At 41.0% G+C, this 51,046-nt stretch overlaps 3 protein-coding genes across 3 annotated transcripts; 2 read left to right on the forward strand and 1 right to left on the reverse strand.

The window, feature by feature from the left end:
- Positions 1-467: 467 nt before the first annotated feature.
- LOC115577538 (major histocompatibility complex class I-related gene protein-like) lies at positions 468-8,592 on the reverse strand. Its single transcript, XM_030410426.1, has 7 exons — positions 8,491-8,592; positions 7,570-7,839; positions 2,784-3,062; positions 2,179-2,481; positions 1,791-1,892; positions 1,069-1,143; positions 468-625 (listed from the first exon to the last, which is right to left on the reverse strand). Exons 1-7 carry the CDS (start codon positions 8,570-8,572, stop codon positions 594-596), a joined length of 1,143 nt encoding a protein of 380 aa, XP_030266286.1. The 5' UTR covers positions 8,573-8,592; the 3' UTR covers positions 468-593.
- A 14,086-nt stretch (positions 8,593-22,678) lies between these two features.
- LOC115577549 (major histocompatibility complex class I-related gene protein-like) lies at positions 22,679-29,000 on the forward strand. Its single transcript, XM_030410433.1, has 7 exons — positions 22,679-22,727; positions 25,237-25,506; positions 26,262-26,540; positions 26,845-27,147; positions 27,236-27,331; positions 28,142-28,249; positions 28,483-29,000. The coding sequence occupies exons 1-7, from the start codon at positions 22,679-22,681 to the stop codon at positions 28,530-28,532; spliced, it is 1,155 nt and encodes a 384-aa protein (XP_030266293.1). The 3' UTR covers positions 28,533-29,000.
- A 7,109-nt stretch (positions 29,001-36,109) lies between these two features.
- Positions 36,110-46,985, forward strand: LOC115577548 (major histocompatibility complex class I-related gene protein-like). The gene is made up of 7 exons (XM_030410432.1): positions 36,110-36,165; positions 42,561-42,824; positions 43,221-43,499; positions 44,721-45,023; positions 45,111-45,212; positions 46,035-46,142; positions 46,388-46,985. The coding sequence occupies exons 1-7, from the start codon at positions 36,117-36,119 to the stop codon at positions 46,435-46,437; spliced, it is 1,155 nt and encodes a 384-aa protein (XP_030266292.1). The 5' UTR covers positions 36,110-36,116; the 3' UTR covers positions 46,438-46,985.
- The last annotated feature ends 4,061 nt before the right edge of the window (positions 46,986-51,046 follow it).

Here is a 51,046-nt window from a genome sequence, read left to right on the forward strand (position 1 = left end):
CCTTTGGGAGCAGGTGTTACTGTAATATTGGCTCACACTGGGTTTGTTTATCTCATGTCTGACTGTTGTCCATTTATTTCCCGCTGCCACGAAAGGTCTATTGCTTTATAGCGTATTCAGGTTGTGCATCGTGTTTTTGAAAAGTAATGTAGTAAAGTAACTAATTACTTTTGAAAATAAGTAATCAGTAAAGTAACTGGATTACTTTCTTGGAGAAGTAATCAGTAACTAATTACTATTTCCAAGTAACTTGACCAACACTGATTATAAACCAGGTTTAATATACTTGTTTGTGATTTCAACACAAGCTGCTGTCACAGATTAAATGAATATTCAAGCAAAATAAAGTTTGATCATTTTTATATTAAGAAGTTACCAAAACATCTGCAGTAAAGTATTTGGATTATTCTGAGTCAACATTTCTTTTGTACTTATTATAGTTATTTGTGTATGATTTGAACACCAGAAAATGAAATGTACTTTAAACTGAATTAAAGCAGCTGTAGAGGTGTGAATACTTTTGTTGTCTTGTCTTTTCGTTGTATCTGTTGTTCCTCATGACGTCTCTGTGAGCAGGGCGGTGTGTTTGTCAGTCATGTTTCTGGATTCAGTCTGTTGACAGCAGCTGAAAGGTCAGAAACATTCTGTTAGTTCTCTTCTCCTGCACAGAACATCTCAGCTCTCAGCAGGGTGGGCAGGAAACTAAACTGGGAATTTGATGAACCAACTTAGAAATGATGCAACATGTTTGTTCATCATCAAACTGTTAATTAAAAACAAACACAATCTGCTCATTTGTGCATCTGTTTGTTTGAAACACACAACAGACCTCACTTTGACTGTCTGACCAGAGCACGACTATTGTTGTATTCACTGAATCCATAATGACTAGATCAACCTCGACATACAGAAATACATATGTGGTGTATTATGAACATACCTGCCATTCATTCTATTACTTGTTACACAACAATAAATAACAAGAAACAAGTGGTCCAACCTGATCATACAGATGATGTACTGTGTCTTATTTACTTCATAGTCACACAGTAATATCCAGTAATGTACCTGTATGTGGTTCAGTGCTGGTTCCTGCTCCCTCTTCTTCCATCCTTTCCTTTTCTTCTTCAGAGCCATGTTCACCTGGAGAGGAAGTATTGAGCTGAGCAGCCAAATGACATAAAATAAAATGTGCCTCACAGCTTGTAATGCTAATATGATGTATGAGTAGGTTAGTCTCTGAGAAAATGTTCTTGCACTGACTCGTTTAAGCTTGGAAATGGTCAAAACTGCAGCAGCACTCTAACATTAAGATCAACAAGAACACTTTGATCTGGGAAAGAAAGAACAGCCAGCCACAAAGGTTTTGGAATTTTTCACCTGGCTCCCACTGAAAAGCTTTTAATCTACAGTGCGATCAGAGACGATAGAGTAAAAATAAGATGGACTTATGTGTTGAAGGGAGATTGGCTGAAATAATAAGAAAAGACAAATCATTCCACTTGTCAATTTCAAATTTCAGAAACTCTTTTTTCTTATTTTCCCCACTGGATCTCTCTCTCTCTCTCTCGCTCTCTCTCATATAAACTGAAAAAAAAATCAGATGTACAGTCCTGCTCACCATAATTGGCACCCCTTCATTTTTTGCATAACCTCTACAGTATCTTCAGAAATAAATGGAAATGTACCAAATTTATATCATCAGGATCTTTTGGAGATCCAAAGTAAAATGAGCATTCCACTGCTACTGTTAGCTGCTGCAGATGTTGGTGCTATTAAATGTTACTCACCTTTCTTCTTTTTGTAAACAGTAAATCCAATAGTAGCGATCAGGACGACCGCAATAAGAACCAGTATGACAATAATCAGGATGGTGACTTTACTGGGCTCCTCTGTTCAGGAGAAAAGAAAATAAAGATAAAAGAAGACAACATGTGCAGTTAGAACAGATCTAAATCCATCCAACTCTTCATCACACACACAGTATTCATCATGTTATCACCTGTTTTAACTAGATATTAGTTGTCTGAGGGTATCTATCTATCTATCTATCTATCTATCTATCTATCTATCTTCACAGACATTTGTTTAAAAGACTATCTTTGAGATTATATAAACTCACAAAGCCAAACCGAGGCTATCCGGCATTAAAAACAAAGTTGAATCAGTGTTTCTCACCCCAGTTGGTCCTGATCCGATCTTCCTCCAGTTTGGTGATGATGTCCTCCTTCACACCAGAGAGCTGAAACACACAGTCGTACCTCGTCCAGTCTTCAGGTGTGACTGATGAAAGGTTCAGGTCAACACTCATCTGGAAGGTTCCATCGTGGTTGGGGAGGATCTCTCCGTGGTCCACCTCCTCATGAAGCTCCTCTCCATCTTTCCTCCAGACGAGTGAGGCTCTGTGAGGGTAGAAACCTGTAGCGAGGCAGCTGACTGGAGAGGAGGGAGTCTTCTGGAGGAGAGACACTGAGGGAAGATCTGGAGAGAGTTCAGTGAAAATATTTCTAGTTTGTAAAACTGAGACAACAAACTTACTTAACTCATGCACAGTGTACTCTGACTATCACAGTCTGAGCATGGATGGAAAGAAATTTCAGAACAGTCAAAATGTCAGTTTCTACTGATTGGTTAGGACAACATCAAATCTTACAGCTACAGAATATAAACAGAGGAAACAATGTAATGTCAGACTGGAGTGAAAACACAACAGCAGTTCAGTCTAAACAGAGTGTATGATCATGATTGTGTGCATTAAACTATATCAGATCAGGTGATTCTACCTGTTCTCAGCAGAGAGCTCCTCCCATAGTCCAAATACTTCTCCAGCCTCTCAGGGAACATCACTGTGAGGTAATACTGATTGAATTTCATTTTAGCTTTGTCAGCATTCCAATTGAGATTGGTGATGAAAGCCTGTGGTTTTGGAGTGATCCATGTCTCTGTCTTCAGGTCCAACGATATGAAGTCTTCTCCATCATAACCATACTGATTAAAACCAGTAACCTCTCCGCTCTCATCATCCCACTCACAGCCATCCATCCTCTGTAAAATGTGAACACCTGAAACAGAGACAGAGCCTGAAATCTATAATGATATACAGATTAAATCTCCAATGAAAGGTTTGTGTGATAAAAATTGTCCATTGCATGAAAGTGTACTGATCTCCCAGAGATGTGGTGCACCCTTTCTTTATAGGAGTCATAAACCCATATTTTATTTCTTAGCTCAAAAGTCACAATGTGATGGTTTAGAGAACAATGCGCCAATTATAAACTTTAGGGTCCCTGGTTGGAGTCTGGGTGACCTTTGTTACATTGCTCTCCCCTCATTTTCAGTTCATCCTTGACTGGTGTTTTCAAATAAAGACATCTAGACAATGTAGGGAATCTGTGAATTTCCACCTATAAAGCACAATACCATCTACCATGATAGGGAAAACTGTGTTTTATCAAAACTTATTTTTTGGGCTCTGGACATCAGTTCAGTTTTGGTAATGAGTGACAGGGACACTGGACTTGAAGGTTTAATACATGGTTTGGTCTGATTCTGGGTTCTTCTGCATTAAGTGGAGAAAAAATATAACACAGACTACCAGTGACAGAGCAACAGGCCACACAAGACATTTTACAATGAAAATGACACTTTAAACTTATTCTACATGCCAAATGCTGTGTTCTACACCACGTCAAAGGTCAGGATGTCCTTTTGGCAAGCGTACACACAATTGCATCTTCAGCAGTGCAGTCTCTTTGTTTTATATCAGTTTTACGGCACTTTTATATTTGGAAATGTATCTAAACATTTTATCGGCGAGCCCCCCACAAATACCTATTACTCTAGAAGTGCACCCTACCACCTTGCCCATGGTTGCTGCCATTGTTGTGTAACGTTAGACAACTACACTCTCCTGAGGTCTTTCGAGTATTTACAGGTCAGACTTTTAGTGGTGTCCCATTGTATTTTTTCTTGAAATATTAGAGATCTGTGCTCTCTGAAAAGGCTGCGGTACGATAAACGTGAATGCAGATGAATAAAAAATATGTGTGATCGTGACCTTAAGAGTAGTCAAACAGGCGCGCCAAATAAAATGGCTGTTTTAATGGCTAAGAGAAGCTAATGATATCAATATCAAATGTTGAAGACGAAATCTTAGTCATAGTTTGACTTTTTTTCAGATATTCTGCAGCAACACAATCTTGATGAACTTGAGCTTGAAACATGAGGGTTCTTGACACATGTGCAGGTGGACGTTAAACCCTATCAGTCAGAATATTTGACAAATCAATGAAAGATATGAAAATGACATGAATGTATTTGTCATTTTGACTTTCTTTTTCTCAGGATGGGAATGAGCATATTCGACATGCACCTTGGTCACGACTGATGGATCACTTTTGGCAAACAGATGTTATGGGTGGCAATGGTTGTGACGGGCCTCAATGCAGGCATGAAAATCACTCACCTTTCGGCGAAATTCGCCGTTTTGAAACCGAAATAGGTGACCTACGTGAATCGTGTAGATCCAATGAGAAAACATTTTTTGGGGGGTGGTGGGTATGGACGGGACATGGCGGTATACCAGAGATTATCAGTGAACTGTGAACATGTGTGCGCCTGAAGGGAGCCTTGAATTCGTTAAAAACATGTTTTCTAAAATCTCTACAACTCATTTTCAAAATGTGTGGATGATGCTGAGGTGAGGGGACTGACTGGAGGCTGAAGGTAAAGTACGTTGCATTCTCTGTCAGAAAGAGAACAAATTTGTCTTCAAAATAAGAGCTTTACATTGCACCCCATTGGAGTTTAGAACTGGGTTCTTAGAGGGGGGCTTTTAATTTGAAAGTAGCGACTGTTAGTAGCTTGCCGCTACAACAACAAGTGGGCAACAAAGACAGCTACAGAGACCGAGGAGACGCTAGCATCTCCTGGATCTCAGCAGCTGTCCAGTTGTTCATCTTAATGTCCGTGAATGAAGTGATGGACTGACTGCTATGATCAGCTGTTTCCTGGTTTTAAAACTCCCCGGCTGTGGGTCGCACAACAGTGCAGGTCATTGACACCTCCGCCCACCTCACGGCACGCAGAGGCCGGCACAATGACACATCCGATTAAGATGGCCTCCGAGGTGTATCCTCCGAGGCTGCAAATTGGCGGACCAGAACAGACCTCCAATTTACCGCCCTCTGTCGAAATCCGCAGACCTGGCCGCAAAAAGGACGGCCACATTGGCAGCCTGCTGCCCAGTATAAAAACGGCTATTAACTATGCAAACAAGGGCAGCCATGCACTGCAGGCACACTGTCAAACAGGAGTGCACAAGAAGAAGGTGCAGGTCCTAGCATCAACATGTGTTGTCAGCACCTTTCTTCCAAGCAACTTTTTCAAAACCCATGTTGGTCTTGTCAAAACACACTCTCTAAGGGCTTGCTTTTTTCATTCTGAGCTATTAAAGTTGTGCTGTTGTGCATTTCATGAGAGAAGTTGTCAGTCTCATTACTTATATAGCATAATGTGACCGTGTACAGATAGATACTTTATCATACATTCATACTGTCTTGTAATTCTGCTTGAATTTTCTCTCAAAATGCATCAGATTGATGCTTTTAAATATGAAATATTCAAAATTTTCTTCTGGCCCCCCCCCAATCTGAACCCGAGTGGTGTTCTATTATTAGACTTCTGTGCTTGTCACAGTCTGTCTATAATGAACATCATGTTCGAACACAAGGATGCTCATAAGTGTACGTGGTACCAGAGCACCCTGGGTCAAAGGTCAATGATCGATTTTGTGATCGTATCATCTGATCTGAGGCTGTGTGTTTTGGACACACTCGGGTGAAGAGAGGGGCAGAGCTGTCAACTGATCACCACCTGGTGGTGAGTTGGGTTCGGTGGCAGGGGAAACACCTGGACAGACTTGGTAAGCCCAAACAAGTAGTGCGGGTAAGCTGGGAACGTCTGGGGGAGGCCCCTGTCCGAGAAGCCTTCAAATCCCACCTCCGAAGGACCTTCTTTAGCATCCCTGTGGAGGCTGGGGATATTGAACCTGAATGGACAATGTTCAAAGCTTCCTTTGTTGAACCTGCAGCTGTGTCCTGTGGCCATAGGGTCTTAGGTGCCTCAAGGGGCAGCAACCCTCGGACACCGTGGTGTCCACCACCGGTGGTCGGGGAATCCGTCCAACTGAAGAAGGAGTCCCTTAGGGACGTGTTGTCCGGGGGGACTCCTGAGGCAGTTTTGGGGTACCGACGGGCCCGAATGGCAGCGGCCGCAACTATGGCAGAGGCAAAGCAGTGGATGTGGGAGGAGGATTTTCGGGCGATGCCAAAGCGCTTTTGGAAAATTGTCTGGCAACTCAGAAGGGGGAAATGGGGAACCATCCAAGCTGTGTACAGCAAGGATGGGACCTTGTTGACTTTAACTGAGGAGGTCATAGGGCGGTGGAAGAAGTACTTTGGTGACCTTCTGAATCCCACTCAGCCACCCTCTGTAGCGAAGACAGAGCTGTAGGATGGCGGTGTATCATTGCCGATTTCTCTGGGTGAAGTCACTGCGGTAGTCAAACAACTCCACAGTGGCAAAGCCCTAGGGATCGATGAGATACCACCAGAAATGCTGAAGGCTCTGGGTGTTGAGGGGCTGTCTTGGTTGACATGCCTCTTAAACATTGCGAGGGGGTCGGGGACGATGCCGAAGGAGTGGCAAACAGGTGTGGTGGTCCCTCCTTTTAAGAAGGGGGACTAGAGGGCGTGTGCCAATTACAGAGGTATCACATTACTCAGCCTGCCTGGGAAAGTCTAATCCAAGGTGCTGGAAAGGAGGGTCCAGCCGATTGTCAAACCTCAGATTGAAGAGGAACAATGCGGATTCCGTCCTTATCGTGGAACAACTGATCAGCTCTTTGCTCTTGTAGGGATCCTGGAGGGGGCCTTTTCTCCCAGTCCACATGTGTTTTGTGCATCTGGAGAAGGCGTACGACTGGGTCCCCCGGGAGAGTAGGTGCAGTGTTGCATGCACCGCACGGTTGTGACAAAAAGGGAGCTAAGCCGGAAGGCAAAGCTCTCGATCTACTGGTCGATCTTCGTCCCTACCCTCACCTAAAAAACCTGTAGGGTGGCTGGAGTCTCCCTTAGCGATAGGGTGAGAAGCTCAGCCATCCAGGAGGGACTCGGAGTAGAGCCACTGCTCCTCTGAGTTGAAAAGAGCCAGTTGAGGTGGTTCGGGCATCTGATGAGGATGCTACCAGTGTGCCTTCCTAGGGAAGTGTTCCTGGCATGTCCAACTGGGAGGAGACCTAGGGGTAGATGCAGGACCAGATGGAGGGATTATATCTCCTCTCTGGCCTGGGAGCGCCTGGGGATTCTCCAGTCAGAGTTAGCCGACATGGCTGGGGAAAGGGAAGTCTGGGGCTCGCTGCTGAAGCTGCTGCCCCCGCTGCCCCCGCAACCTGACTCCGGATAAATGGTTGACAATGGATGGATCGATGGATGTTATGGTTTTGCCAAGTTTACTTTATATTGAGCAGTTTCGCATAAAAAAAAAATAAAATATAACTTACATACTTACCCTCACTTTGGTTGTATTTCTGCTTCAAATTGTCCATTGTGTTTTTGAAGTAGACAGAAGTCTCCTCAACACACTGCCGAGAGTACATCTCCAAGTGCTCAGGTTCATCTTCAAATAACTTCTTCACCCAGTCCTGTTTTGGTTCTACGATCTTTTTGTTGGTGTCGCAGTAACCAACCAGAATGTCATCAACCAGTACAGCTGCCATGAAATCTGGGAAGTTTTGGAGTCCAGTAGATCCAGTCAAGAAAAACTTCAGGGAATGTTTGACTGCAGGACAAACAAGGTTTATAAATTTTAAAGTGTAAATATACACACATTATCATCACTCATCATAAATATGATGTATTCAGTATACAGTAGGTGTGTTTGAAGGAGCACTATGTAGTTTTGTGAAAGAAATTTTAATCAGAAGAGAAAGATCTTCGTTGACTGATTTTTTTTATGACTAAACCAAATAAATAAACAAACTGTGTGTTTTCATGAATGAATAAATAAACTTATCATAACAGTCAACACAATTTTATACTTTTTAACTTTTCTAATATGTGGCGGATCCTGTCACCTCTGTAGCTGTTCTGGACCTTATTTTCCTCTTAGAACAGCTCGTTTATTCACTTGTGGAAGGAATAAATATTTCTGAGTTTGTATTATTACCTCATTAGTATTGTAAATTCTGAGACTGAATTTCTCCTCCAAAACTACATAATGCCCCTTTGAGTAAAAGTGAAACTAATTTAAGAATTTCCTTGTTCTACAAGGAAACGACATGCAGAGGTGTGTGCAGTGTAAACAAAAGAGCTTCAAGACACAGTACAAGGTTCATTATGTTTTATCATTTCATAACAGGAATGCTAGTCATTCCCTTACACTGCTCACAAATCAAACATTATAGAGTAATGAAACAAACTGTGATCTTACCTGTTGATGAACCGTGACAGAAGAAAAGCAACAAAAACAACGTTCTCATCTTGTTTAGATAAAGCCGTGTTAAAGGACCCATATTTCAGAAAGATTAGGTGAAAACTCTGAGTCTGTTCATCCTGAGATGAGGAAAACGCTGGGTTTTCTGTTCCAGAAGGAGCGATAACTGAAATTCTGGGTCAGTTGCCTGACTGTGACCTGAACTTTACCTGCTGGAGGGCAGGTTTTGAGTTTCTCTCTGACTCCTCCCCTCCTGCAGACTCTGAAACTTGCTGACACAATGATTCATTTCCTCACTTATACACTCCCTTAAAAAACACATACTGGAACATATTACTGTGCAGACGTTTACGTCCCCACTATATACCAGTCTGTAGTGTAAGGAAAAGCTTTAACATGAACACATATATGATCAGTCTGTCAATAATGTAAAACAGACAATGATCTCTATAACATAATCTTTGATATACAGTTAATGATTAATCCTCAGATAAGAATAACATCTGCTTTACCACTGTGAACATTAAAGCAGCTGTTTGTCTGCATTGAAACATTCAGCCAACTGCATCACTGTAGTAATCACATTACTGTAGTAATGACTGTTGAAATCAAATTAATCTGCATAAGAAACTGATCAATGACCAGAGATTTGTAATGTTGTCATTGGAACATTTTGATCACACCATGTTAATAAGAAGAAGAAACTTTATTTGTGTGTTATTTTAACATTCAACATGCAAACACACCTGAAATGTGTCCTCTGCATTTAACCATCACTGCAAACTACAAGCAGTGGGCTATATATGGAAGTGCACTGGGCTGCCATGTGGGGTGGAGCACATGGGGGTTCTGGTGCCTTGCTCATGTGCACCGGAACCCCCATGTGCTCCTCGGGCGCCCCACATGGCAGCCCAGTCCACTTCCATATTGTGGAATGTAGATGGACTTGAATCAGCCACCCTCCAGTCCCAAGCCAAGTCTCTACTGACTGAGCTAATGTAGATCTTGTGAATAGTTCTGTGAGTGAGGATGATAGTGGTGGTGCTGGTTATATGGTCTAAAAATTGTATTTACATTTTAAAAGGTTTCAAGTGTTTCAGCCATTTAAGTCATGAAGAATATTTCAAGAAAGAAAACAAACAAAAACCTTCATCCAGAACTTTCATGCTGTATAATAATGAACAGTCTGACCATTTACTAACTTTTAAATGAAAAATATGTGATCAGAAATGATAAGATTACTGTCAAACACAATATTAAAATATTGTTATAATGACTCTGAAATACTCATATTTATATGTTATTATCTTAATTAGCGAGGTAATGATCTCTGTCAGTCCCACATCAGCTGTTTGTGTTAGTGTTAAACTGCTTGACCTCGTCTGACTGGGCACCAGTGTTAAACCCTCTTCAGCAACATCAGTACATTCCAGATGTTTTTCTCTCAGAGTCTGGGAAATGTTGTGAGTTCAGCTTTCTGGTCCGATCTAACCCTGTTAAGACAGGCAGTAAACATAAAGTGAAATTACATCTTTTCATATTAGTTATTAGTTGCTTGTCCAAAGTACTTACTGTTAATACAGCACCCTGAAATACAGATGAGAGACAACAATGTTAGAAAATGAATAACATTTCAGAATGTATAAAAGGAGAGAAAAGACTTTCAGGGCGGGGTTTGGGGGAGTAAAAGTGTATTTGGTCCTCACCAAATTGTTTTCTTTTCCAGATGAATATTGCCACAGTGCAAATCAACAGGAGGATCAGTGCTACACTGACTCCCATAATTGCATAGAGTTCTATGAAAGGAACTGGAACCAAAACAGAACATTCACACTTTGAGTCCTTTCACGTTGGTGTAATTTATTGAGCCATGCTGTTGGTTTTGGAAGAGTTTTCATGACCTTTGGGATATTCCTTATCAGTAACAACAGCTTATCTTCTCATTCATTCATAGGCAGAAATATGTCAAGTGAAAATGAAAAACACGCATATTTGTCTTAAACCAAGAAATCCTGGAGGAAAGATTTCTGCCACTTCATCTTATCACAGCAAACAAAGTAATTAAAAATGGCCACATGATGGTGCCAGCTGCCCCACACTCTTCTTCCTAGTTCTTGATGCATGAGCTTACTAAATTGCCATTTTACTGTGGTGCCATTAGGTGCATGATAATATCACAGCTGACTACATTTAACAAATATGCATAAAGACACATAAGATGATGCATTTTCTTATAGCAACATTATTCACAATGAATTAAATACATTTCACTGAATGAATGAAATAGAATAATCAGAACAAATGACAGAATCAGTTGCCTTGTCCCGCTCATCTCATCACACCCAGAATAGCTCAGGATAATTCTTTGTATTGTTAATGTGACGGGAACAGAAAGGGTTAATAAGAGTGGATAGTACAGATAACACTGGACACAGCAGTTAACCACTTCTCCATCATCTCCACAAGTTGACAGAACTGAGCAATTTATTGACGACATCTTTCAGGGTTGTTGCGTTACATGAAGGATTTTATAGGTTTATTCATGTTGACTATCCCATAGGTGCGGCCACACGGCTGCTACTGATATGAAGGTATGTGATGTTAGAGAAGAAAAGAGGCACAGCCGCTTATGGACATGGAAATTCATCGAAACACACGTCATATACGTCAGCATAGATGAGAGCCAATTAGGGCAAAGTCCTGATGTCATGAAGGTGGGTCTAGACTAGCGCAGCACCTGGAGAGCAACTAGAGATAACTTAAGGTCATGTGACATCGAATGCGGAGCAGAAACCATCCAGGTCATCGTGGACACATTTTAACCAGCATGCATCACGATTTAGGCAGCGCTAATCTTGAACTCGCCTATTGTATCTGTTGTTCCACATGACGTCTCTGTAAGTAGGACTGTGTGTTTGTCAGTCATGTTTCTGAAGTCATGTTAAGTTACTGCTGGTGAAACATTTCAGTCTGTCAGATCACCAGCAGAGGGAGGACTTCAACCATAACATCATTAAAAAAGGGAGCCAATTCTTTCATTCCACAATAAAGTGATATTCCAAACACTAATGTTGCAACATTAAATACAAAGGAAACATGTTGATAAAGTAAATCAAATAATGATAATAATAAATCATAAGGAGAAGAAATGATTATCGTAGTAAAAATAATAATGCTGATTTCTTCTGGGTGGGCCTGTTGGTGCCTGTCAGAGGTCTTCACAGGTGAGAGACAAACTATTCACCTGCCCATTTCTAGACAGATTTTATCTCTCCTCCCTCTGTGGAAGTAAAATAACAGGTAGTTGATCCAGCTCGGTCCTTCACTCTCTCGTCTTCGTCAAATCAAGATGAGAACGTTATTGTTGTTGCTTCTCTTCTGTCACGTTTCATCACCAGGTAAGATCACATTTTAAACCTTTAAAGTCTTTAAACTTCACAGTCCACTCGACTCGTTCCTCCAAGTTTACTTTCACTTCCAGTGAAGTGGCAGAAACTGTACTTTGTGTGGGTCAGTGCAGAATGATGTGGGCCATCTTTTCCCAGAACAAAAAAGGACTTGTAAAAACTTAGAAACAGCAAAAATGACAAACTGCGACACTGACACAACTGTGACAATTTAACTTTGAAACATCAGGGCATAATAGCTTCCTGGTTCAAGGACTTTGATCTTGCACAACAGCAAAGACGTTGCTGACTCAAGTTTATTTTGGATCTTTGGATCATATTTGCACAAGAACTAGAATTGTTCGAACAGCAGTGGTGTTTCTTTTGTGTGTTAACATGCTGCATGACAGAGCAACATCAGACAGAAATCACACATGTAACACGTTCATTACAGTTAATGTAGCTTCAGTATTGATTAGCTCAGCTGTTTACATAAACGAACAGTAAAATGACTCAAAGAATGAAAACAGCCAGCAGAGCAATGTTTGAATTAAGAGAGAACAACACTTTGATGTTGAATTGATGATATATTGATGTTGTATTGATTATATATTGCTGAAAAGTAGTCACACAATCCAAACAGTGAAACCTCACAGAAACAGCCTCTTCACACATCTGAGAAAAATATATTTAGTAAAAAATGTTTTAACATTTTAGGGGGAAGTTTGTAGGGGGAAGTCCTGCTTGACACACAACAGTGCAATATTCAAAATAGCTATTAGATGGTCCTGATTCCTCTGGATAAATGAATAGTCGATGGCATCACGGCTCAATGTTGTGACAGTAACGTTACAAAGCCATGTGTTTATTAGATTAATTTTTGTATCTTCTGGTACAGAAGCCCTAAATGGCCATGCATTCATATATTTAATTTCCTCCGTTTTCCCGAAATAACGGGATAATTTTCTCAAGATCTCGTGATAAAGAAACTTTGTTTTCCTGAGATAACGATATACTGTAATTAATATAAGATCTCGAGAAAACAAAACGATAGTATATTTTATTAAATCATTGCAGGAAACATCATTCAGTGTAGCAATGTCAGAGGAGCTGTAATCTGCAATCAAGGCCTGGCACAGGTTGACATAGCATTATGTCTTGCTATTACAGATAATATACACATTAATGTGCATAATCTAAGAAGACGGTTAGCAAGGCTTCAGCTATATCGGTGGTGCAATCTAAGTGAGCCTGATGTCGTCGTTGTAGCATCCTCGCTGGATGATGGTCAGACTCTCTAACTGATGGTCCAATGCAGAGGCGGCCCTGGGCATAGGCAGTATAGGCAAATGCAAGGGGCGCCGAAAATGGGGGCAAAAAATATATATATTTAAAAATGAAAAAAGTATATATTTTTAACCAGTGCCATTATTACTATTATTTCAAAAAAGTATATAAGCCCACAGCGACATAACGTCATAGCAAAAGACTATTAAATAACGGAGTGGTCTTTTTTCCGGGTTCCTGGCTCATATATATATATATATATATATATATATATATATATATACAGTTATTAGGGATGCAACAATATTCGGTATTTTACTGAACTGTTCAATACGCCCTGTTCAGTTCAATGCACAACGGCAAACAACGGCATTTTCGGTACGTTTCCCCGTCACAAAACTTTTTCAAAACTCTGTGCAGCGCATGCTGTGTGATCCCCTCAGCAGCAGAGGCATGAGAGCAGCACATTGTTTAGGCTCACCCTCCCGCACCCATTTTAGTAGTAAAGTGAGCCCAGAACTTTATGAAGTTATATTGAAAACGAGCTGAGGCAAGCACCCTACCTTGCTCTCTCCACCGATAGCTGGACCTCCCGTGAACAACGCTGCGCCGCTATACTCATTTTCAATGTTAGCTGCTTTATAGCGGGTGTTTATGGGCTGCCATGGTCTTATCGTAAAAAAAGCGCCCCCGGCTGACAGTTACAAGTGTCCGTTCATAGCTAGCATGTAGCTAGCTCGCGCAAAATGGACATGTTTTTGACAAAAAATAGACCTAAGGAGCAGACCAACAGCCCTGCAGTGGAGGACTCTGCGGCAAAAAAACCTAAGAACTCATGGCCAACTAAAATCTGAAAATATGAGGCAGCATACATTAAGTATGGCTTTACAGCCGTACAGAAAAATGGCCACGATTGCCCGAAATGCATCCTCTGTCTGGAGACCCTCTCAAACGAGTGTTTAGATGTTCGTTAATAATTTTCTTATGCTAAACAAATGTAATAATTATTGAATAGTGAATAAAAGTAAGAAAATGCATTCTTAAAGTTGATGTTTCTTTACATATTTTGTAGCATTGTCTGTGGGTTTGGGGGTCCCCGGCCAGAAGCTAATTCTGTTTAGGGGGCCTTAAGAGACGGTCCCTATAGGACTATAGTTGCTCTGTACCTGTCCTCTGTGAGGGGGCGGGTCGAGAGGCGAGCTGCCTGAATCTGACCGGACCGAGACCCCAAGACCAAGAGAGAGATTTACTGATACTGTAGCGGAACAACAACGTCCAAAAGACTGAAACCATTGGGCGCCCAGTGAAGGAAAAGAAGGAAAAAAGAGGAAGAAAAACGTGAAGAAGATAGAGGTACAATAACATCAATGTGATGAAGTGAATGAAATTAATGGTTTAATAATCTTTGTTACCATTGTTGGAGCAGAGTGTTAGCTTGCTAGCTTACTTTAGACGATAGCAGCATTGTTTAATAATCAATAAATCGCTGAGTCGACGTGTGTTAATGTTACTCCACCTTAAATTCATCAGGGACATTTGGAAAGTTAATGTTAGGCCTCTTCAGGTGTTTTCCATCCCCTTTGTAATAGTTGTAAGCCTTTGGTTTATTGTGTCACAGTTTATGTTTGTTAAAGTTTACATCAGTGTTAAAGTGCAGTTAAAGCGTATTACAGTTAATACTCCACACCTTAGCTTTCCCATATCATTCATAGGAGAAAAATATACACTGCTTTTTGCACTCTGGTTAGACTGAATTGTATTGCAATGACAATAAAGTTGAATGAATCTCATCACATTTTCATTATTAGTCTATATTAGTCTTATGTATAGCACACATCAAGCATCTGTTTTTTTTTTATTAAAATGTGACATGTAGTGGTCACATGTACTTCTCTTCTCTCTTCAGATGCAGTTTTGACATATTTCAGCAGCCCAGTGACACAGCATCAGGTGCTCCTGTCCCTCTACCTCAGCACAGCAGAGTGACACAGCATGTCAGGACTAAAGGCACAACACCAATTGAAGAACTTTTACACCTGTCTAAACCTCTCATCCCCACTGGAGGGAGCTAAAGACACAGTGATGGAAGGAAGGAGGCGTTTATCCAAACAGAAAACACCTCCTCCCTTTATTCACACCATGAAGACTCAACTTCACAGACTCAACTCAGCTGTTACGTGAATGAAACTTACTTCTCATCAAAACATGAAGATCTTCATTTTCTTGCTTCTCTCGAGCCACTTTGCATTTTCAGGTAAGATAACGTTCCTTGAATTACTTCCTGAAAGCAGTTTATGAAACACAGAACAGTTCACCAGTAAACTAGTGACCTGAAGATGGAGGCTGCCTGTCTTTATATTTCAGATCAACCAGTCTGTCCAGCTCAGGGCTCAGATAATATGAAAATGAATTAGGATGTAGAGCTTAGATCAGGCCCAAAATATCAAGCCCGACCCGACACAAGCCTGTGCACGTTGTGTCCGAGCCCGGCCCGGCCCGACACATTAACTGTAATTATGAGCCCGAACCCGATTTAAACCCGACATTTTTTTAATATGTGGGCTGTTATAACTGACGTTCTCAAGCTCCTTGTTGCACTAAAACTACACAATCAGTGACGCCGGTAATGCGTTCCTCTAATCTGACCACTTTTTTTCAGTAATGAGTAATCTAACGCGCTAATACTTCCAAACCAGAAATCAGATTAAAGTTACTTATTAAAGTCTACTATTATTTTCGTAATTTTCCTAGTAAAAATATATATTTTGCTTTCTTCTTGCGTCTCGAGGAGTGACGTGACGTGCGCGAGAAGTCACGTTTTCAGCACGAGGACACTCAGTCACGTGTAACACAACGCAGCGACACAAGCAACATGAAGGGAGAAGAGAGATGCGCGTTTTCTAGCTGGAAATACAGTCATTATTTTGAGTTATTAAAAAAAACACACACACACACACAAATGCTTGATCAAGGGCCCAGCCCGGCCCGGCCCGGCCCGGGGAAAGTGACGTGAAATATCGGTCCGGCCCGGCCCGGCCCGGCCCGGGTCGGGTCAAGGTCGGGCTCGGGCTCGGGCAGAGAATCTAAACTCTACTAGGATGTTCCTCTATAGTTCCTGAATAAATTTGATTGATGTTTAACTTTGGAACAAGCACAGATCAAAGTCTGTTGTCAGGAACATACTGTAGTCCTGAAGCCTGTATTACTGTGATGTGTTACTGGAGGCTGTATGTTGTAAGTGTGAGGGCTGGCATCTAAATTTGAAGCACCGCCCTGTTAGGTAGGGTCAGAGGTAGCTCCCCGCCTTTATAAGGACAGGTGAGGGCAATTAGTGCCTCTTTGTTTGAGGCCTGGTTGTGTGGCAGGATTGCTGTGTCCATGCAGGTACGCAAGATTAAGGGAGAAAGATGTGTTGTATTGCCTGATGGGAAATCTAATGAGGTCTCTTATATATTTAGTTGTGGTGTGACTGTCCTGAGTGATCCAGATTGAGCATGCTATGTAGCCCTGTGCTGAAGAGGTATGTCTGGGTGAACTTTGGGGTTTCAATAAATGGTAGACATATAACTAATATGATAATAATCTCTCCAGGCAAAGATTCAGCTCTCCCCTTTTTAAGACAGAGTAGAGCCTTTCAACTATTGTGTTGCAATCCAACAGAGCTCCATCTTGAACAAGGTAACTGATACCAGTACGGTAATGTAGGAGGGTTATGCCCTCTGAGGTATGTTGTCAGCCGATTAGACTTGTTTTCTTTCTCCTTATTGCAGATTTAAGGCCAGACTGCTGCTTTGCCTGAACCAGTTTGCTGAGGCTGGTCCCGACAGACAGTACAGCTGAAATTATTAACTTATTATTATTATTATTATTATCTCTTTATACTGTTGACCGTATTAATACTGAATACCTGTGAAACTGAACCAACTGAACCTCATTGTATTTTATGTCTCTTTTTGATTAGGCAGTGGGACGACCTGCAGGGAGTAGTTGTGGGATAAGCACCTCTTTGCATGCAGTGTGGTATGTTTAAAGGATGGTGGTCACTTCACTGGTTGTAGGTTTTATTTTTCTTGCCGTGTAAGTTGTGGTGTTTGCAGTGGTCAGTGTGCGCACAAGGGAGTTCCTATTGGGGTCAGCGATAGAATCTCCCTGCAGTAAGTGCCCTATCCTGCTTATTCCCTGCAACTGTTAATCTTTTTAATGTATTTAAATGTTAATGTGAAGCAGTGGTTATTCATATTAGTTTCGACTTAAGATTGTGGAATAAAATAATTTGGACTAGTCGTATGACTTTTCTCTTTTCTTTTTCAGGTTTTTTGCCAGTATAAATTACCTTTTTAAATAAATCTTATTTGAGAGCTGAATGCACGTCTCCCGCTCTTCTTGAACCCTTTAAGAGTTGTGTCAATGCTCAGATGGTTGGTGTTTAGGGCTGGTGTAAATCTAGTCTGTGCATCTGTCCCTTTTGTAACCTGGGTGGGGTCACATAAGTGTGGGGTGACACATAAGAGACAGAGGACTTCAGGAGCCTGTTAGGTGGTTCAGGTAGATGTGGACTGATTTTGTTGCTACACAGAGTTGTTCTTTGTTTTTTATCGAGTGCAGGAAGAAGAAAAGCTTCTTTATGATGAGGCAGTTTTTTAGTGAGTGTATGAAAATTGATTGTGAAATTGACTGCGATGCAAGGGGGCGCCACCTAAGATTTTGCCTAGGGCACCAAATTACTCAGAATATGAAAACATTTTTTCTGAACAATAAGACTGGTCTGCCACAGGGATCAGTTTTAGGTCCTATTCTTTTTTGCTCATACATAAATGATTTGCCTACAATTTGTACAGAAACTGAATGTCAGATGTATGCTGACGACACAAAGTTTTATGTTTCAGCAAAGAATCCCTGTCAAGCTGCAGCGATCTTAAGCAGACAGATGGTTACTGTTTCAGAATATCTACAAAGGAATTACTTAACACTTAATCACAAAAAAACGGTATCGATGTGCTTCTCAATGAGAAAGAAAGCCCTAGAGAAATTTTGCATTACTATTGATAGTAGAGAAATTGAGGTGGTAAATGAGTTTAAATATTTAGGTATAACTCTAGATCCTCAACTAACTGTAATCTCTCATGTTAACACCCAAATGAGTGATGAATGCATTCATTGTGTCAAGACATATTTCTTAAAACGAAATAACACCAAAATGTACATTTTAACAAGTTTAATTATACATTTATCAATATTAATATCATCTCACATAGTAAACTGTAATTATTGCATATATTTATGCACAATTTTAATAGAGAAATCGCAGAACAAGAAAATAATAATTAAAAGTAACTTATTTGAGTACCGTATTGACCCGAATATAGGACGACCCTGATTATAAGACGACCCCTCTTTTCAAGACTAATCTTCAGGAAAAGATCATATTGTTTTGTAACTTGTCAGGTTTTCTGTCAATCACTCGCACGTTACGTGGCTGCTGATTGATCCAAATTAGGAGTGACTCACGTGACCCCATAGCCTATGGCCCACGGGCTGACCTATCAGAATGTCTGTAGTTAGTTTTGGGGTGTGTCCCTATGATTGAGTGACATTTAGTGGAAAATGTCGGGGAGGACGATTGAGAGTGGTGCCAAGAAAAGAAAAACACTTATTATAAAGAGTTGCGCAAAAAAGAATTACTGAAGAGGATTCCAAAGCTTTTTTAAACCAGCTGCTGCTGAAGATGGAGCCAGCACCAGGGGAAGCTCGCTATCTCACACACCGGAGGGAGCGGAGGAGCCGCAGGCCGCGCAGGTGGATGTAGCTGGAGAGGAGCAGGGGACCGCCCGCAGCAGTGGAGGGAAGGAGGAGGAGGGGGGAGCACACGGGCCCCAGAGAGAGGACCAGGCTGAAAAGCAGTCAGGGGGAGACGAGTCAAATGACACATGTAACAGTGACCCGGGCCGCTGGGGAAACAATATTGACGCAAAAGTGCTTGCTTATTGGGCGAAAATGGGACCGGAGTCCTGTCAAAATAAAGATGCTAACATGTCGGCAAGACCAGACGAAAGCACTAATACAAAGGTAAGACAGTGCTGTATTTATAGGTTGTGCAGGTTTTAAATTGTTGTGGTTGTGCATTGTTTTAAGAAAAATGCACATTTGCTTAGATGTTTGTCTAGATCAGGGGCAACTGGCGGCCCGCGGGCCTCACTCAGTGCCAGTCAATTTCCAAATATCAATAATTCACAGTGTCGTCGGAACATTATGCAAACAATTTGTATCTTGATGAGAGAGATAGGGCTACTTCTCTGCCCCGGATCACACCCCATGCAAACATGTTCTATCCTTTTTAATTAATAGAGAGGCGTTAGTGGAGCCTGTTTCATATGTCCACGCTTGCTCTCCAAGGCTTCTCCACACCGGAGCGCATCCTCGGACTGCCCTTCCACCTGGACGCCGCATACCTCGACCCCGTGCACTGCCAGAGTTTACCTTACACACGGTTATCGTATTTCTCCTTTCACGGACTCCTCGGCGTGTGTGATTACTCCTTCGAGCCTGCGTTCATCCGCAAAAGGAGCGGCTCGAGTGCGCTGCGTAAATGAAGGCCACGCGCGGCTCAGAAAGCATCTGCCGCAGGAGCTGGAAGACAAACGACTCAGCAAGGTGGAGACACTGCGGGTAGCTATTTACTATATCAATGTGGAGCCTGCTGGACTTGTATCGGGATGGAGTAGTCACTCGGAGACGCGCGTAACTGCGCCGCTGCAGCAGAGGACAGAGTGCAGCAATGATGGCGAATACTCGCTCAAGTTGGCACAGCCATATAAATGTGCCACAAAGTCAACCCAGTGGGAGACTTAGAGATCAGACCTTCAATTCAGATTAGCTGTTGTTAACGTAGTGCTAACTTAAGCCAGTGTGCAGGCGAAGTTGAGCGCACAGAAGGAGAGATTGAGAGCAAGAGTGAGTGATCTGCAGCGCAGCCAGCAAGAGTCTGTGAGAGCGCAGAGGTTATTATTGCACCTTAAAACGCATACAAGCAAACATGCAAATACATTTATTGAGCACAGAATATATTTCTGTTTCCGCAAATTAAATTATGTTTTAAGATTATACTGCAAACCTCCTGTAAATGTTGCTCAGTTTCATCCTTTTGGTACCTGGCATTAGGCCATGTTGCTATCCATGGGGCTGAATGGAGTGTGTCTGTGCAGGTGCATGTGATTGGTTGACAGGCCCGCTGAGGCCAGAGAAGAGGCTTCTACTTTGATCTGTTGCTGTTCTTCGCTTATGCTGTTATTCGTTATTATCAATGTTTGTGCAGACAGGTGATGGTTGGTGATGTTTTTCATAATATCGTTTGAAGTCATATTTGCACACATTTTGGTTTTATTCTCACCATAAGTTGCTGTGTGTGGTTGTTAAAAAAAAGCGTGTTGTTTAATGCTCAAGTGGGCTCAGTGATATGTTATTAACAATATTATGGTGTTTTCTGGCTCAAAGAGGGAAATTCACTGTTGTATGTCTCGAAAGAAACTAATGCATTTTGTGATGTAGATTACCTAGATATTACGCTTTTTTAAAATGAGACTCTATAAATTGAGGGGATGGAGGGCCTACAAAACCTCTCAGCCCCGGGGCCTAACATTAGGTTAAGGCGGCCCTGGTGACGGAGTACTCCCTCGCATCTTGTCCAGGTCCTCGCCGTACTTTGTGTTGTTGTAGTACATCACAGACTCTGGTTTTGCCTTCGCCCCACTAAAGGTGCCCATACCTGTGTGCACAGTCCTCGGGATGCAGACATTCTTCCTCGGCTATTCCTGGTACACAGTCCGAGTCACATCACTTAAGCACCGGACAGCTCCACTGGCTGTTTCATGGAGGGGGGAACTCCCGTTTTTGTTTGCCCATGGTGCCAACCAGGCTATTAAATGCAGCTATGTAGTTATTAACTCACAAGTAAATTTGCACAGCTGGAGACCGCTAACACAGTTAGAGACAAGAGAGACAAAGAGAGCAGCAAACCGCACGAAAAAGTAAACAATGAAACCCGCAAAATGATGAGCGGTCAATATGACCGCTTATGGCCGGAATAGGTATAACCTATCATATTTTCTTTGTCTTTTGTGTAATTTATATAAAAACCATTAAAAAAAAAAATTCAGACACTTTTAAGAAAAGTCATGAAAGGGCAACATTGCATTTCTTCATTCAACAAAGTAATTGCACATATAAATTTGAAAACGATCAAAATGACCGTCTTGGCCGTTCTAGTGTTAAGGCATCTCATCTTTATCTGCATGCCATGGTTCTTTCACATTTGTCCTGTTGCATCACTGCCTGGGGCCAGACCACTGACTCAGCTACTAGACCTCTACTCTCACTCTATAAACAAGCCTTAAAAATTTTAGACCAGAAGCCACAAAAATGGCACCATTGCAAAATTATTGAGAAATGCAATTTGTTGACTTTTTCCAATTTTATAAAATTCTCTTTTCTGAAAGTTGTTTTTAAGTGCGTAAATGGACTGGCCCCACAAACAGTGTCTCAGATTTTTAAAAAGACAGACAACTGTAAGACAATGACAATGAGCATTACTAAGCAAAACTGTAAAGTTTGAAGATGCAGGACAACATTTGGCCAATCATCTTTCTCAGTGCAAGGTATACACCTATGGAATTCTTTACCATTAGAAATTAAATCCCAAACAGAATTAAAGACGTTTAGTGTGAAATTTAAACTGTGGCTCAAGCAGCAGCCAAAATGTGAACATTAACTTCTCTCAAGTCATTGTCTGCCTGGGGTACAGTACTTTATTCTATGTTTAATGCTAAATTTAACTTGTGTTTTAATCTGAAATGTATAACTGCAGCTGTTTATTTGTACCTATTCACTGTATTATCCACTGCCTTTGTATAATTGCATTTATTGTATTCAGAATATTTTATTCTATTCTAAAGCTTGACCAGGGACAAAGACTGCAAATTAGCTGAAACTAGACGTCTTATATGCATCACATTTTCTCATTTTCTGTGGCAATGTTGTATGTATCATCTCTAAATAAACATTAAAATAATAAATAAATTCTGAGCTCACTCAATTAATTCAGTTGATCTCATGCTACAACTGAAGGGTGGTGTAATAAAGACAAAGATCAGACACACACGTATATTAAATGTGTTAAGTTCTCCTTCATGAAGTTGAATTGCCATTGAATCATGTTAAACACCTCTATTTATATCTATATAAACCTCTTTATCTGAAACCACATTGTCTGAGTACAAGAACTTCAGCTTATTTTGAGTTTATCAAAGACCAAAGAACACAGGAAAACCTGTTGAAGAACTTTTACTCCTGTCTAAACCTCTCATCCCCACTGGAGGGAGCTAAAGACACAGTGAGGGAAGGAAGGAGGCGTGTTATCCAAACAGAAAACACCTCCTCCCTTTATTCACACTGTGAAGACTCAACTCCACTGACTCAGCTCAGCTGTTAAGCCGATCAAACTTACTTCTCATCAAAAAATGAAGACCTTCATTCTCTTGCTTCTCTCCAGCCACTTTGCATTTTCAGGTAAGATAACTTTCCTTGAATTACTTCCTGAAAGCAGTTTATGAAACACAGAACAGTTCAGCAGTAAACTAGTGACCTGAAGATGGAGGCTGCCTGTCTTTATATTTCAGATCAACCAGTCTGTCCAGCTCAGGTTTCAGATAATATGAAAATGAATTAGGATGTTCCTCTATAGTTCCTGAATACATTTGATTGGTGTTTAATTTTGGAACACGCACAGATCAAAGTCTGTTGTCAGGAACATACTGTAGTCCTGAAGCCTGTATTACTGTGCTGTGTTACTGGAGGCTGTATGTTGTAAGTATGGGGTGAAACATAAGAGACAGAGGACTACAGGTAGATGTGGACTGACATTGTTGTAACACAGATTTGTTCTTTGTTTTTTATCGAGTGCAGGAAGAAGAAAAGCTTCTTCATGATGAGGCAGTTATAGAAGATGATAAACTTTATTGCCCTGTCACAGGATCAAAACAACTGTCATAAACTGTAGAGGAATGAAAAACAACAGTCATTGAGTAACTTTATTGAAAGTTGTTGCACAATAGCAAACATACAGTATGAAAGGACAAACCACAGTTCATTTTATAACTTTCAGACTCAGTGTGTGTCTTCTAACAGTAGACTCACTTCACTTCACCAACACATGTTGGTGGTGGACACTGGTTTGTGACCTCTGTGTGTCTCTCAAGGATGGTAGTGCTGGGTGATATCACCTTAACATAATGCCACAGTATTTGTAAGCTGTTTTACTACATACAAATATATATCATGATATTTTAAAAAATGTCCTCAAAACACATTAATGCTAGAACTGGATAACAAATTAAAGTATCACACTATATTTAACTAAATAAATTGATATCAATATTGCACACAAATACAAAATAAACACAATGAGATTCCTGATCAGTGATCATCAGTAATGTGGATATAATGACAATGTGGGTAAAGAGAAGTATTAGAACAAGTAGAACAGTCTGGTAAGTTCAGAAAATGGCATCAAGTCATGTTACCTTTAAAACCAGGAAAAGACAACACTTATATTATGATATAACAATATCCACAATCTAAAATGACATATACTCTCTTATCATAGTATGACATCAATATATTGCAGCCATAAAGGATGCTCACATTCATATTAGAAGGGAGACCTGATAGTTAAAGTACTTTGAGTGTAACTTCTCTTTAAAGTCTGTCCAAACACCAAAATGCTTCTCAGTAGTTGGTGGGCCGTACTGTAACCCTGTAATGATAGAATAGGTAATAGATGAGTTGGATAAGAAGATTCATGCTGTAGATGGCAGGCCATAACATAAAGTGTTACCATGACAACATATTTATGATGAGTGTGATGATGATGATGTGTGTATGTATACTAGGGATGTCCCGATCCGATCTGTAGGATCGGGATCGGAGCCGATCTGGGCATTTTTCCGCTGATCGGAATCGGCAATTTTGAACGTGGACCCGAGCCCGATTTTTTTTTTTTTTTTCTTTCATTCTCTTAACGTCAGAGCACAATTTGTGGCCGAGCGCAGACGCGCGTGTGGTGTTACTCTGGCAAACCTGTGAATAAAGTGTCTGCAGTGTGGAAATAACGTCAATTAGAAAGCGAAAGCAGTCCAACGGCGACATGTAACATCTGCCATACGGCCGTTTCGCGGAGCTGCATTTTACTACTCATATGATACAGCATATACAAAACAAAAACTCAAAGAATACAACGTGTTCACTCGAGAGTACAGGCAAGGAGACCAAAGCAGCAAACAGTCGCGGATACTTTCAGTTAGGAGAAATATCCTCAGCGACATGTCCACAAATAATACAGAGAGGGTCATCAAATTAATCGCTCTGGATAACCAGCTCATCTCCGTGGTAGGGGATCAGGGTTTTCTTCGTCACCTGGAGTTTTTGAATCCCCGGTATGTCCTACCATCTCTGCATTACATTTATTCCACTTTCGAGTTACAACATGCCGGTATATGCGCACTAGTTTCGTGGGTCTCATACAACAGAGCATGTAAAGCAGGCAATCCAGGAGATGCTGAACGCGTTAATAGACAAGCAACGTGTCCACGTCATTTTATGTGACAACGTAAAGTACATGAAATAGCAAAAGATTATATGGTCTCACACACACTTCAGCTGGCTGTACACGAGGGTCTGCTGTCACAGTGCAGCGTCACACACTCACCTGCTAACACAAGGAAGGTGGAGGCCTATGTTGTTATAGCATATGCAGAATAAGAAAGAGCTATATTAAAGTATATACTTTGTTTCAACAAAATAATAAAAACCTATTAAGGAACATCTTAGATGCAGGTTAATTTTTTCTTAATGCAGCTGTATTATCTAGGAAAATATTAGTTAAGGCCAAGTATCGGATCGGGACTCGGTATCGGCAGATACTAAATATTAAAGGACTCGGATCGGGATCGGGGTAAAAAAAACCTGATCGGGACATCCCTAATGTATACTGAATGTATAAACCTCTTCTGTCCTGCAGTGAAACACTCCCTGAAGTATATCGTCACTGCATCTTCTGGACTCCCAGACCTCCCGGAGTTTGTTGTAGCTGCAGTGGTTGATGAAAATCCCTTGTTTTATTGTGACAGCAGCAAAAAGATACTCGAACTAAAACATGACTGGGTGAAAAAAGTATTGGAAAATGATCCTCACCAGTTGGAGTTTTACAAAAGGGCATGTTTTGGGTGGTTGCCAAGTTATTTCAAAGACACAATCAATGGATTGAAACAGCGCTTCAACCAAAGTGGAGGTACAGTATGTACTATGTTATACTTCACCTTTTACTTCATGAACTGGTCTTTATAATTATAAAATTGTTTTAGTAAGATTTGTATCAGAAATATTTGGAATTGATTTTATCAGCCTCCCTGGGCTGAAAGAAAGTTTCCATCATTCACAGTGAAAAAGACTGAATACTTTATTGACTGATACTGCTTCAGGGGACGACTGGATCACAGAACATCTGACTGGTGTGCACATTTAAACATGAGGATCAGAAAACCTTTATATCATTTATTGAGTTGGGAATGCTCGATCAGATAGATGAATGACATGATGGATGATTTCTGTACAACAGCAGATATAGATCAACATATTTACATACATGCCAAAACACAGTAATGCAAAAAGTGCTTGAGAACAAAGGTAGCTTACATTATTAATGCATCCATGAAGGATGAGTCTTCTTTAATCCTTCACTGTGATTCTGTTATTCAAAACAAAAAGTAAATACAGAACAACAATACACAATGATTGTAAATCTAAATATACACCATGAACCATATTTACAGGGTTACAGAAGGGTTACACTTCTCACAGGAGGGGAGTCAAAGTCTCACAGAACTGACGCTCGACTTGACATTTTTTAACACACAGAATATAACTACGAGAAGTACTACAGAAGTAGAGAAAACAGTTTTTGTGCTAGTCCCCGCTGTGATAGTTTGAACTCAAACCAGCGACGCTGCATGAGATGAGGTGTTTCTTTCTCTGTCTCTGTCTCAGGTGTTCACATTTTACAGAAGATGAATGGCTGTGAGTGGGATAATGAGACCGGAGAGATTCTTGGTTTTAATCAGTTTGGTTATGATGGAGAAGACTTCATATCAATCGACCTGAAGACAGAGACATGGATCGCTCCAAAACCACAGGCTGTCACCACCAAACTGAGATGGGATGCTGACAAAGCTAGAATGAAGTACAATCAGAAATACAGCACAGAGTTTTACCCTGAGTGGCTGAAGATATACTTGGCCTATGGGAGGAGCTTTCTGCTGAGAACAGGTAGAATCACCTGACCTGATGTAGTTTAATGGACACAATCATGTTCATACAGTCTGCTCAGACTGAACTGCTGTTGTGTTTTCACTCCAGTAAGTCTGACATTACATTGTTGTCTCTGTTTCTATCTGTAGCTGTAAGATTTGATGTTGTCCTAACCAGTCAGTGAACACTGACATTTTGGCTGTTCTGAAATTTCTTTCCATCGATGCTCAGACTGTGATAGCCAGAGTACACTTAGCATGAGTTAAGTAAGTTTGTTTTCTTGTGTTTCCAAATAGAAATAGTTTCATTGATCTCTCTCCAGAGCTTCCCTCAGTGTCTCTCCTCCAGAAGACTCCCTCCTCTCCAGTCAGCTGCCTCGCTACAGGTTTCTACCCTCACAGAGCCTCACTCGTCTGGAGGAAAGATGGAGAGGAGCTTCATGAGGAGGTGGACCACGGAGAGATCCTCCCCAACCACGATGGAACCTTCCAGATGAGTGTTGACCTGGACCTTTCATCAGTCACACCTGAAGACTGGACGAGGTACGACTGTGTGTTTCAGCTCTCTGGTGTGAAGGAGGACATCATCACCAAACTGGAGAAAGATCGGATCAGAACCAACTGGGGTACGAGTGAGATCATATTGGGGAAAAAAAAGTGACACTAAACTAATTAACTGTTTTAATTTGTTCCAACCTTTATTGTGTTCAACAGTGAAGCCCAGTAACATGACCGTCCTTGTCACTGCTGCAGTGGTTGTTCTTGCTCTCATCGGTGCTGCTGGATTCATCACTTACAAAAAGAAGAAAGGTGAGAAAGAAGATTTCAGGACTTTGATTTTGGTCTTTAAGTTTCAGTTGAAAAATTGAAACAAGCATCATCATCATTATTTGAAGCCACAGTAAACTCGGTAATGCTCAGAGCCTGTAAATCATGATAATGTCACTACTGAGATGATGCTGATCGACCATCTTGCAATGGTGTCAAACTTCTTCTTCTGTTTCACTTCAAGTCTTATATCAGTCTTTTCTGATGTTGTGGATTTTGCTTGCCCTGTAGCTTTTCTTGTTGGGCTGTTTGGCTCCTTGTTCCTCTTCGACATAAAATGTATCAGCCACCATGCTGACTAGGATTGTCGCTGAAGTCCATAGCAACTTCACCACATCCTCTTTAGCTGTTGCTTTCCAGCCCTATTCCCACTTAATCATCATATTTCTGCCTCTCAGCACAGTCTTGTATGCTTGCGTCCATGTGATCCTTCTCTCACTAGACTGAATAGAAAAATAAGCATTAGGAGTACCATGGTGGTGCATACAGATGCAGCAGCTGGTGGCTCATTCAAACTGTTACTTATTCAGCTGTTGTTCTGAGACACATTTTACCTTTGGCAGAAATACATTGATTGTCATTGGCAGCAGACGGAGACAAACACTGCCCATAGCATCTTTGTATCATCCAACCTGACCAGGCCTCACACCCCAGAGAGGAGGAGAGTCAGAATAAGAGCTGTGCTCATCCATCTTGGTCTGGCTGCTCCTGGGTAATGTCTGGTCACAGGACAATAAAATGGACAAATGGGACTCGAGGAAATCAGAGACTGTTGTGCTCACCTCTTTACAGATACCTGTCTCCAGCACGACATCAAGGCTCCAGCTGCTGCACTCGACGGGCAGACAGTGTCCCAAACAGACAGACCTCTTCTTGTTGCAGCCAGATGCCCTCCATGTCGTGAGTGGAACTTGTTTTATGTGGTGTAACATGAACTTGTGTCAAGATTTCTTAACTGGAGGATACAGTTAAATAAATGGAAACTGATCATAAACAGATCAATCTCATCATCAGGGCATAAAACAGTTGATCTGAAGCTCAAATATCATTTTCCCATCATCACTGAAATGTCAACAGGTTGTAGTTGTTTCTTAAAGGCATGTCAGTGACTAACAGTGTGTTTGTCCTTACAGCTCCTGACAACAGCTCTGAGCTCTCTGAGAAACTGAATGAAGACACTTGAGTTACACAAACACAATCTGGATGACTTCAAATGAGACGGCAAAACTATAAATTCTGTGACATGAACTATTCACACCTCCAGGTGAACAACATGGACATTATATGACAGAGAGCCATATTGTTTCCAGATGAATTCCAGAAATTTTAAGAAAATCCTCGCAAAAGTTGCACAGCAAAGTGAAGTAGCTTTGTGTTAAATCCCTGAGAAATGTCATGTGTTTGTCTGTAACAATCACAAGACGGGAAAAAAAGAGGAAGTCAGCATAAAAAAAAGTCATATGATATGATTGAGGAATTAATTCTTAAAAACTCATCTTAATCTTCATCAGGATTGCGTAGATGTGGTTTTATAAGAGATCAAACAAGTTAATCCTTTATTGATCACCAGAGGAGAAATTCAGTTAAGACAAAGTAGAAAAAGCACAAATAACGACTTTACACCTTACCTTAGCTTTAAAGCTTTACACTGATGAACATGAATGAACTCAGATGTGTTGTTCTTTCTTTTTGTGTTGATGTTTGTCTTTTCAATAAAATCCTCACATTTTAACAAGTTTGGTCCACATGCTCATTTGTGACGACACTTCAATATATTACCTGAACATTCAGTATTCTCACAGAGGATTTGAATGAGGAGATTGAAATCAATGTGAACTCTGAGCAGAGTTAGCTCCCAGACAAGGTTAGCTTAGCTTAGCATGAACACTGAAGTTAGAGATTAAACAGAGAGCCAGTATCTCTGTTAAAGGAGCCTTCTGACAACTAAACAGCTGACTGACTGACGTCCTGTAACGCTTCACCTGTGAGGAGGTCATAAGATACGTTTAGAAAGAAAGAGAAACAAACTGAGACTGAGAGACTCAGAGTGAGATACATGTTGAAACATGTTTATTCACAGTAGTGATTTGAGCTGATGGTTAACACAAATTAAAAATACAAGCAACATACAACAATGATAGAAATGACTTAAACACAGAGGAACCCTGAGAGAAAATGATTAAATATTACTATATAATACTCTAAATAATCAATATAACCTGTTTCTGTGTGATTCCTGACTGTTTGCTGCTCATCCTTCACTAACATCTACATGGTAATACTTAGAAATCTGTCTGCTTCATCTTAATCAATGTTAATTAATATTGTTAATTGGTAGCAACTAGTTATATGAATTGACAGAAACCAAGCAACCCAAAACCTGTAGCCTGTTCCTGATAGGTGCATGGAAATATGTGACGTCACATGTTTTTCCCCCATTAGAGCTCTGCCCACTTCAAACATGCAGTCGTGATTCTGGAGAAACATAGTTGATAGTTGAGTCTCATTCCCAGGTCATCAAATACCAGAGCTTTGGGTCGGGCAGCTGTGAAACTCTCAGCCTCTATTTCATACATGTCTTTGCTGCCATCTAACGGCTGTTTAGTGGCATTATATACAGTATTACAAACAGGGCTGTGACACTTGTATTGTGGAGCCTGATTCCCTTTAAAGTGGATAAAATAAATATCTCTCACACACTGGGTACTTTAATGAATCCAGATTTGACTGGTTCTGTCCAAACTGAAACCTTTGCAGAATATATGTGCTCCGTGGTATTTCTGTATATTTTGGTTCAGTTGAAGTAGAGGAGCTGCTGAATGATTTCAGTGGCATCTCTGTGCAAAGGATCATTGTTATCATGGTGTTATCTACTGTCTGATGTAGAATAAGTTATAGGTGGTGATACAAATGTACATGGGGACACATTCTCTGAGATCTTAACTATCCACTGAGACCAAGATCATGTAAATTCACCTGATAGTTGTGGAGCTATTTTTGGGTATGTCTGTGTAGACAAGCCACACCTACCAGCACCATGTTTACTTCACAATATGTTTACAAAATAAATATTCTTACACTTTACATTTTTAGAATAACTTCAAAAAAATTATAATATTAAAAAAAAAATTATAAAATTATAATTTTTCCTTGAGGTATCTGAACTGCAACACATTCTGATCTCTAATTCAACTCAGTTTAAAATTACCCGGTTCCTCCACCTTGTGTGAGTTAAGGGATGTAGACGGTGGGGCTCACAGCTCCAAGGGACCTTGGAGTCAGTATTCAGCTGTATGTGTGTCAAAGGTTAGCAGAAGACAAGTCCACTATAGAGGACTAAAACAGAGTTTGACCCCTCACTTAGGTAATTTTGGGTACAAGACCAAAGGAGTGACACTAACAGATTCAGTCATTTATGGGAGATGAGCAGGGAGATAGACCAACACCTTTTCTAGCTGATTGGACAGATGGACCCTCAACCCACCAAAGTAACCACTTGGAAGAAAAAGGCCTGCATGGGTAGAGAAGTTTAGGTGGTAATTGGTAGATTTCCTAAGATCGAAGGCTCGATATGATTTCTCAAAGGGCAGAGGGCGAAGCATTTTGGCATTGCTTTGCCATAGATTTGAGAACACCAGAGGGCGGACGCATCTGGTTCGGACGCTGGCTTGAGATCTGTTTCAACAAAGATTGCTTTATCATTCCCCCCAGCCTGGCCTCCACAGAGTTCTTTTATCATCAAACTACACACCAAAACCTTTGATGAAGAGAGCCCAGAAACTACATCCTCTCAGTTGACTCTTTAGAAAATCTGATTGGATGAGGGAGAGAGTTGGTCATCCTAAAAGAAACAAGATGCTTTTCTGTAAAGAGCGGAATTGGCACCATGTTCTTGCTCCAGCTACTGGAGTAGTTGAAGGAGGGGTAGACAATGAAGAAGGAAATAGTCGGTGCAAATGCTAGTTGGGTGAACTGGAGCAGGCAGAGAAAACCCGCACAGAAACCCAGAGAACAAGCTCGCTCCACTAAGGTGACAATTATAACCACTGAGTCGTAGTTATCAGCTGCGACAGCATCATCAGGGGCACTGTCCTCCACTCATCAGGTTTTGAAGAGCTCGGTGAATCTTTTCAACAATGATCTCAAACTACTGGTTCTTCTCACCGGCTGTGTCTCTGATTGAAGGACATGTATCGTTGTGTTCTCGTCTTCAGCGACTCTCTGCTCCTCCTCTGCTATCAGAGCTCTAAGTCTCATCACCAGACTCTCCTTCAACAAAATCATCGACTCATAAAACCTCTCAAGTTTTTTCAGGTTTGCAGTTAGGGTTCTGCTCTCGCTCACCATGGCCTGTAATTCCTCCTCAATCGTCTCATCGTCGTCCTTGACGATGTCTTTCAGGTGGACACATTCAGCTTTGAGCTCTGCAGTCTCCTGGTTGTCTGAATCATAGAGGTGAAGCAGTCCATCATAGCAGCTGAACGTGCTCTTGAGCTAAAAACCCATGTTGGATTGAGCCATCAACACCAGTCTGAGTTTATCCTTGTTCTCCTGAATCAGTCGTTGAAGTTGTTGGACTTTTTCAAGTAGTCTCTTTTCCCTGTGAATCAAATTCTCTCTCTCAGTCTGACAACACTCTATGACATATTTGAATGTCTGTTGTGATCTTCCTAATGTTCCCTGTAAATCATGTGTAACCAGATGGTTTATATTCTGTATGCATTTCAGTTATCTGGTGTCCCTCCGTCTGTTTATTTGACAGCAGGCATGGCGATTGCGGCAGGTGTGCGACACACCCCTTACCGGCACCTGTAGTGCAGCCGCGTCCTCACCCGCTAATGCGGGGCGGTTCATATACCCCCCCCGGTCGTTTAGTCTGTCTCTTTCCTCTGCCGAAGCGAGTGCGGCCAGCTCGCAGCTCCGCCACGCCGTAGTGTCCAAGCGTGTATGGGCCGTGTGCGTTCTGCAGGTATGTAGCATAGTCTCATGATGTGAAGATGTAATACGATGCTGTGCTGACGGTCCTCTGTTGTAGGTTGACGCGTCGGGCCGGGGTGGTGTGTATGTGTGTCCCTGTCTGGTTAGCTGCTGTTGCCGCCGTAGCCGCTAGCAGCTACAAGCACTGATGTGTGCGGGACCCAGGTAACCAGTGCTATAAGCTAAATGCTATTGTGTCTGCTAGTGTGGTTAGATGTTGTCACTAACAGTTGACTTTGTTTTCTTTTAAAGCTTGTCTGGCATTAGGCTGCTGTTTGCCCTGCCTTGCCTCTAACTTATTTTCTTTCTTTCTTTGTTTGCCTTGCCTTGCTAGTTAGCCTGCAGGAAACGGTTGTTTCGTTGTCGTATAGACATTCTCTTAAACTGTAGTTGAGTTCACGTGTGCTCCGCCCCAATCTGATTGCGAGACGTTAGTGGGGGTGGGAGGGGTTACTGCAGCAGCTATAGTGGAGGACCTGCCACATTTATACCTCTTGTATGGTTTCCCCCCCTTCCGTTTTGAGTTGCAGTGATTTGTAAATATATTGTTTTGTTTCTTCTTTTGAATTATTTGAGTGCAGGGACCTCTGCCAGAGCTAGCCGTGGTGTACTGCCTTTCACTTCCTAACTGAACCACTGTATTGGTGTAGGTGGAACATCACTTGTGTTAGAGATTAAAGAAAATAACGATATAAATGTCTTAGAGACATAACTTGATAAATGAAATTGTTTTATTGTGAGTAATAAAGTTTGTTAAATTATTTACATCGTGCCTGTATTAATTTGTGTATGAACCTGTGTATGGGTGGTTTTTGGGAAACCCTCAGAGAAATTAAAGTTAAAGGAGTATACTCTTTAGGTGCAAGTCCTAAGGTGGCGTTGTTGGTGTTATATTGATTCTCTAGATCTGCCACTCGCAGTTCAACTGGTATCGCCACACATGCAACTCGTCCACTCTTGTGTCAGGTGTGGGCACCTTTATAGGGGCGAAGGCAAAACCAGAGTCTGTGATGTTCAACAGCACAAAGTACGGCGAGGACGTCCCGGACCAGATGCGAGGGCGTACTCTGTCAAAGGCGGTACGCGAAGATGGCCAGTGGTGGTCTTCTATAACATCCTCAACCTGGCTGGGATCAATGCCCGCATCTTATTCAAGGAGCACCAGCAGCAGGAGAGCCCGGAGGAAAGTCCTGCAGCAGCTTGCAGAGGAGCTGAGGGCAGAATACATGGAGGGGAAAGCGGCCACGGCAGTCGGCACAAGGTGGGCAGCAGCGGAAGCAACCACCGCAGCAGCAGCAGGCACAGACACGGAGGCAGTGCTGGTCTGAAAGAGCTGCAAACAGAACCAAACATCGGACACTTGAAATGCCACAAGCCCGAGTGTGGTAACTGTGCGAGGAGAGTGGAGGTAATCTGTAGACTGTGACCAGTGATCGCAACGGCTCTTTGTTTTAGATCAGCTCGTTTCCAGCTTTTTCGATTATATATTATTAAGTGTTAAAATAAAATGTTTCATAATCAAATAAGTTACTTTTAATTGTTAATTTTCTTGTTCTGAGCTTTCTCTATTAAAATCTTGTGTAAATATGCAATAATTACGTTTTACTATGCGCGATGATATGAATATTGATCAATGTATAATTAAACTTGTTAAAATGTACATTTTGGTGTTATTTCGTTTTTAAAAAAATATCATGACAAAATGAATGCATTCATCACTCAATTGGGTATTTACATGAGAGATTATAGTGTTTAAAATCTAGCGGTCTCAATGACTGCTTACAGCCGTTCTAGTAATGTTGGAGTTCCGGCCCTTCTAGCTAGCGTGTGTGTGTGTGTGTGTGTGTGCAGGCGTGATCTTACCCAGCTTTTATTTGTCATTAGAACTATTTGCTGATGTGCAAGGCTTGCAATTACCATACTCTTCTCTGTTATGTTGATGGTTGTTATTGAGACACTGCAATTGTGCGCAAAGCACAAGCCAGGACAATTCTGACATATGTGAAAAATGAGCATGTGAAACAATAAAATATGTTCAATGAGAGCAACGAGTTTATTGTCATTTTTGATTAAAGGCAGGCTATGGCACACGCTACTTTTCAGAAGGCGTTTCTTTAATTTGATTTGAAAATAAATAAATAAAGAAACATACTTTTTCCTCTTCACTAGGCTATTCCTGAATTCAGTATTATTCTTGGGGCCGGACGGAAATCTCTGGCAGGCCAGTTTTGGCCCGCGGTCCGCCAGTTGACTTTGACTGCCCTAGAGGACTACAGAGCTGGATCTTGTTTTGATGAGCTTTGGCAGCACACCGTGGACACAGCAAAGCAATGTAATATTGCAGTTGAGGCTGTTGAAAAAAGATCAGAAAGAGGGATCTCCAGACTTGGTGGGTATCATGTAGAATCCACTGTAGGTCATCGTAGGTGCAAGGATGGGGTGTATTTTACCCAATACTCGACCATGTGAATGCAGAACTTATGAGGCGGTTCAGTAAAAACAACTCTGATATCATGAGGGGTATACAAGCACTTAACCCCAAGGGTGAAAGCTTTTTAGAGGAAGCAACAGTTTTACGTTTTGGCTGTCTGTATGACTGTGATGTTGAAGACCTAAAACATGAGCTGTATCAGGCAAAGAAGGTTGTTCAGACGAAGGCACAGTGCGGGACTGAAATGTCCAGTATTTTGGATTTTACGACTTTCCTTGAACCATACAAAGAAGTGTTTCACCAGCGTTTTCACTTGTGTCGGATAGCTCTGGCCTTGCCCGTGAGCAGTGCTAGTTGTGAGCGCAGCTTCTCAGCACTAAAGCTTATAAAAAGTCATTTGCGAACAACAATGAATGATGACAGGCTTAGTAACCTTGGAGTGCTCAGTATTGAGAGGAGGAGGGCAAGGTTGTCGAACCTAGATGACTTTGTTGGACGCTTTGCTCACAGTCACCGAAACAGGCGTATACAGCTATCATAAGTGTACTGCAAAATGTAGAAGTTAAGTATCAAGAGTAAAGTTTTCATTGTGCAGTAAAATTCTCTCTGTCAGTGTTTGCTATGATATATGATGTTTTTGGAAAATGTGTAAGTTTCTTCTTACTGCTGTAGATGTTCATGGTTGAGCTAATTTTAGCTACTTCATATACTGTGGGCTAGTTAAATTTGCAGTAATGTGTGATATTCTATAAGATCATTATGTGTTTGTGGTGTTGCCTTCCTGTAGGAACCCTGTATCTCTAAAATGTCGATTTTTATTTTTTATTTTGTGTGCGTGTATACATATATGGATGGATGTATATTTTTACAGTTCCTAAACATTTCCAAACGATGCCATACTGTGAAATTGTTCAATCTAGCATTATTTTGTGTAAATAAACAGTCATATTATTCATATTGTAGTCTACTGGTTGTTATCACTATCACCTAAAATCAGGGATTGTCGTAGGACATTTTAAACCTTTTTTACATGTCAGTACAATATGCCACCCCTCTACAGATTGTGCCCCTATCTGCCCCCCCAAGAAAAGAATCCTAGACATGCCCCTGCCGTCAAATAACAAGACACTGGATCTACTATTTTATGTGAAAAAAAGGAAGGAAGGGAAGGAGTTCACTGGAAACGCTGATGACACTGTTAACACTTTACTGTGTGTGAGGGGTGTTGGTGAGGACTGGATCACTTGGAGGCAGTCTGGACTATTTTTATTCTCAGGACAGAAACTCTCTCCTCCCTCTGCTAGGACAAATAACAGGAAACAGCTGATCCAGCTCGGTCCTTCACTCACTCAAATCACGATGAGAACGTTATTGTTGTTGCTTCTCTTCTGTCACGTTTCATCACCAGGTAAGATCACATTTTAAACCTTTAAACTCTTTAAACTTCACATTCCACTCGACTCTGTACTGCAAGTTTACTTTCACTTTCAGTGGAGAAGCAGAAACTGTACTTTCTGTGAGTCAGTGCAGAATGATGTGGGCCGTCTTTTCCCAGAACAAAGAAGGACTTATAAAAACTCAGAAGTGTCCATGTCAAGAGGAGGTGCTGTGCTCCCTGTTTCTGTTCTGCAGCAAAAGGTACCAGTGCAGGTGGAGGCTGATGATTGGTTGTAATTCTGGAGGCTGCTGATTGGTGGAATCCAACGGACTGGGACATTTAAAAGTGGAGCCTGCTGCAGACCTGGGCGTCTCTCTCTCTCTCTCTCACTCACACACACACACTCGCTGGCTTGATTTGTGACTTGTGAGATTGATGTTCGCTGTTGTTGTAGCAGAGATTTTGATCTCTTTGTAAATATTGTAAATATTGTTAAATTATTTTCAGTCCACTTTATAAGGGGTGAGTAGCCTTTTTCTTTGTGCACCTTTTTCTCCTGTTTTTTGGTTAGGGAGTAAGGTAAGATGACCTGTTTTTCTGTTGACTTTTGTTTTGAATTAGGGAAGAAAGCTTTAAAAACCAGCTTGTTTTGTTTATTGTTTTAGGTATTGCTCACCCTGAAGTCTATTTTTGTTTGGGTAAATAAATCCCCCTTATTTTTGGACTGCATCCGTTGGTTTTTAGTGTTTTATTGTTGGGAGTGGGAAAAGGGAGAGATCAATATGTCATGCCCCGGTATACCCTAGGCCGGGACATAACAGCATCACAAAGACTTTAAGAACAAAACATTGCCTGTACAACATGATACAACCAGAAGAGCTCAGTCTATAAAGGCTGACACAACTAAAACCTGTCTGTTACATCCTGATTCAGACTAAAACATATTTGCACCCACAGAAAGAGCAGCACATCGTCTTTACAGCACACAACACTGTTCATTAACCACGTTACTGCTAGTGTTCTCCCGCAAATGATTGTGTACTATAGTCCATGACTGCACCGTCCCTCAGTAGGTGAACATGAACCTCAGGGATGAATCATGAACTGAATGACGGATCGTTTGGCTGTTTATCAGTTCAGGGAGTTGGAGAGCACTGAACGAGTCAGTGAACGAATCTTTTGAACAAATCATTTTAATGAACAGATTCTAGAGATTCAGTACAGTAAAAAGAAGTGTGAGAGAGAGAGAGAGAGAGATGATAAAGGTGGAGTTCTTTTCTGCAATGATTCTGAATTCACTGAATACACATTTAACCCATATCAAATCAGTTGACTCAAAACTGCTGATAAATAAAGAATGCATATAGGTAACAATAAGTACAGTGATACCATAGCTTACCCTTTTCTTCATCAGAGTAGTGACCCTGGCCTTTGTATGTAGCTGGGTCATGGGCTGATAATGGACCTGACTCCACATGCATCTCACTGGTTCCTTCTCCTGCTCTCTCTCTCTCCTCTCCTCCTGTCTCTGTCCCTTCAACCTCTTCATCTCTCTCTCCTCTCTCATCCTCTGTTGAATTTTTAAAATGAAAAGTCTAAGTATACTACTGAGTCATGACCGAATATTTTAATGCCATGTTTAGTCACATTATTACCTGTTCATCCAAACATCCAAATAATATTATTGATGGATAATTCATACTGTGACTGAACATGGCCTTAAAATATTCTGATTCATTGCATGTCCTTTCATTTTGTTAGCCTAGGCTATATTTACAGTAGGTTACAGGTTTGCATCTCTATTGGCTATCTGTTGCATCTGTAGGCTAGTTTACTATTTTTCTCATTCTCTTTACTTATTACAATTCTCACCTTTCCTCCTCTTTGCCTGATCATCCTCTGCCTTTCTTGCTGCAACAAATGATAACTTGGATTGATGCAGCCTCTTACCACTACGTTGCATCTTTGCTCTGATTCATTCGATTGCCATTCTAAAAATAGACCTGCAGTCACATTGTGACTGTGTTTACGTTCGGTTTTAATGAAAAGAAAGTTAAGGAAAAAAATACAGAGGACATGACATCGGTGTCCTCAATGGTGGCTACGGCCCTATACAGTGGGGCAAAAAAGTATTTAGTCAGCCACCAATTGTGCAAGTTCTCCCACTTAAAAAGATGAGAGAGGCCTGTAATTTTCATCATAGGTACACATTAACTATGAAAGACAAAATGAGAAAAAAAATATCCAGAAAATCACATTGTCTGATTTTTAAAGAACTTGCTTGCAAATTATGGTGGAAAATAAGTATTTGGTCAATAACAAAAGTTCATCTCCCTTTGTTGGCAATGACAATGGTCAAACGTTTTCTGTAAGTCTTCACAAGGTTTTCACACACTGTTGCTGGTATTTTGGCCCATTCCTCCATGCAGATCTCCTCTAGAGCAGTGATGTTTTGGGGCTGTCGCTGGGCAACACAGACTTTCAACTCCCTCCAAAGATTTTCTATAGGGTTGAGATCTGGAGACTGGCTAGGCCACTCCAGGACCTTGAAATGCTTCTTACAAAGCCACTCCTTAGTTGCCCGGGCGGTGTGTTTGGGATCATTGTCATGCTGAAAGACCCAGCCACGTTTCATCTTCAGTGCCCTTGCTGATGGGAGGTTTTCACTCATAATCTCACGATACATGGCCCCATTCATTCTTTCCTTTACACGGATCAGTCGTCCTGGTCCCTTTGCAGAAAAACAGCCCCAAAGCATTCTTTCTCCTCCAAACACACACCAAAAAGTTCTATTTTGGTTTCATCTGACCATATGACATTCTCCCAATCCTCTTCTGGATCATCCAAATGCTCTCTAGCAAACTTCAGACGGGCCTGGACATGTACTGGCTTAAGCAGGGGGACACGTCTGGCACTGCAGGATTTGAGTCCCTGGCGGTGTAGTGTGTTACTGATGGTAGCCTTTGTTACTTTGGTCCCAGCTCTCTGCAGGTCATTCACTAGGTCCCCCCGTGTGATTCTGGGATTTTTGCTCACCGTTCTTTTGATCATTTTGACCCCATGGGGTGAGATCTCGTGTGTGTGTGGATTTACTGATAACTGAGAGTTGTGTGTCAGAGTTGTATGTCTAATGCAGTGGCGCTTCTAGACCAGTTTTAATAGGGGGGCCAGGTTGGGCCGGCTTTTTTGTAAGGGGGCACATACAACCCGGAAAAAAAGGATAAATTCCTCATTCAGACAAAGCAGTGTTTACAATTTCAGCAATTTTGATTGGGTAGTAAACTGCTGAGATACTTTATTTCTGCCTTTCCCTTCAGAACGAAATCATTGCAAGAAATCTGTCATTGTGTTATTAATGCAGACCGCTGTCAGGGGGGCCACAGGGGGGTCCAGACTCAGAGTTACAGGGGCACTGGCCCCTGTTGGCCCCCCCCCTAGAACTGCCCCTGGTCTAATGAATGATTGTTGTATGTCTTGTTTTATTTTATTTTTTTCTTTCTTTCTTTTCTAAACATAATATGACTGGGAGCTGTAAACTGAATTGCTCGTATGGGATAAATAAAGTTTTCTGAACTGAAATGAACTGAGCCCCAGATCGAGGGAGATTATCAGTGGTCTTGTATGTCTTCGATTTTCTAATAATTGCTTCCATAGTTGGTTTCTTCACACCAAGCTGCTTACCTATATATTCAGTCTTCCCAGCCTGGTGCAGGTCTACAATTTTGTTTCTGGTGTCCTTTGACAGCTCTTTGGCTTTGGCCTTAGTGGAGTTTGGAGTGTGACTGTTTGAGGTTGTGGACAGGTGTCTTTTATACTGATAACGAGTTCAAACAGGTAATACAGTTAATACAGGTAACGAGTGGAGGACAGAGGAGCCTCTTAAAGAAGTTACAGGTCTGTGAGAGCCAAAAATCTTGCTTGTTCGTAGGTGACTAAATACTTATTTTACCGAGGAATTTACCAATTAATTCATTAAAAATCCTACAATGTGATTTCCTGGATTCTTTCCCCCCATTCTGTCTCTCATAGTTGAAGTGTACCTACGATGAAAATTACAGGCTTCTCTCATCTTTTTAAGGGGGAGAACTTGCACAATTGGTGGCTGACTAAATACTTTTTTGCCCCACTGTATATACACACACACACACACACACACAGACACAGACACACTCACACAGCGCTTCTCAACACACAGAACACACAGGCAATGTTTCAAAAATATGTATAAGACAAATTTTTAAAAAAATTGAGTGCTGGTTGGCTGAATCGTTTCCTCCGCTGCAACAACTTCACTTGCAGAAGGATGCCAGAGAATTAACAAAGAAGCTGGCGAAGTTTGTGACATTTTCATCTCGAATTTTTGAGAGGAATTAATTAAACACCTGTCCCAAATAAACGCCTGGTCAATGATTGAGACAAATAAATGCCCCGGTTATTATTACCGTAATTTACGGTATGATAACTCTCCCGGCCCGGGGAGAGAGACATGCATCGGCTCGGCCCACAGTGCTCAGCTGCAGACACAGCAGAGAGGTGACGATTGGCCCAGCGGCTTGTCTGTCTAAAGCAGTGATCCTCAATAGGCGGCCCGGACTGTTATTCATTCACTATGTGTTCTGGTTTGGTCAGCACGTGTATACCGGGACTTGTCTGGGTCACTCACTGCTGCAAGCGCAATTTTTAACTTTCACTTTCGTTTGCGGAGCAGTTTGCATATTGACATTTTGCCGGCTGTAGGAGCCTCTAGATTGCACGAAAATGGCGTGTTCCAAGTTCACTGGTAAAAGAAAAGTGGACAGTGAAAATCGGCAATTCAAAAAAGAATGGACTGAAAAATTTGCATTCATTCTCCCTCCAACCAGCACAAGACCCATGTGCTTAATATGCCAGGAGACAAAAGCTGAGATGAAGATTTCCAACTTGAAAGAGCATTATGAGACGAAGCATAGGAATTTTGAATAGATATTTCCTCAAAATTCAGAGGTAAGAACAACAAAAATAAATGCACTGAAATCGTCACATCAAGCTGCAAGCAGGATTCTTGTCACATCTGGGACACAACAACAAAAAGCAACAGTGCTCACTTAGAGTGGTGTGGATTGTAAGCACAAGAAGCCATCCTCAGATGCAGTAATAATAAAAGAATGCATGACTGAAGTGATGGACACAATGTTTGAAGGCAAACAAAAAGAGGAAAAATTCAACTATGTATTTTTATTTATGTCAAAATGGAAATGACATTTTATTTTAGTTTGTATTTTTGTTGTTTCTTTGACGAAAAGGACATTTTGTTCTGAATATTACAGTATTATTGAACCTTAATACATGGAACTTTGAGTCACTGAAAAAAATTTTTATGGCCCTTTAAGATTTGTATTTTAGCACCCCTGGTCTAAAGAATACCTGGCCTGGTGATTGGACAAATTATCATTTCCTCCTCCTATACCAGCCACTCAGCGTTACCATACCGACCCACCCCCAGCTATTTCATTCACAAAAACAGGGCCTGTGGCAATTCTGGACGGCTGTTGTTTTTTTTTGTTTTTTTTTCTTCCTTCATGGGCCCCTGACGGCATCTGGGCCCCGGTGCAGCTGCACTGGTTGCACGGCCGATACTTACACCACTGGCTTCAGTATTGGTCAGCTCAGCTGTTTACACAAATGAGCAGTAAAATGAATCAAAGAATTAAAACAGCCAGCAGAGCAATGTTTGAATTAAGAGAGAATAACACTATTACTCTTAAATTAACCACATACTGTACAATCAACTCTGGATGAAATGTATTGATCAATCAGAGAACGACTTCCTCTGTTCTTAGACCCTCGAATCAAGTGAGGAAAAACCATAAAACAATAAACAGTGTGAATGTTATAGTGTTTTTAATCTTCTTTCTGTCGCTGTTGTTTTTTGATGAAATCATGAATGATACCATAATATTATATTGAACTATTTCCTGATTGTATTAATGTCTTTTGATGATAAATTGATGAATTTTTTGTAATTGTCAGCTGTCTTATATATGAAAAGTAGTCACACAAACAGTCTCTTCATACATCTGAGAAAAATACATTTAGTAAAACATTATTTATTGTCAACATTTTGACTGTTAATTCATTAGTACTGAAGGATGCAGCTCTTCAGAGTGATGAATCATTTGATAACATATGATAGTCGTGTGTTTTCTTCACATTTAGGGCAATGCATTTATATTGATTCATATTTAAATCAGTCAGTGTTTATGCATCACACAGCCTTCTATTGAGGCCAGTCCACATGAGGACACGCCCACCTCAGTCTGGTGATGATGAGTGTGATCGCCAGTGACACATATGGAGTGTGTCCACACACACTTCATATTTATATTTTCACTTAGTATCATATTTATGATCAGTGTTGTTTATAAGCTCTTTTGTTATTCCTGCAGTGCTACACTCCATGAAGTATTTCATAACTGGATCAACTGGAGTCCAACACCTCCCAGAGGTTGTGGGGAGAGTAGAAGTTGATGAACATCTGTTGTTATCCTGTGACAGCAACAAGAAGGTGGATGTGAAGGACATTGTTAAATCATTCTACATAAAGTATCCTGAGTTGTTGGAGCGGTGCGGACATAAATGTTTCCAGGTTTGGCCAAACACCTACAAATCCTTCACTAACAGTTTGATGAGTGTCTTCAACCAAAGTGAAGGTACAGTATGTAACATGTTATAGCCTGTTTAACCTTTTACTGTTCTGCATCTTAGTTGTAAAGTGACCCAGGGCCTCAAGATACCAATCAGTTCAAACTCTAACATCATTTTACACATAACCTGAAATAGAGATTCATGTAAAGTAAACCATCATATCAGTTTGTCTTCAGTGGTCCAGCCACTACCTGTCATTCATCATGTCAACATTAATCAGCTGCTAGTTAGACTTGTTGCTGAAGCTGTTAAACACAAACTAATGATGATAATCTGATTCATGATCACACAACTTAAAAAACAGCAGTCGTCACACAATATACAATGTTTTTAAGATCATCTTTCCACTGAATGTTTCATCTGTGAATCAGTGTTAATTACAGTCTCTGTCTCTGTCTCAGGTGTCCATGTTTTACAAGAAGTCGATGGCCTTGAATGGGATGATGAGACTGAAGAGGTCAAAGGTTTTGTTCAGTTTGCTTATGATGGAGAAGACCTCTTGAAATTGGATCCGAATACATTTACATGGATCGCTCTAAGACCTGAGGCTTTCCCCGCCAAACAGATATGGGACGCTGATAAGGTTATGAGAGAATTCTACAAGTTTGCTTTTACTCAGCTTTATCCTGAGTGGCTGAAGCAGTATGTGGTCTATGGGAGGAGCTTTCTACTGAGAACAGGTAGGATCACCTGACATGATGTAGTTTATTAGACACAGTGATCTTCATATAGGCTGCTCAGACTGAACTGTCATTGTATTATTAATCCAACCTGTCTGACATCAGCTTTTTTTGTAGTGCTTACATTTGTTTTAGTCCTGACCAATCACAGACATCTCTGGGTGACATCACTCACCATCAAAGTTCAGACTGTGATGCTGCTAAACATTTATCCCAAGTCATCTATCGTAGGCGACTGGACTTGTTTCATTTTCTTGAAGACGTTTCACCTCACATCCAAGAGGCTTCTTCAGTTCTGACTTTTTATTTATTTATTTATTTATTTATTTATTTATGTTGTTTATTTCGGGCATGTCAATTCATAAACATCACATTTCATCATTGTTCAAATAATACAATACACATGGCCGAAAGGGAAAAGCGGGAGAAGCCAAAGCTTATCAAGTCCCGCCCCCATTACCCACAGGATAAAATCTTCATCCTGATCTTTTCTTGTCATTTGCATTTTACATTTTCTTTTCTCTTTTGTTATGACCTTTGACAAAACATATTACAGCAGTAGCATACAGAGCTGAATTCAAGCTCTAGACAGTACATACAGATTACATGTGTGTCTACTGTTGTGTGCCGATTTACAGGGCTAGTTGAGTTCTTCACAGCTCAGAAGAACTTGTGATAACTCACAGTAGTGTCACAGTGTTCGTACCTAAGTTATCTCACATTGTTGATACACATTATAACAACATCCTGCTATGTACAACTGGCATTGGCCTTGGACCATACAATTTTCTCAGGTTCAACTTATTGTTTGGGTACAGAATGGTATTTGTTATGCTCACATGCCGTCTCAACAAAGTGTCTGCACAGTGTCTGTTGATTCGTGCCTCTGACCTTTATCAACCCTCCTGTATTGATCTGTACTGATCAACGATTGAATGTACATACTTTTTACAAGATTATATCTAACTGTTAGTAGCCAATATTTAGTCGGCCGACACTATTACAAACTGTCACAAACAAATTGTCAACATGATTCACATCATGCTGCTGGTTTCACACTATTCCCCTGATCAACATAGGATTGTAACCAAAATTCATCCAATACATTTGTTTAATATTTGCTTGAGAGCACTTTCACACCTTCAGTAATTTCTTCTTCTTTCTTTTACCTTGTTTCTTTTCCTCTCTCTCCTCTTTAATATCTCTCTCTTTACTCTCCAGAGCTTCCCTCAGTGTCTCTCCTCCAGAAGACTCCCTCCTCTCCAGTCAGCTGCCTCGCTACAGGTTTCTACCCTCACAGAGCCTCACTCGTCTGGAGGAAAGATGGAGAGGAGCTTCATGAGGAGGTGGACCACGGAGAGATCCTCCCCAACCACGATGGAACCTTCCAGATGAGTGTTGACCTGAACCTTTCATCAGTCACACCTGAAGACTGGACGAGGTACGACTGTGTGTTTCAGCTCTTTGGCGTGAAGGAGGACATCATCACCAAACTGGAGAAAGATCGGATCAGAACCAACGAAGGTAAGAGTGAGATCATATCAGGAAAAAAAAGTGATACTAAACTAATTAACTGTTTTAATTTGTTCCAACCTTTATTGTATTCAACAGTGAAGCCCAGTAACATGACCGTCCTCGTCACTGCTGCAGTGGTTGTTCTTGCTCTCATTCTCATCGGTGCTGCTGGATTTATCGTTTACAAAAAGAAGAAAGGTGAGAGAGAAAAAGATTTTAGAACACTGATTTTGGTCTTTAAGTTTCATTTCAAAAATTGAAACAAGCATCAGCATCCTCATTTCACAGTTAGAAGCAACAGTAAAGTCTGTAATGCTCAAAGCCTGTGAGTCATGATAATGTCACTACTGAGATGATGCTGAAGAGGAGTAATAAGAAAATAAACTGTCGACCATCTTGCGATGGTGTCATACCTCTTCATCTGTTTCACTTCAAGTCTTATGTCAGTCTTTTCTGATGTTGGGGAATTTTGTTTGCCATGTAACTTTTCTGGTTGGGCTGTTTGGTTCCTTGTTCTTCTTTGATATACAATTTCTCAATTGCCATGCTGACGAGGATTGTCGCTGAAGTCCATAGCAACTTCACCACATCCTCTTTAGCTGTTGCTTTCCGGCCCTATGCCCACTTAATCATCATACTTCTGCCTCTCAGCACAGTCTTGTAGGCTTGCGTCCATGTGATCCTTCTGTCACTAGACTGAATAGAAAAACAAGCATTAGGAGTACCATGGTGGCTCATTCAAACTGTTACTTATTCAGATGTTGTTCTGAGACACATATTGGTTGGTAGAAATACATTGATTATCACTGGCAGCAGACTTTGAGACAAACACTGGCCATAACATCTTTCTATCATCCAACCTGACCAGGCCTCACACCCCAGAGAGGAAGAGAGTCAGAATAAGAGCTGTGCTCATCCATCTTGGTCTGGCTGCTCCTGGGTAATGTCTGGTCACAGGACAATAAAATGGACAAATGGGACTCGAGGAAATCAGAGACTGTTGTGCTCACCTCTTTACAGATACCTGTCTCCAGCACGACATCATGGCTCCAGCTGCTGCACTCGACGGGCAGACAGTGTCCCAAACAGACAGACCTCTTCCTGTTTCAGCCAGATGCCCTCCATGTCGTGAGTGGAACTTGTTTTATGTGGTGTAACATGAACTTGTGTCAGGATTTCTTAACTGGAGGATACAGTTAAATAAATGGAAACTGATCATAAACAGATCAATGTCATCATCAGGGCATAAAACAGTTGATCTGAAGCTCAAATATCATTTTCCCATCATCACTGAAATGTCAACAGGTTGTAGTTGTTTCTTAAAGGCGTGTCAGTGCAGGATAAATGGACTAACAGTGTGTTTGTCCTTACAGCTCCTGACAACAGCTCTGAGCTCTCCGAGAAACTGAATGAAGACACTTGATTTACACAAACACAATCTGGATGACTTAAAATGAAACGGCAAAACTATCAATTCTGTGACATGAACTATTCACACCTCCAGGTGAACAACATGGACATTATATGACAGAGAGCCATATTGTTTCCAGATGAATTCCAGAAATTTTAAGAAAATCCTCGCAAAAGTTGCACAGCAAAGTGAAGCAGCTTTGTGTTAAATCCCTGAGAAATGTCATGTGTTTGTCTGTAACAATCACAAGACATGGGGAAAAAAAAGAGGAAGTCAACATAAAAGAAAGTCAGATGATTATGAGGAATTAATTCTTAAAAACTCATCTTAATCTTCATCAGGATTGCGTAGATGTGGTTTTTATAAGAGATCAAACAAGATAATCCTTTATTGATCACCAGAGGAGAAATTCAGTAAAGACAAAGTAGAAAAAGCACAAATAACGACTTTACACCTTACCTTACCTTTAAACCTTTACACTGATGAACATGAATGAACTCAAATGTGTTGTTCTTTCTTTTTGTGCTGATGTTTGTCTTTTCAATAAAATCCTCACATTTGAACAAGTTTGGTCCACATGCTCATTTGTGACGACACTTCAATATATCACCTGAACATTGAGTATTCTCACAGAGGATTTGAATGAGGAGATTGATATCAATGTGAACTCTGAGCAGAGTTAGCTCCCAGACAAGGTTAGCTTAGCTTAGCATGAACACTGAAGTTAGAGATTAAAGGAGCCTTCTGACAACTAAACAGCTGACTGACTGATGTCCTGTAACGCTTCACCTGTGAGGAGGTCATAAGATACGTTTAGAAAGAAAGAGAAACAGACTGAGACTGAGAGACTCAGAGTGAGATACATGTTGAAACATGTTTATTCACAGCAGTGATTTGAGCTGATGGTTAACACAAATTAAATATACAAGCAAAATACAACAATAATAGAAATGACTTAAACACAGAGGAACCCTGAGAGAAAATGATAAAATGTTACTATATAATACTCTAAATAATCAATATCACCTGTTTCTGTGTGATTCCTGACTGTTTGCTGCTCATCCTTCACTAACATCTACATGGTAATACTTAGAAATCTGTCTGGTTCATCTTAATCAATGTTAATTAATATTGTTAATTAGTAGCAGTATGTTACATGATTGACAGCAACCAAGCAACCCAAAACCTGTAGCCTGTTCCTGATAGGTGCATGGAAATATGTGTCATCACATGTTTTTCCCCCATTAGAGCTCTGCCCACTTCAAACATGCAACACGTGATTCTGGAGAAACATAGTTGATTGTTGAGTCTCATTCCCAGGTCATGAAATACCAGAGCTTTGGGTCTGGCAGCTGTGAAACTCTCAGCCTCTATTTCATACATGTCTTTGCTGCCATCTAACGGCTGTTTAGTGGTATTATATACAGTATTACAAACAGGGCCGTGACACTTGTATTGTGGAGCCTGATTCCCTTTCAAGTGGATAAAATAAATATCTCACACACACACACTGGGTACTTTAAGGAATCCAGGTTTGACTGGTTCTGTCCAAACTGAAACCTTTAGAATATATGTGCTCTGTGGTATTTCTGTCTACTTTGCTTCAGTTGAAGTCGAGGAGCTGCTGAATGATTTCAGTGGCATCTCTGTGCAAAGGATCATTGTTATCATGGTGTTATCTACTGTCTGATGTAGAATAAGTTATAGGTGGTGATACAAATGTACATGGGGACACATTCTCTGAGATCTTAACTATCCACTGAGATCATGTAAATTCACCTGATAGTTGTGGAGCTATTTTTGGGTATGTCTGTGTAGACAAGCCACACCTACCAGCACCATGTTTACTTCACAATATGTTTACATAATAAATACTTTTACACTTTACATTTTTAGAATAACTTCAAAAATGTAAAGAATATAATTTTTCCTTGAGGTATCTGAACTGCAACACATTCTGATCTCTAATTCAACTCAGTTTAAAATTACCCTGTTCCTCCACCTTGTGTGAGTTAAGGGATGTAGACGGTGGGGCTCACAGCTCCAAGGGACCTTGGAGTCAGTATTCAGCTGTGTGTGTGTCAAAGGTTAGCAGAATACAAGTCCACTATAGAGGACTAAAACAGAGTTTGACCCCTCACTTAGGTAATTTTGGGATACAAGACCAAAGGAGTGACAGTAACAGATTCAGTCATTTATGTGAGATGAGCAGGGAGATAGACCAACACCTTTTCTAGCCGATTGGACAGATGGACCTTCAACCCACCAAAGTAACCACTTCGAAGAAAAAGGCCCACGCGGGTAGAGAAGTATAGGTGGTAATTGGTAGATTTCTTAAGATCAGAGGCTCGATAGGATTTCTGAAAGGGCAGAGGGCGAAGCATTATGGCATTGCTTTGCCATAGATTTGAGAACACCAGAGGGTGGGACGCATCTGGTTCGGACGCTGGCTTGAGATCTGTTTCAATAAAGATTGCTTTATCATTCCCCCCAGCCTGGCCTCCACAGAGTTCTTTTATCATCAAACTACACACCAACACCTTTGATGAAGAGAGCCCAGAAACTACATCCTCTCAGTTGACTCTTTAGAAAATCTGATTGGATGAGGGAGATAGTTGGTCATCCTAAAAGAAACAAGATGCTGTTCTGTAAAGAGCGGAATTGGCACCATGTTCTTGCTCCAGCTACTGGAGTAGTTGAAGGAGGGGTAGACAATGAAGAAGGAAATGGTCGGTGCAAATGCTAGTTGGGTGAACTGGAACAGCCAGAGAAAACCCGCACAGAAACCCAGAGAACATGCTCGCTCCACTAAGGTGACAATTATAACCACTGAGTCGTAGTTATCAGCTGCGACAGCATCATCAGAGGCACTGTCCTCCACTCGTCAGGTTTTGAAGAGCTTGGTGAATCTTTTCCACAGTGATCTCAAACTACTGGTTCTTCTCACCGGCTGTGTTTCTGATTGAAGGACATGTATCGTTGTGTTCTCGTCTTCAGCGACTCTCTGCTCCTCCTCTGCTATCAGAGCTCTAAGTCTCATCACCAGACTCTCCTTCAACAAAATCATCGACTCATCAAACCTCTCAAGTTTTTTCAGGTCTGCAGTCAGGGTTCTGCTCTCGCTCACCATGGCCTGTAATTCCTCCTCAATCGTCTCATCGTCGTCCTTGACGATGTCTTTCAGGTGGACACATTCAGCTTTGAGCTCTGCAGTCTCCTGGTTGTCTGAGTCATAGAGGTGAAGCAGTCCGTCATAGCAGCTGAACGTGCTCTTGAGCTGTAAACCCATGTTGGATTGAGCCATCAACTCCAGTCTGAGTTTATCCTTGTTCTCCTGAATCAGCCGTTCAAGCCGTTGGACTTTTTCAAGAAGTCTCTTTTCCCTGTGAATTAAATTCTCTCTCTCAGTCTAACAACACTCTATGACATATTTGAATGTCTGTTGTGATCTTCCTAATGTTCCCTGTAAATCGTGCAACTCGTCCACTCTTGTGTCTTCCAGCTGCTCCTCTTGGCTGCTGCTAGCTTGGCTCAGCTACTTGTTGCTCCTCATGTCTCTGAGTTTGTTAGAAATAGTCATTTAAAATGTTCACAGCTATAACCACCGAGTACTGCTTAGTGTTGGAACATTCTTCAACATCAATGGACATCAAAGGACATCAAAGGACACTCCATTCTAAAGTTTAAATCTAAATGTTTTTATTTGAAACGGAAATAGATTTTGTTCCTAAATCCTAAAATCTGTATTTTCACCTCATTTACAGACATTTTAAAGAATTGCTAACTCTCACCATGAGCCCTGTAAAGTGTGCCAATAATCATCATCTCTGGATACTATTTGAATACCCACAGCAAATAAACAAGTGTGCACATCATTTGGGTGTTTCTTCATCAAAGCCGTACACTTTGCATGTATGGAAAGACGCTCTATTCACCGGGCCAACGACTGCAAGTTGTATGTGTCCTATATGCGTACAAATCAACTTAAAAATATCAACAATGCAAAAACAAGTCAGAAAAATTGGTTGCATGTAAATTTAGTTTAAAGGACTTTTTTTATTTTCGATTTTTAAATGCAACATTGTGAGGCTAATACTGTCAAAAGCTCTGAGTTGACGGTTTACACAGATGAACTGTACAAGCAACAATAATAGAAATGACTTAAACACTGAGGAACCCTGAGAGAAAATTATTGAATATTACTATAATAATACTCTAAATTATCAATATCACCTGTTTCTGTGTGATTGCTGACTGATTGGTGTTCATCCTTCACTAACATCTACATGGTTATTGTACTGTATTTCTATAGAAAGAGTCCTTCTGACCTGTTGATAACTGGCTCATTGAATAAAAACATCTGGAATGTACTGATGATGCTGAACAGGGTGTAACACTTGTGCCCAGTCGAACGAAATCAAGCAGTTTAACACTAATACAAACAGCTGATGTGGGACTGACAGAGGTCGTCATCTGATCTGGAACACATACTCTGTCTGTGTGAGAGGTTAAATGACCCACTGTGGGTTTAGATGGTCTTTAGAATCATTTATCAAAAAGTGGCTCAATTCAGATGATTCTACCATCACACAGTTTAACCACAAAACTCAGGTGTGTCCTG

This window comes from Sparus aurata, unplaced genomic scaffold (assembly GCF_900880675.1).
Source record: "Sparus aurata unplaced genomic scaffold, fSpaAur1.1, whole genome shotgun sequence".
In the NCBI taxonomy this organism is placed as follows: Eukaryota; Metazoa; Chordata; class Actinopteri; order Spariformes; family Sparidae; genus Sparus; species Sparus aurata.

Excerpts from the sequence above, each read along its gene's own strand:
- LOC115577538 (XM_030410426.1), bottom strand. The coding sequence starts at position 8,572 with ATGGGTCCTTTAACACGGCTTTATCTAAACAAGATGAGAACGTTGTTT. Across the intron at positions 2,482-2,783 it reads GAGCTCTCTGCTGAGAACAG|ATCTTCCCTCAGTGTCTCTC; the intron begins GTAGAATCACCT and ends AACTCTCTCCAG. Across the intron at positions 1,893-2,178 it reads TCGGATCAGGACCAACTGGG|AGGAGCCCAGTAAAGTCACC; the intron begins GTGAGAAACACT and ends TCTCCTGAACAG.
- LOC115577549 (XM_030410433.1), top strand. The coding sequence starts at position 22,679 with ATGAAGACCTTCATTCTCTTGCTTCTCTCCAGCCACTTTGCATTTTCA. Across the intron at positions 27,148-27,235 it reads TCGGATCAGAACCAACTGGG|TGAAGCCCAGTAACATGACC; the intron begins GTACGAGTGAGA and ends TGTGTTCAACAG. Across the intron at positions 27,332-28,141 it reads CACTTACAAAAAGAAGAAAG|ATACCTGTCTCCAGCACGAC; the intron begins GTGAGAAAGAAG and ends ACCTCTTTACAG.
- LOC115577548 (XM_030410432.1), top strand. The coding sequence starts at position 36,117 with ATGAGAACGTTATTGTTGTTGCTTCTCTTCTGTCACGTTTCATCACCA. Across the intron at positions 42,825-43,220 it reads TGTCTTCAACCAAAGTGAAG|GTGTCCATGTTTTACAAGAA; the intron begins GTACAGTATGTA and ends TCTCTGTCTCAG. Across the intron at positions 46,143-46,387 it reads AGCCAGATGCCCTCCATGTC|CTCCTGACAACAGCTCTGAG; the intron begins GTGAGTGGAACT and ends TTGTCCTTACAG.